The 70,500-nt window shown below is 46.9% G+C and overlaps 2 protein-coding genes across 15 annotated transcripts; both read left to right on the top strand.

Annotated features, from left to right (window-relative positions):
• The first annotated feature begins 13,648 nt into the window (after window positions 1–13,648).
• Window positions 13,649–48,518, top strand: LOC138917787 (collagen alpha-1(II) chain-like). Its single transcript, XM_070235945.1, has 4 exons — window positions 13,649–13,828; window positions 17,069–18,865; window positions 47,473–47,594; window positions 48,001–48,518. Exons 1-4 carry the CDS (start codon window positions 13,649–13,651, stop codon window positions 48,098–48,100), a joined length of 2,199 nt encoding a protein of 732 aa, XP_070092046.1. The 3' UTR covers window positions 48,101–48,518.
• On the top strand, window positions 48,416–63,922 carry LOC102149515 (ral guanine nucleotide dissociation stimulator). Of its 14 annotated transcripts, none has more exons than XM_070235975.1 (16): window positions 48,416–49,734; window positions 50,916–51,065; window positions 51,933–52,229; window positions 54,499–54,609; window positions 55,364–55,474; window positions 56,506–56,687; window positions 58,044–58,237; window positions 58,379–58,746; window positions 59,506–59,721; window positions 60,075–60,178; window positions 60,681–60,750; window positions 61,808–61,876; window positions 62,310–62,384; window positions 62,938–62,970; window positions 63,339–63,460; window positions 63,633–63,922. In XM_070235975.1, the coding sequence occupies exons 6-16, from the start codon at window positions 56,539–56,541 to the stop codon at window positions 63,667–63,669; spliced, it is 1,437 nt and encodes a 478-aa protein (XP_070092076.1). In that variant the 5' UTR covers window positions 48,416–49,734; window positions 50,916–51,065; window positions 51,933–52,229; window positions 54,499–54,609; window positions 55,364–55,474; window positions 56,506–56,538; the 3' UTR covers window positions 63,670–63,922. The 14 variants fall into 14 exon arrangements, 13 of the variants coding, with proteins under 13 accessions (XP_070092076.1, XP_070092078.1, XP_070092071.1 ...); XM_070235976.1 differs by lacking the exon at window positions 48,416–49,734 and adding an exon at window positions 50,025–50,182; XM_070235977.1 differs by lacking the exon at window positions 51,933–52,229 and having other exon boundaries at window positions 48,756–49,734.
• Window positions 63,923–70,500: the final 6,578 nt, after the last annotated feature.

Genomic DNA, 70,500 nt, shown 5'->3' with positions numbered 1-70,500 from the left:
TTAGTGATTCAGTCATCAGCAGAGTCCAATTTCATTAGTCCTAACAAACAAGATATTCTTTTTGTTAGTGACTTCTTGGAATGTTGATGGTTTGGTCTAGTTTGGAAGATAAAGAAAACAAGACATGCAAGGCAATTCCTCTGAAATGGCTGCTCTGGCTCTGTTTTAAAGATTTTATTTTTCCTTTTCTCCCAAAAGCCCCCCGGTACATAGTTGTGTATTTTTAGTTGTGGGTCCTTCTAGTTGTGGCATTTGGGATGCTGCCTCAGCATGGCTTGATGAGTGATGTCATGTCCACGCCCAGGATCCGAACCAGCAAAACCCTGGGCCACGGAAGCGGAGCGTGCGAACTTAACCACTCGGCCATGGGGCCTGCCCTTAGCTCTATTTTAACATAGCTCGATTCATATCATCTTTTACACTATCATTTTTGCTATTTTTTAACATTCTGTTGAATGTTCTAGTCAATGCTACAAGAAAAATAAAAAGCATAGCATCAGAAAGGAAAAGCAAAGCTATTATTTGCAATGATATATTCTAGATATATACCTAGGAATCCCAGGATAGTCAACTTAAAAATATATCAGACTGATGGAAAGATCAGATATCCAGATATAAGATGAATATTTTTAAAATAATAGCATATACATCATGGTCATATGGACTAAGCAGAGATTATAGGCAAGCCAACAGTGATAAACTCACATAACATTCAAGACTGGCATAACATTAATACAAAACTTGATGAAGTTTAGAATCACAACGCCACCACCACCACATACACACTCGCACAAACACACACACACACACACACACACACGCAGACCAATCTCATTTATGCAATAGCTTTTCTTTAGCTATAATTGGTAAGAAAGTATACTGGAAGGAAACTCTGCTTACAATAATAACCTATAAAATAAGTAGAATAAACTTACCAAGGAATATCTGACACTAATATATTGAATTTAAAAGAAGACTTGAATAATTTGAGAAATATGTCATATTCCTGAATGAGGAGTTTCAATATTTTAAATATAACAATTCTCCCTAATAAATTCAATGCACTCCTAATCCAAACCTCAAAAAGAGTCTGGGTGGGTGTGGAGAAGAGATGAAAAATGCATTCTAAAGTTCCTCTGGGAGAATAAATTAGTTAAAATCACCATGAATATTTTGAAGATGAAGATTAATCATAGGAGACTTGCCCTACACAATATCAAAACATGTGGTCATATCATAAATTACGGTTATTAAATAGTGTGGTACTCATCCAGGAATCAATAAATAAAGTGAAATGTAGAGATTTTATGCATACTAATTGATTAATGATATGCTGAAGGTAGTGTATTTCCATATTTCCAGTCAAGGGGAGAACACACAGATCGTTCAATATATGTTAATTGAATAGCCATTTGAAATATATATAATATAATACAGGAATATGTGCATATTCCTACTTCATACCATACATTAAAATAATTATGAGGAATGTGAAATGTTTATATGTAAAAGGGAAAACATTGAAGGAATAGGAGAAAATATAGTCTTTGAAGGGAAGAAGTTTTGTTAGCATGTACCAAAACCAGAAATTGTAAAAACAGATTGACAGCGAGTGCATCAAAAGACACCAAAAACAGCTAAAATGAAAAATTGAGGAAAATACCTAAGCATATATGACAGGAAATAAAGTTAATATTCGTAACGCACAAAGAGCCTTTGCAAATAAATTATGAAAAAGATAACCAACTTGATAGACAAATGAGCAAAGGACAAGAAAAGGCAACTCAAAGAAGAAATGCAAATGACCAATAAGCGTTTGAAAAGACCCCAGACTCAGGAACAATCAAAGGAACGTAAATTAGAGTGAGATGCCTTTTCCTTTTTCCTGTTAGATTGGCAAAGATGAAAAGTCACGTTGGTGAGCATGTGAGGGAACAGACTTTGTTGGTAGCAATGAAAATCGGCACAGCTTTTCTAGAGGTTAGTTAGGCAATATGTGTGGAGATCTTTTAATGTGTAAGGCCTTGAATTCAGCAATTCCGCTTAGAGGAGTTAATCCTAAGTAAGCATCATGTGTAAAGATGGACAAAGATGTATACTGCAGCATCAGAAACAGCTTACATTTTATGGCAGAGGATTGGTTAAATGAATTAAGATATATCCATAGAAGAGAGTACGCAACCATTAGAAATAACAACATAGGCTACTAAACATTACTAAGAGGAAGAGAACAAGTTGCACTCATATCTTGCTGGCAGGAGAGTAAACAGTAGGGAAGTTTGTCACTATCAAAAATTTAAATGCAGAAATGCTTTAACTCAGACATTCCACTTTTCTAAATATATATAAAGATATATACAAGTTCTCTGTATGAAATTTGCCGGTTTTTGCCAGACTTTATTTTTCAGAACAGTTTTAGACTTACAGAGAAGTTGAGAAGATAGTACAGAGAGTTCCCATAAACCCCCGCACTCAGGTTCCCCTATTATGAACATCTTACATCAGTACATTTGTTACAATTAATGAACCAATATTGATACATTATTAGTAGCTAAAGTCTGTAATGTATTCAGATTTCCTTAGTTATTTTTTCCAGAGAAAAAAGTATTTTTTTATTAAGAAATAATTGACATACAACCCCATGTACGTTTAAGGTATATGGCATGAGGGTTGGACTTACAAATACTGTAAAATGATTACCACAACAGGTTCAGCTAATGTCCATCATCTCACATAGATTTTTTTTCTTGGTTTTTACCTAATGTCTTTGTTTGTTCTAGGGTCTCATCCAGGATATTATGTTATATTTACTTGCCATATCTCCTTAGACTCTTCTTGGCTATGACAGTTTCTCAGACTTACCCTGTTTTTGCTTATCTTGACAGTTTGGAGGAGTACTGGTTAAGCAATTTGTAGGATACCCCTCTATTGGAATTTGTATGACATTTTTCTCATGGTTAGACTGCAGTTATAAGTTTGGGGAGGAAGACCACAGAAGTAAAATGTCACTTTGAACATATCATATCAAGTGTGCATGCTATTAACATGATTTATCACTGTTGATGTTGTTCTTGATCACCTGGCTGAGACAGTAGAGGCATTTAAAAAAGAAAGTCGTAAAACACTAGAGTTAATCTAAAATATCTATCTAGGTAAGGGATAATTGTACATGCATGCAGTGGCATATTGTGCGAACATTAAGAATGAAGAGGTAGATCTATAAATGATACAAAAATAATCAAGTATAAAAAATGTTACGAATAGTATCATCTTATTAATATGAAAAAGAACATACATAAATATTTGTATTTGCAAAAGTTTTTTTCTGAAATGATACAAAAAGAAATCTTAAAAGTGACTGTGTCTAGTGTGTGGAAATGTGAGATTGGGGAGTACTTCACTTTTCAATGTAGTCCCGTCTCTCCTGTTTGAATTTCTACCCGAAGGATGTGTTACTCTTATAAGTGTGACTTTTTAAAGCAAGTTGATCCTATTTTTGTAAAATAAACCTATTTTTTTCTGTGCATTGAAAAAACAAATCTGGAAAGATAGGCATCATTATTAATAGGTTAATATCTCAGTAAATGGCAACTCCATTTTACCAGTTGCACAGGCAAAAAACCTAGGAATCATATTTGACTCTTCTCTCTCTCTCTCACCCACACTTAACCCATCAGCACATCCTGTGGGCTCTATCTTCAAAATATATACAGAATCTGACCACTTCTGTTCCCACCGTGGGTCCCTGGATTACTGCAATCCAGACTGGTCTCCTTGATTTCACCCTAGCTCATCTGCAGTCCATTGTCAACACAAAAACCGGAAGTCAAGTCATATTATTTCCTTGCCGAGAGCCTTCCAATGGCTTCTGTCTTATTCTGAGTAAATGCCAAAGTCTTCACAGTGACTTAGAATGCCCTAGTTGATCTGTGCACTGTCCCCCACCTTCTTACCATTCACCCTGACACACTCATTCCTTTCCTTTCATGCTGGCTTCTGATCCCTGTGCAAACTCCCTTCTCAGACTCTGTGCACCTGTCATTCATTTTGCCTGAACACGATCCTCCTACCAGATTTCCCACCATCTGTTTAACTTGCTCCCTCACCTTCTTCGGGTGTCTGCTCAAATGTCAGGAGTTCAGGATCAGGAATGGGCACTAGTAGGGCAGCAGTGGACTTGCCGGGAGGCCATGGCAATGCTCCTGGGAAGAGAAGAATGGTGGCCTAGCACGGTAGCCATGGAAGGTGAGGAGTAGATGGATTCAAGAAATACTTAGGAGGGAAAATCCACAGCGGTTGGCACTTGAGGGTTCAAGGAAGAATCTCAAATTTATTAGGAAACTCAAGAGGAGAACCAGGCTTAGGGGAGACAATGAAGACCAGGATGGCAAGAGACTTTTACTTTTTATGTATTATATGTGATGGGCATCTGAGAATACAGAACTTTGAGCATGAGAATTGTCATTCTCCAAGGGGTTCTTAACCATTTTTGTGCCATGCACTCTTCAGATAGTCTGGTGAAACCTATGAACATGTTCTCAGAATAACATTTTTAAAAGCACAAAATTGAATATATATCATTCCACAGAAACCAATTATAGTGAAATTCTGGGGTCTGTGTGCCCCAGAGGAGGACTCCTCTGTGGAGCAGCTCCTGCCTGAGTCTTCCTCCCTGTCTGAGTGGCCACATTCAGCCGCGTGTGTATGGTGAATGTTCACAGTGCTGAGGAGGGATACAGGGACCCTGGTGATGTTGTCAAGTGTGGCTCAGCAAGGGCAGCAGACCACCACTTTCACAGCAATCCTGAGTGGAAGCAACACAAGAAACTCAGCCAAGAAAGGGATCAGCTATTCACTGGTGACACTGTCCTATTTGGAAGCAGCAGGCCTGGCACTTCTGCCTGAGTGAGCCCGGGGTTCTTGGCCAGATAGAGGGAAGAAGGAGAGGGAGCCTCAGGAAGGAGGCCCTGGGCTTCCTGCACACAGGAGCACACGGGGCACAGGTGACGGAAGGGAAGAGAGGGGAGATGTTACTGCAGCTGTGCCGCAGCCCGACGCCGGGGGTCACGTCTATCTCATTCATTTCTGTATTTGAGAGAACTTTTACAATGACCGTATATGACTTTTGTAACAGAAAAAAGTAGAATATGTAGGGCTTTCCCTCCATTTCAGTCACGATATTGTCTCATTAACGTTGCCAGGATTTAAACATCTTAAACCGTTGGGCAGATGTTGTGGAATCTGAGAAAGGACTAGCAGACCCTGGATTACACAGACCAAAGGGACATGTCTGCCGAAAGAAAGAGATGGTGGAACTCCCTAAATTCTTACTCTTTAGGCATACTCCCATGACTCTGATGGTAGTAAAGTGGTAAAAAAATGCTCAGAGTATACAGTGCTCAGGAGACCTTGTTGTTATTGACCCCTGAACTGAGGGATTCCCCAGGCATAACATATGCCTGGAGAAGGATGTCTTCCGCTGTGTGGTCTCAGAAGAGCAGGGAGGTGTGGAGCCCCCTGGGGAGTTTTAGGTGTGGAGGGGTGAGTTTGGAGCAGGAATGAGCATAGCTGCTTTATTTACTTTTACGTGTTAGACTTCTGCTCCTCCTTTGAACAAAGGGATTGGGGCTAAAATAAGTTTGAAAACAATGCACTAAGATCTGTTATTTATTAGAGATCTAGATTCGACTTGGGATAAGTAAGTTCTAGGTGAATAGAACAGATGTTACTGACCCTCTAACGAGAATATACAGGTCAAATTTGTGGATTCACAGAGTCCAGTCAAGGACGGGGCCAACAAGGAGCGTCCCAGGTGCCAGAGAACTCCCCGCATCACTGGATGGTATAGACAGCAGTGAAAATGAAGCAAGATGGAGAAAAGTCCATTTATGGAAACTTCTCTGGGGGAGATGACTATAGGTGGTTAGAAAGCATTCATTCACTTGTTCATTAAATACTCACTGTGTGCTTTCTTTACACCTAGCATTGTCCTGGATGCTGGGGATGAAGAGTGATCAGAAAGCCAGAACCCTGCCCTTGTGGAGACCACATTCTAGTGGGGGATGGAGACGGTGCAGAATCACTATAGAAAATGTCAGGCAGTGACGGGGCTACGAAGGAGAGGAAAGCGGATTAAGGGGACAGTGACAGGGGAGGAGCACTCTACACAGGATGGAGAGGGAAGGCTTTTCTGTCAAGGTGACTTTCAGCAGAGATGTGAAAAGGGTGAGGGAGCAATGGGGAAGAACATACCAGAAAGAGGAAACAGAAACGCAAAGGCCAGGAGGCAGGAGCTTGCAGGGGCATTTAGGAACAGGAACGAGGCCAGTGTGGCTGCAGTGGAGAAAGACAGGGGAAGGGGATGGGTCAGAACACTTTTCTACAGTGATGGGTGGGGGATACCAGTCTCCAAGGCGGCTTGCTCAAGAAGCAGCAAATCATGGCTAAACTCCTTCTAAGATGTGTAGGTCTGTGCAGTGTGTTTGTGACGGGGCTTCTGTTTCCCCAAGTGTGTGGGACTTGCAGATTTGCAGCCTGAGCTGAACTTCTCAGAGCAGGGCCCTTCCTGCCCACTACTCTCAGCCTCTCTACGTAAACGGTGAGTCAATACTGAAAGAGCAGAGGCTTGAAGTCGCTTGAAATTATTAGCCTGCCTTGGTGCCTACTTGCCCCTGAAATCTTTTCGTCTGATGACCAGATAAAATGACAAGGGTCTGAAAACTTAGAAAAAGATCACTCCCTTGCTTGGGCCCCTTCCATCTTCAAAGCCAGCAGTGGTCGGTCAATTCTTTCTCCTGACGCCAAGTCTCTGGTTCTTCCCGTTCCCCATTTAAGGGCTCTTGGGATTACTCCGGGCCCACCCAGATGACCCAGGATAATCTCCTTATTTTAAGGTCAGCTTTCAGCACATCTAATTCCATCTACAAACTTGACTCCCCATTGCCATCTAACATAGCACGCTCACAGGATCTAGGGATTAGGGATGTGGCATCTTTGGGGGCCATCGTTCTGCCTCCCACCATCGCCCTCGGTAGATGCAATGCAGTCTCCTTCTCCTGGCCTTGATTTCCTATTGCAATGTTAATTGCATTGTGTTTACGCTCTTTAATATAAACTGCCTCAAACCTATTTTGAAAAAGAGGCAATGACAAATGGACCCTAATATATTTAACAATACTAATTATGGACAGACTATATGGTGGTAGAGGAGGTCCTGCCCCCCACTCCCCACCTCGCCATTAAAACACAGGGAGTGGGGCTACTTCAAGAAGTGAGCTGGTAATCTTGGACCACTCTTGTTTTTTCAGAGCTAACAGTCCATTTTACAATATTCTCAATTCAGTCTTTGGGGGAAAAAAGGACTAAATTGGCCACTATATTAGTTATCAATTCTTGCTTAACAAGTTACTTCAGAATTTAGAGACTGAAAACATGAAACATTTGTTACGTCACTGTTCCTTTGGGTCAGAGGTCTGGGTGCAGCCTAGCAGGGTGCCTGGGGCTCCAGTTGCAGTCAGGGTGATATCTGAAGCCTTGACTGGGTGAGGATTCACCCCCAGGCTCACTCACGTGGTTCTCAGCAGGATTCGGTTCCTCAGGGGTTGTTGGACTGAGGTGCTGCAGCTACCTGCTGGCTGTGGGCTGGGGGCCTCCCTCAGCTCTTTGCCACGTGGGCCTCTCCACTGGGGACTCACAACACGGCAGCTGGCTTCCCTCAGAGGGAAAGCCCAAGATGGAAGCCACAGTATTTTTGTAACCTTATCTCAGGGGCTACATCCCATCACTTACTTTTGCCGTACACTATCTATTAGAAGGGAGCACTGGTCCAGCCCAGGCTCAAGGGGTGGGCCTGCACAAGCTCATGAACACCAGAAGGAGGGGATTGCTGGGAGCTGTTTTAGAGGCTGCCTATCACAACCACCATCTGAGATTTTTCCAGTTGAAGCACCAATGTAAAATGTCATTGAAAATTCACCTGAGACTTCTGCAGCTGCAGCTTTGGAATCCATCCAGTACATGTGGACACAAAGAAATGTGTGACAATTTAACCCCGGTCAAGGAGAGAGAGATGTAGAGGATGCGACACTAGAAAATGATGCATCTCAGAAGCAGCAATTTACAACATATTGTCACTAAGCGTTTGATTAACAAATATAAGCTGAATTATATTAAACAAGGAGAAGCCATAATACCACTGTTACCACTATCTACCATGATAATGACAGACAGAATTTCTCTATATTAGACCTGTTTTTCCCCCCGCAGTGTTTGCCAATGACATTATGAACAACAAAACAATGAAAAGGCAGGAGATGTATGTTGAAATAAGTGGGACCTAAGAGCTTATTATAAGAAAAGTGGAAGTAATAAATATTAAGCCAAAGCCAATTTCTCCATTTCTGGAATCCATTCTAGGGTAGCAGGAGAACTACCATACTAATCAAAGTAAGAGAACTGAAGGAGAACCACAGGTCAGGACGTTACAGAAACCCACAGCATGTCTTTGATTATTGCCAGAGCAATTTATTGCAGAATAAACAATATGGCATAGCAGATGTAACTCTATAGTGAGAGACTGATGATACTGAAAAACTCAAAAGAAATGAGTATTATACGAATAGCAATATCTCTGAAAACATAGATATCACTTATATTTGGGTGGTTTTTTAATGATAGCCAGGCATATATAATTTTTGAAAAATATTTTTATTACTCCCCTTCTCTATTTTCCATTTTCTTTAGTTCAATTTCCTTTTCCTTACCTATCTAGTTTTTTCTGTTTCTTCATTTTGTCATTTCTTAAGTTGTTGTTTAAACTTTGCTTCTAGTCTCAAAAATATAACTAGGTTTTGCAATAATATATCTTGAATCACAGGCATATGAAACAAATATTTTAACTCCTGTGTGGCTCTCAACTTATTTTCCTCAAGAGAGGGTATGGAGAGGATAGTAGCTTCTACATCTGATAGATCTGGCTACACAACAGATTAATTGAGCGTCCTCTTCTTTTAATATCTTTGATGTTGAATTCGCCCGGGTCCAGGGACTTTGTGTTTTAATATTAAAATAAGGGTCAAGCATGACAGTTGTGATACCACTACTAATATCAAATAGTTTAATAGCTTTATTGAGGTAAAATTGACATACAATAAAACAGACATAAAAAATTGGATTTGAAAATCACTTTTTTATTTCCACTGTATGATTGTGCTTTGAACATTTTGATAAAAATATTTCTCTCAAGGTGGAACATAAAATGGTTTGTAACAGGTATTTTTGATGATATCGTTGGTGGATATGGCAAACACTGTTAGTCGCCAATGCAGCCATGTGAAGATCCCTAATTTTTTTCAGATTATCAAATGGCAGTGTACACAGGGAAGTGGGATCCATCCTGAGCCCCAAAATATAGATTATGATTTGCCCAACCCCATCTATTTTTGCTTTTGTGTAGGTCGGTGACCCAGTCCTTGTCAATGAGATATGAGTCAAAGTCTTTGGGGCACTTCTGAGGAAAATATCTCCTCCTTGTCAGCTGTCTTGGGGCTACGAGGAACCAAGCCAACCCACTGAGGATGCAGAGTGGAAAGCTGAAGGATCCAGGTCTTTAAAGACTTCTCGAGCTGCAAATTAACCAAGCCTGCAGCAGGCCTGCTTCTGAACTTCTCGTTGAGTGGTGTTATAAACAGCCTCATCAGAGCCACTGTGTTGCATAACTCCGGGGAGAACTCTACACGTCGTACAGCATGGTGGTCCTGGATCTCATTGGTTAAGCCACTACGGTTGCAGCCAAAAGCCTCCTAGTCCATAAAGTGGGGCAGATAGAGTTCCAGTATTAAGAAACTGCCTCTGTGTACCAGTTTATACCTTGCAAAAGACTATTATTAGAAAGCTTTAAATTGCAAGTAACAGAAGCCACAGTTCAGATCTAAACAATAAAACCAATTCATTGGCTCATGTAAATGAGAAGTCCAGAGGGAGGCAGGCTTCAGGGGGTTTGAGCTAGAATTTCTTCATGTCATCAGTACTCTGGCTTTTTTTCCCGCCTCATGTTCTCAACTCTGTCTGCCCCGTGCACTGGCTTCTTCTTCAGGTTGGCTTTCTTCATGGTAGCAAAACATTTGCTCTTGTTTCAAGCCTCCCATTTCCACATCCCACCCCTCAGACTCTGACTGAGTCATTGACTTAGCCTGTGTCACCTGCTCTATCTTAGGGGCTGAGGATAGAAACAGTATTCCGAGAACCTCATGGGTCCCTAAAAGGAAAGTGGAGGTTAGAAAGGAGAAATGAAATACTGGGACCCAATCATGAAGCGTCCACTGCATGGATGAGGGTTATAATACAAAGGGACTTTTTAAAAATGTGTTTGGAATTTATTTATATTCTACTTATTCTCAAAAGAATGTGAGATAGAGAGAGCCAATAATGCTAGGCCCATGGATTACGAATAAAGCATGAGATTTGGTGAGCTCTTGGGGAACTAAGAATAGACTTAGTTGTCTGTGAGCCTCTGCTAAGTCCTAGTTTGAACATTTGTGAGATAGAACTTCTGTTTATTTCTAGAACTAGAAGTCAAGGCAATCAATAGTGATGAAGCAGCTGCTTCAGGAGAAATGTCAAACTCTATGCTCTTTAAAAATGTTAATGTAAAGTTTTAAAATCTGTGAACTCTTTTCAACACCTTCACTTTTCTGAAATCCAAAATTACGAGTATAAAAAAAGAGCACACTGCAACTCAGTCAAATCCGTAGACGCTTACTGGCACAGCAGCCATTTGCACCAGAAAATGAAGCAGAACTGGCCGGATGCACAACTAGGTCTTTGCAGAGGCACCTGCAATCCACAGCCTGTGTCTGCACAGCTTCCCGGCACACGGTCCTTGGTGGTAAGCCGTGGTCATCAAGAGCCTGGCATAGGTCCTCACCTTCCTGCAAAGCTTAAATTCATTTCACATCTGCTTTTGAAACTGGAAATACTGCCAACTTATTTTCCCAGATGGATTTGGCAAAAATTCCAGCATATTGTACGAAATTATAGATCAGACTAAATCCAGTTCTCAAATTCATTGGACATCTGGAATCAGTAAAAAATGTGATATCTCCTTCAGAAAGGACCCTGATGCCCTCAGAGGACCAGGGCAGCACAGACTAGGAAGGAGAAGCTGTGCTCCCAGGATTGGCCGGCCCGGGGCCGTCTCCCCTCAGGAACATTCCTAGACAAGTAATGCTCTCCAAGCCCCAAACTATAACAACTTTGCTACTGTCTCTCAGAAAGCCATTCTACAAGCTAACTGCCTTTGGTATGGAAACGTATTCCCGGGCCCAACTGCAAGGGTGATGTTGAAAACTCAGTGCGGTGCGATGTGTGTAGAAACAAGCTGCTCAGGAGGGGCAGGAAAGAGGCGGCCGAGGATTGTGCTTTACTAGTGGTGTGGGATGGTTGTTCAAGCAATTAACCTTTTGGGTTTTTTTCTTCAAGTTTTAGAAAAGACAATTTGGGCACTTTAAATAACCATGGCAGTGCTATGTTCACACTGTAAGTAGGAAGTACAAACAATGGAAACATAGACATTTCCCTGACCATTAATTCCAGTTTTCTCTTTCATGTTCTAGAAAGACTATATAAGGTAGTGGTTAACAACTTGCATCCAGACTTGACTGCCTGAATCCCAGCTCTGCCACTGGTTAACTAGGTGATCTTGGGTAGATTACAAGCTTTCCATGCCTGGGCTTCTTTATCTGTAACCTGGGGATCACTGTCTGTATCACAGGGCAGTTAAAAGACTTAGCCAATTAACATAGGTAGACCATTTAAAGCAGTAAGGACCATTTATTCATTAGTTATAATTATTTGTGAGCTTTCACATACATTTACTGAAGGAAGTTTTATTGGAATCTCAAGATGACTAAATCCATATGTACTTCCATACTATGTTTTTGCAGACCAAAGTATCTGCTTTAAAAGGTCATTTAACTATCTCATTAAAAGATGAATAGCACTATTAGTTAAAAGTAATTTAGCATATTATATTAGAAGTAGTCTTTGTTCTGTGCAAACATTCCAAAATGTACATTATTTTAAGGTTCTACAATTTATTTAACAAATATTTATTGGGCTCCTACCCTGTGTAAGGCATTGTTCTAGAATGGGGTTGATGGGTATGTGTGCGTATGTTTGTGCAAAATCCTTGCTTACATGGAGATTTGTATCCTTTCAAGAGGACATGGACAGTAAAGAAACAAATAGATGATATGTCAGGTGGTGACAAGTTCTATGAAGAAATATGAAGCAGAGTCAGGGTAGAGAGTGATGGAGAGTGGCACCCATAAGGAAGGCCTCTCTGATAAGGTCACACTTGAGAAATGACCTGAAGAAGTGAGTGAATGAGCCATGTAAATATTTGAGAGAAGGGGTTCCCAGGAAGAAGGTACAGCAAGTGCAAAGGCCCTGAGGTGGGAGAGTGCTTGTTATATATAAAGAATGGCAATGTGGAATTCAAACCTAGGAAGTCTGTCTCCAAAACCTGCATAGTCCCACATTATCTTCTGCGCTTTCCTCCATAAACTCTCTGCTTCAGACAGGAAGATTATATGAAAAAATGGTCATCTGAGTTAAATATAAGTTATATAATCTTACATTTACGTGTTACATTGACTTACACATGAATTCCAAAGAATCAGTATGAACAACAAATTTAACTTTTCCTTTTCAAAAGTAGCTCAGAGTAGGAAGCAAAATATATTAAATTAAGACCAGCAACGAGGACATTCTGAAATGTTCCTTAGCCTAGAAAGACCCTTGGCGTAGGGTTTTTGTGAAAATTTTGCATGTCTAAGTCTTTTTCTGGGGCAAGTGCTGGGTCCCTGAACCCAGTAAAACTTGAGAATAACCACGTCAGTGAACAGTGTTTCAGAACTCTGAAATATTTTTGTTTTTTTTAAAAAAATCACAAAGGAACAAAAATATAACAGAAAAATAGACAAGTTTTTGATTATCTTAATTTGAAAATTGAAATATAAAGGTAAACAGTTGCTTTTCTTTACTCATTTTTAAGGTTTTGTGGATAGGGCACCATTTAGAAAATTACTAATCAGCGGAATTAAAGCTGAGGAGGTAAGTCTGGAAGAGCTTATTTTGAGGGCAACTTGTAAACAGTAGCAGGTGACTTCACAGAAAAGCAGCCACCTGGCTAGAGCAAGATTTGGAGGAACACGCACAAGTGAGTATTATAAGCTTTCTATTTTGGAGGCAGAGCCAGAAATTCTGGGTAAAGAGAATCTGAATCAGTGGTTCTAAACTAAGAAAGTGTGTTATTCTGGGCCTGCTGAGAATCAGCCTCCAAGATGGGATTAGAAGGCAAAGGATTTTATTAGGGGAAACATCTGTGCGAGAGAAAACGGGGAGAAAGCAGACAAGCTGGGAGCCCGTCCAACTGCTGCGGGTCTGACTGAGGGAAGGAGCCAGGAGGAAGGCTGGGCAGCCGTCCCAGGGCGCCCACAGCCTGAGGGAGCTTCAGCGCGGCCGCCAGAGTCCCGGAGCCGCGTCCCGCGCTGGAGCAGGCCTGTCTCCAGGCCCGGCCCGTCGTGGTGCCCGGCGTCCCTGCAGCCCTCGCTCGTTGGCTGGGACCAGCCTCCCCGCAAGCCCGGCGATGGAGCTCAGCGCGGGGCCCTCCGTCAGTTGCGCCGCGGGTGACGGCGGAGAGGCGCGGTCTCGTGGCCACAGAGGAGGTAACTGGATCACCCGCGGAGCCCCTCCGCCAACTCGAGATGTCCTCACGCCGTGGGCCCTGCGGCCTCGGGGGGAAGCGCTGCCGGGCAGCCGGCAGCTAGTGAGGGTGGGACACGCCCTTCACGTGTTCCGAGTTGGTACAAGGGTTTGAGACCATGGGAAAAAGAAAAATATCTCCTGTTTTGATGTTTATTTTATGAATGCATTGTTGGGAAAGATCTTTCATAAATGGCTTACTAAGGATTTGTCACAACGTTACTCAGTAGCTGATAAATTGCTGTGTCTTCATCTCTGATTTGTTGTAAAAGTTCATGGGACAAAGTTGTTTGGTAAACAGTTCCCGTGGTCATGTGAGCGTGGTTCCAGGGACGTTTCAGGAAAAGACAAGTTTAGATGTCCGCTAGTGAAGGGTAGCTCAATAAAGAGGGTGCTGTGACTACACTGCGGGGAGCGTGGGAAGCACACCCACGCCCCGCCCCCAGCCACGCCCCCTCCGCCCTCAGCTCTGCTCCTCGCTGACAGCTCCTCGCAGGCTCTTCAGTGAAGCACTTGCCACCTACTAAGGTGCACATGGATGGTGTCTTTTTCCAGAATGAGATCTGACCTAGAATATAGCATTTGCTTATAAATAGGCGTCTCCCTCTGAACATGAGTACGCCAGTCCTGAAAATTCAGTGTTAAATGCCACAAACACAACCGGTCCTATTTGCCATTGTTTTCAAAGGGAAAAACTGTAATGGCTACCGGTCAATGCTTAAGCTTTTCCTAAAATGCAACACTACACAGTGAAAAGCCCAAATGTAATAAACAATGTTCATGTTAAAATGTAAATGTCTCAAATTGTGACTTTCGGATCACCAAAAAATTAACAGGATCATTCTTGTATTAATGATTGCTTCGTATGCAGCACTGTGAACAGTTTGCATGTCCTCGGTTGCTGTGATGGTTCATTTTATGTGTCAACTTGACTGGCCCAAGGGATACCCAGACAGCAGGTAAAACATTGTTTCTGGGTGTGTCTGCAAGGGTGTTTCTGAAGAAATTGGCTTTTGCTTGAGTAGACTACGTAAAACGATGGCCCTCACTAATTTGTGCGGGCACCATCCAATCCACTGAGGGCCCCAAAGGCACAAAACGGTGTGTAACCACATGGAAGGATCTAGAAACATAATATTGAGTGAAAACATAAGGACCAGAGAACTATCTACAGTAAGACACCATTTTTATAAAGCTCAAAATGAAGCAAAACTGAAAAACATACTAGTTAGGGATACAGAGATATGTGATGAAGTTATTTTTAAAAAGACAAGGGGAGGGGATGATAAAACACAAAATTCAGGATAGTGGTACCTGTGGCGGACAGGCAGGGAGGTGGGATAGGGCAAGAGCTCCTGGGCCGGGACAAGGATCTTGGTCACAGTGCAGTTTCTAGGTCAGGCGGCGGTTGGTGGGTGCAGCACTCACGGTCGCTGCGCTTCCTAACAACACTTCCATGTGCTCTTCTGTATGTAGAGTTTCAAAGGTTTACATACATAAGCGTATACTGAGAGAATATTAGTACGAGTCCTACTCGACACTCAGCGCATATTTACGTGCAGATAGCAGGAACAATATAAGCACACTAACCACACTGATCATTGGGAGATTGAAAAATGTGCAGAGAATTTCTGTATGTATGAAAGGTTCATTTAAAATTTATTTCAGGGGATTTTTATTACATTCAGAGGCTCAGACGATAAGGCACTTTACATTTGAGTTTTATAACTTTGTAATAAGTGACAAAAACAAAAAGAAAGGAGGACATCATGGGACAACATCATACTGGAAAATAGATTTATTTTTTATTAAACTCCGTCTTAAAGATTTCTTAAACCTAAGAGCTACAACTCTGAAAGTTTTTCTGAGAATATATTACTTCTAAAAGCTATATTTTATGTTCTTTATATACTTGGAAGGCTAACATAAGTTGCGTAATTGAAAATGATAATTACCTGGTAACTCTTTTGTCCTTATTATTGTATCTCATGAAAACTTGGGATTGCAATTAGCTCTTTATTCATTACCACGTCGCTTGTAATGGTAAAATGTGTGCATAATGTACATCCCATGGTACTTCTTTCTTCCCTGTGAAATTCAGATAGTATTTTACTCTAGCAACAGATCTTTTAGGCTTTACCTGGAGACGGAGCTTACCTACACTTGTCTTCTGCCCCACAAGAGTTTTTAGTGGATGCGGTCAATATTTATAGAGCAGTGCTGTTCCCAAAGGCTGACGCCAGAATTGTGGAATAGGACCCCATGTATTCTTTCTGAGATTTCTGTAACGGAGATCTACTGAAATGTTATTAGAGAAATACAAAAATTAGACTAAGCATCTCAGCATCCCCGGGCAATCAGTGGATGTTAGAGTACTGAATCGGTGGTCAGAACTGAGCTTGAGTTTCCAACTTCTTATTTGCTGAATTGTGATATTCATTTAACATCTTTGTGCCTCATTTTCTTCATATTAATAAAGTGATAAAAGCTCCTTTATCCTCCTCATAGGATTGTTATGAGGCTGGAAGTCAATACACATGAAAAAACTTTACACCCTCAAGGAATATGCAAATATTAGTTTGTCACTAGAGGAAGGTTTTTTTTTTTTTTTAAATTTTATTTTTTCCTTTTTCTCCCCAAAGCCCCCCGGCACATAGTTGTGTATTCTTCGTTGTGGGTTCTTCTAGTTGTGGCATGTGGGACGCTGCCTCAGCGTGGTCCGACGAGCAGTGCCATGTCTGCGCCCAGGATTCGAACTAACGAAACACTGGGCCACCTGCAGCGGAGCGCGCAAACTTAACCACTCGGCCACGGGGCCAGCCCCGAAGGTGTTTTTTATTAATCAAACATAATAAGATTCAGAGTAAAATATTTAAAAAAGCATATTTAGGCCTTTTAAAAATTACCATGTAAAGTACATGAATTTCTCAGCAGAAAGAAGAAGATGCCTATAGGGTCTGCTTGAAAAATCATTTTATTGATTTTCACACAAATGAACTACAGATCTTCCCTGACTTACAGTGGGGTTACATCCCGATAAACCCATTGAAAGTTGAAAATATCGTAAGTCGAAAATGCATTTAATACATCTAACCTACTGAACATCGTAGCTTAGCCTAGCCTACCTTAAATGTGCTCAGAACACCTACGTTAGCCTACACTTGGGCAAAATATCTTACACGAAGCCTATTTTACAATAAAGTGTTAATATCTCACGTAGTTTATTTATTTATTTGTTTGTTTTTGAGGAAGGTTAGCCCTGAGCTAACATCTGCCGCCAATCCTCCTCTTTTTGCTGAGGAAGACTGGCCGCGCCGGCCACGCTGGGAGGCTCCCTGTCCCTCCGGGGAACGGCAGCGCCCAGGGGAGCCTCCGTGCCGGAGTCCCCTGCTCGCGGGCGGCAGCTCGCAGAGGCAGCCCCTCCTCGCCCTCCGGGGGCGAGAATCTTAGCGACCTCCAGGCGCCCCAGTCCTCACTTGCTGTCCTCCTCCAGAGGGTCTTGGCCCGTCGCGAGGAGGCTGCGAGGCCCCGATCCTCCTCGCCTCGGGGGATCCGGACAGGCCCCCGCCACCGAACCCCAGCGGCCGGCCCGCTCCGCCCCGCTTTGCGAGGCGGCAGACGTGCGTCCCTTCCCGCTTGCCTTATGCGGGCGACGCGGGGACGGCGCTACCGCGCGGCCTGCCGGAGGGGGGTGCTCACGGACGGGCCTCTGCTTTCCAGCCGGCGGCCGCGGCTCCCGGGCAAGGAGCGTGACGACGACCAGGGTCAGTGTCGTATTGTCCCGGGAGCCCGCGCGGGAGGAGGAACCAGCGTCCGCTCGAGCTCGGCCGTGGACGCGCCCCTCGCCTCGCCCTCGCTTCGCTGGGCCGCCCGGGGCTGCGTGCGCGCCGGCCGCCGCCGAGGCTCCCTGGCCTCTGACAGCTCGCCCGGAGCCCCGGGGCCTGGAGTCCCGGCTCCGGGGGCGTGGCGCGCGCGGGGGGCGTGGCGAGCGCGCGGGGCGGGGCGAGCGCGAGCCGGGCCGAGGAGCGGGCGCGCGGGCGACGCCGAGCCGAGTCAAGCCGAGCGGAGCGCGAGCTGCCGGGAGAGGCACGCAGAGCCGGCGGCCGCTTGCGGCTCCGCGCCCGTCGTGCTGCGTCGCCGGGCTCCGCGGACCCCGCCTCTGCCCAGGCTCCCGCAAAACATTTTTCTCGGGGGACCGGCGTCTGAAGGGCTCTGCGGGCTCGCGGCTCCGCGCTCCCTTACAGCGGCGGCCGAGGGGACTCGCCTCGCTCCCCGCCGGCTCTCGCGCCCCGCGCCGCCTCACCTGCTGACCGCTCCGCGAGCGGCGAGGGGCCCGTGGAGGGGCCGCGCGCGCGCCGGCGCCCCTGGACTCTCCCGCCCGCCGCCGCCGAGCCGCCCGGCGCAACTTTCGCTTGACTGCCGCCGCCCAGCCCGGGCGCCGGGGCCGTCGCCGCCTCACAAAGGGGCGCAGGAAGGGGAGGCGGCGCGGGCGGCGGGCGCGGGCGCCGGTGCGCAGGGCGCGGGCCTCGGGCCGCGAGGTCGGGAGACAAAATGGAGGCTGCCTCTGCTCTCCGGGCCGCGCAGAGCCGCCGGCGTCCGCCCCCCGCCCGGCTTTGCAGCCTCCTGCTGCCCCTCCCGCGGGCCGTCCCCCCGCGCTCCGGACCGGCGAGCCTTCGGGGCGCGCGCGTGCTGGTGGTCGGGCTTTAGCGAGGATACAGTGACTTTGCTGTCTCTGCTGGGTCGCCTCATGCGCTACTTCTTGCTGAGACCCGAGACGCTCTTCTTGCTGTGCATCAGCTTGGCGCTGTGGAGTTACTTCTTCCACACGGACGAGGTGAAGACCATCGTCAAGTCCAGCCGGGACGGCGTGAAGATGGTCAAGGGCAAGGTGGCCGAGATGGTGCAGACCGAGCGGCTCGGGGGCCTCGACGTGCTGGAGGCCGAGTGCTCCAAGACCTGGCAGTTCAAGAGCCACAACGTGGCGGGGTATTCCATCCAGGGCCGGAGAGACCACATGGAGGACCGCCTCGAAGTTCTCATGGACCTGGCCAACAAGTCGCACCCGTCCATCTTCGGGATCTTCGACGGGCACGGGGGCGAGGTAGGAGTTCTCCGGGGCTTTGTTTGACAGGGTGTGCTTGTGTGAGTGTGTGTGTGTGTGTGTACACCAGGACGTTGCGTGCGCGGCGGGGTAGGACCTGGGTGCGAGGGGCGTGGTCATGACCTGGTGCCGGCTGGACAAGGCCGCTCGGTCAAATGCGGCTCAAGTTGCCAAAAACTCGGCTGGATCCCGTTTGGGGGAGGGAGGGCCGTCCACAGCCGGGTTCGTGCCTCGTGACTTGTGAGGTTCCCCAGGGCCGGAGCCCAGCGGTGTCCGTGCGGGCTTCGCGGGAAGAGTGAGTGGTTTCTGGGGTGGCCTTTGGCCAGGGGCCTCAGAGCTTCAGTTCTGAGGTTTGGGCTGAGCTGGGCACAAAGACGGAAGAAAGTGTCTGTGATGCTTCGTTGGGGAAAGGGACAGAATCTTCAGAGGCGAGTCAGGGTGGGTGAAGGAGCTGGGACTCCGTGCCCTGCCTGCGCCCCAGGAGGCGCCCGAGGGGCGTCTCTGCGCTGCTTCCCGGCTCCATTAACTCGGCGGGTGCAGTGCGGCCAGGTGACAGCCGGCCGCCCGCGTTGGCTGGATCGGGGAGCGGGACGGAGCTGCCTCCGGCCTTTGCAGGGGTGGCGGCGCTCGGATCTCACCCCCACGCCCTGGCCGGCGTGAGCGCGAAGAGGTGTCCTTGCTGCTAAACCCCTTTATTTGGGGTTGTCTCGGAGCCAGAGGCGAAGGTAGAGGCCGAGTCAGGTCTCTCTCCCGCATTTCTGTGGCGCCCTGGTTGTGCGCGGGGCTCGGATTCCTGGAGGTCGAGGCGGGGCTTGGCTCTGGTCCTCGGGCATCGGCTCAGGCGGGGTGAGTGGCACAGGTGGCCGCAGCGCCGCGCTCCACAGAGCCCCAGGCCGGTCCCCGTCTCTCTCAGTTTGGCAGTTTGTGACAGTTTATTGCTGAATACTTTTTTTTTGTTTTTTTGCAGCGTAATTTCTTATTCATGCTCGCCCTCCTTCGCCATTTCCTCCTCCCCCACACCCCCATGCTCCCATCCAGCTTTTCCCCCACCTCTCTTCTTGGCCCTTCTGGCGTCTGGATGGGCGGTAGGGCATGTCACTCCTTTTCAAGGGCTTGCTTGTTCTTCAGTCTTTGCTTTGGGTGGACGTTGAGAAAGCTTTCAATTGGTTAGCTTATCTGCATCTTCGATGCAAAATCACTTCACCCATTGCTCTGCTCATCTTTCCAGGACAGTGTGTTTTCCTGCCTTGTAGAACCAACTTTGCCAGGAGTGACAAACTTAGTTGGAAAGTGTATTTGGTAGAGCTGAAGTCAGTTTCTCCTGTTTCCGCCCGCCCCAGCCCTTTCTGTATTCTGGCTTTGCTACTCAGGGTTCCTCGCTGGTTGTGATTCGCGGCCTCTGGTGTAGTGTGGGCCTCCTTTCCCCTCACAGGAGGAGGAGGATGTGAACTTGATTGACAGACATGCTGTGTACTTGAGGAAGACACACCTTAATGATGAGGTCGCCAGTATAATGACTGATTTGTTTCCTTGGTTTGAGTTAGAATGTGCATATTTTGATTTTATGTGCCTGGCCTGTTGTGAACCATTCAGCAAAACTTAGATTTATTATATACTTTTTACATTAAAATTGTTGGCAGATAATAGTCTGCTTCTGGCCTTAGCACAGTTTTGTTTTTAATTGAATGGTCTGGATATACTATTAATGTTGTGGAACTTTGGGTTGTAGTTGTTTGGCTGTGCTATATTGACATATTTTGAGCCCGCACATGTAAGTGAATGGGTATTTTAAGTTTTCTATTAAGTTGATATTTTAAAACCTGAAAGTTACAGACCCAAACAGATTTCAGGTTGAAAAATTTCCAGTACTATCCTCCAGTAAATATACCATCCAGAAAAGGGACATGATAAATGGTCTTATTTAACCAGGAGTATTTTACATGTACAGGGCTTTTCATTAAGTTTTTAAATGCTAAACAAGAAGATGATCATTGTTAGCCAAACTATGAAATGCTTTCCGTTGTGCCTTACATTAGAAAGCCTGTTGTTTGCAAAATAATTAATATTATCAGTACCCTTAAAAATAAAGTAATTGTTCTATTTCTGACCTCCTGCAGTATGGAGCCAGTTCATTCATTTTGGCTTTGTTTTAGAGCAAAATAAGGAAAGTGCTGTAAAAAGGAGTGAGTTAGTTGCTATTGGGAATATGATAATAACAAAGAATATTAGGTGCTAATTTCTCTCCTGATTTTTCTTTTATTCAAAGAAAATCCCACCATCAAATTCTTGCCTTTTGTGGTGTTCAGCTCCTTGAACACTCACTAGAGGAGGGTGCCACTGTTTGATTTTGGTGTAAATGATAGTTATCTCCTTTCAGAAAAGAGGAGGCTTTTTCTGAACTATTATTTATATATATGCTTTCTGTTGAGTGGTACAGAAGACCAACGAGGTTAACTTATTTCTAATAATTCAAACTACTAAGATAGGCTATAAAAAGCCAGGGCCCATCTATACTGCTAGTGCTTTTTTGATCCAGAAGGGACCTAAGCCGCCTCATATATCCATTTCATCCCATGTGTTAGATGAGATGTTTGTTGCTGGCTGGAGAAGTTGTGACCTTCCTAAGCTTCCACAGCTAGTTCAAGGCCTTCAGTTTGGTGACCTTCATATTAAACCACTGACAAATTAGTTTGCATATTTATCTGGATAGATGGATAGCACACGAGGGATACAGAGATGAGTGAGCTATGATCCCCATCCTCAGAACGTTTCAGTGTAGTGAGAGAGAGATTTGTGTACCAGCACTTAGTGCCATGGGGTGCTTAGGGTGTTAGGGGACCCTGAGGAGGGGCATTTCAATCAGGCTGGGAGATGGAAGCCGTGGAAAGACACTTGGAAGCAGTCATTTACTGCAAGCTCGAAAGGGGGCTTGGGCTTGAGATCTGGCTTTGAATCTCTGCTCTGCCTTATCCAGCTGTGGCCTCGGGTGGGTGGCTTGAGCAGCTTTATCTGGGAGATTTTGATCTGAAACAAGGCTAATGATGCATGTACGGCACCCCCTCATCAGTTGTATTGTACCCTCTCTAGAGAAGTTCCTGATGGAGAGAAGGCTGTGGAGGAAGAAAGCTCACAGACCAAGAAGCCTGCAGTGTTAGGGCGATGATGTCCAAGGGAAGGAGACCTGCGTGTGAAATGGACAACTTTGTCCCTAAAAAGGTGTAGGTTGGATAATTCATTGGGTGTTCCCCAAACTCTCTGTCTCTCTTTGGTCTAACTTCTGGTGAATTGACTATCAATCCAGGATACCTCGTATCCTAGCATTAGGCAAGCAGCGTTGTGGCTTCAGATGTGAATTTTCTGATTAGTGAGAAGGGATATTCTCTCTGATTAATTAGTAAATTGGTATTCTCATTTGCATTTCAGTCCCTTGTAGTTGGGTTAGGATGAGTTAGTTCTCTTGAGTCTGCTCAAGTGTGTATTTTTGATAAAGATGTGTTTTTGGCCTTGTTATGCTGAGGACCAGACTCTGGATGCCTGTGACTTCTAGATGGGTGAGATCTTAAAGGGCCTTGTCTCGGTGGCCCCACAGGCCAGCTTCCTCACTTGATGGCCTTGGGCCCTTGAGACATTCTAACCACGATACTATGGGTGGATGGTTGACTGTGTGTGTGTGTGTCTAAGGCTATGGCAGTGCTTGTGTTGCGATATAGCAAAAGAAGACAACAAAAAGGCAAAAAAGAACATAGCTCAAATTGTATCAACTGATGTGGGAAGGTTATCTTTAAAATTAAAAAGTAATGTTTATGTAGGAAAATGATTTTTTTGTGCTTATCTGTAATTTTTATCCGCAAGCAAAAGATGGGTTTTTGTTTTTACTTTTTATGTTATCTAGAGGAAGTATCACCAGTCCTTTGAGGCAACTTTGTGAACGCTTATAGCGGAAAGCTGCCCAGAAGAGCAGATTGTTAGGTGCTCCATGTGCTTGTGGGCATTATGGTCTGAAAGGTCACGTATCATTGTCTTGTACGGTTGACACACAGCCTCGCCAGTGGTTAAGCTCAGAGTTCCACGTTCACGTCAGAGAGGAGCACCCATCAGATGCTTGTCAGGAGCTGCGGTCTTGAGGCTCAGCACTTCTCCAAATCTCCGAAGAGAAACTGCTTGTGGAAGGATGCCTGAAGGATGCACACAGTCTAGTGCTGTAGATCAGGGGCTCTTATCCTTTCTTGAGTCATGCTTCTCTGAGGATGTTATGAAACTACAAACGTATCCCTCTGAGAAATGGACTTGTGCATCAAGTTTTGTTTATAATTTCGAGGTAAGTGGATGCATGAAGCCTCTGGATTTTAGGTTAGTCTAGGTGGAATGAAATCTGTTTCTGATAAAGCTAGACCTGCAGGGGCTGTGTAGTGGACCCTTTCCTTGGGTGGGTTGCCTTCCTCTTCATCATTTGCATTGATTTGACTTGTGTGCTGTCATGTGCCTGGGAGGGTCATTATGAGGGATGGTCTTCCGAAGCCGTGACAAGTCAGCTGCAAGGATGTCGTTGAGTATTTCATTTGTTACACGATGTAGTTTCCTCTTATGAGGACCAAGGGGGAGAGAGTTCTCTGATAGCTTTTATTTTTATCTTAAGATGCTGACTCGTGTAACTGATGGGATTGTCCTGTTTTTGTTGGCTGCTAGAATTCTTAGAGGCAAACCTCTGACCTTCCTCGAGCAAATGTGCAGAATTTTATAGAATACGTTAATTTGGTGCATGAACCTACTCCCAGGACAGCCTCTCTTTCCTGCCTTCAGCTTTCTTTTGTCCCATTTTTCTCTTTCTCCTCTTAGGTATGTCATTTTATCTTGTTGTGGTATATGTACTTATGTACGTTTCAGTGGATCCTTTCTGAAATTAGATATAGTTCTGAATAAATAACGAGTGGCACAATGAGTGATCTGCTCTCAGACGTTACAGCTGCTCTTAGTAAATGTTGGGTTCCCACATTACTGATGTACAAGAGGCCTGTGGATTTAGTATGGACAAATGCCTTATGGTTTAAGAGAAAATTCACATTATTTTGGTTTAAAGTGGCACATTAAGATTTCTGCCAAAAGGCAAGGAGCACTTCCCCCTTAATAAGCCCCCTCCCCCTGCCCCCATCCTGTGTTTAGGAACCTTTTTGAGTTGACTGCTGACCTTGCTGCCTCTTCTGAATGGATTATTTAGATGTTCAGTTCAGTTAAACCAGCATTTTCTATATAGTCTGCCACGTGTGGAAAACAGTGTTAAACTCTCTCTGATGCCTGAAGATCAATCAGTGCATTCTCTGCCCTCAGGGAGCATTCCATCTACTTGGAGAGATGAGCCCTCCCCCCCCCCCTTTTTTTCTTTTGGTGAGGAAGATTAGCCCTGAGCTAACAGATTTGGACAATAGTGAGTTTGGCTAGAATTTGTTTCCTTCCTCCCTTCTATTTAGATATTTTCTGGAATTCATAAAATGTTCATCGACCATTTCCTCCCCAATTTGTAAAACGTTATTTCTGTCATATCTTATCTAAATGGACTCATTTTAAAACAATGAAAAGATATGTTATATATAAGGTCTGATTTATTCAATGGAAAGGCATTTATTACTATGTTACTTTGTTACCGAGACTAATTTAGGTTTTGTTACAGGAGATACCTTTTCCTAGACTAAAAAACAGCGCAATGTCTTCATTTCTCTTAAATCATTTCGTTTCCCTGACAGTCATTTTACAATAAAAAATATGTATATCATTCAGTCTCAGATGTAAGTGGTCCCTGGACTCTGTCCAGTTTAAGTACTGGATAACTCATTAGGGACTCAGTTTTTTAAATAATATTTTTATTTTGAGTGTTAATATTTCAAGCACTTGTTTTATTCTTAATTTCTACTTTGATTCTTAACCACTTCAGTAATATATTTGTGGTTTAACTTTTGTTACCATTTTCCTAACCCTATTTAATTAATATTAAAATAAGTCTGTAGCAAGTTAAACATTTAAAAATAGTTTTAAAATTATAAAAGTAATATGACTATGTGATAGTACAGAAAAGAAAAAAATTCACCCCAAATATTATCTTCACATCCACTGTGATGATTTTGGTGTATTACTTGCTTAAGTTTTTTTAATATGCATTTTAAGTATAATTTTACATTGTTATAATGATGTACATATAGTTTTAAATCTTGGCTCTTTTCGCTTTGTGTAATTGTATAAACACATAGCCATTTTGCTCCATACTTCTTTACTGTGTTTCTAATGTATTCTTAGTTACGGACTAATATTTTGCTGGATGGATATTGGATAAATGACTCAATTGCTTCCTTATTAGTGTACATTTAGGTTTGTCTAACTTTTCACCATTGCAAATAACTTGGTACTAAGTATTTTTGTGCCTCTACTGTAGTTTGGATTATTTCTCCAGGGTAGATTTCCAGAAGTGGGATTTCTGGATTGGAGGAGAAGTAAAGAAACCAGTATTACTGGTAATAATAATAATGGCTGACATTTATCGACTATGTATAAAATGCCAGGCAGTGTTTCCAAGTACTTATATATATCACCTAATTTTAATTATCGTAACAGCTTTCGAGGTAGGTGCTATGTTGTCCCCATTGTATCTCTGTAGAAATAAAGGCACTGAGAGGTGAAGTGATTTACCCAGGATCTCTCACAGCTCACAGGTGGTGAAAGGAGGCTTTGAAACTGGGATTCAGACTTGGAGCCGCCTGTCTCCAGAGCGTGTGCTATCAGTTTCTGGTTGAAGCTCGCAGATCTCATCATCTGAGTCATGGAGCGTGCACGGCCTTGTTAGGTGCACGCTGCCTGGTCTTCTCCTGTTGCAGTCCCAGTAGGGCTGGGAGTTTCTTGTTTGATTCTGATGGTTGTGACCCTGCGACATGTGGTGGTGGTCTTGAAAACTCTGTGCTGGAAACCTTAGTCGGTGGATCTCGCAATTACTTAAGAAAGTCCTGCAGTTTAAAACATAGTGGGGTCAGAAGTCAGAGCAGACGGTGAGTCACATTCAAACAGCTGTTCTCACCCACTCCCCTTGTTCGCTGGCAGAATCTCCGTCCCGCTACAGAGAATCTAACATTTTTGCCTGTTGGCTCATGAAAGGCTTGCATAGAACTTAGAGTGGTATTAACATAGCCATTCTCAATAAGCAATAGTGATTTATGTTTTACTTTACTTCTAAGTACCAAAGGCTTGACTTTAGGATAAGTATGTAGGGGTATTTATGTATTTGTATAATTTCTTTTATGCTGAAGCAGTTTTTTTTTTGAGGACCAAAATAATTTCCTAATATATAAATGATTGCCAGTTTTAAACAGCACAGTATTTTCTCATTTGTTTGTAATACTGAGTTGGTCTATTTAGTAGATGCTAGTCTTGTATTTCTATTCCAGAAGACTACTTACTACGTTATTCCCTCAATTAACCTAAGTCAAGTTCAAGCTTTGGTGATGGTTAGTTATAATCTTTTTGTGTGTGTGTGAGGAAGATTGGCCCTGAGCTAACATCTGTGCCAGTCTTCCTCTATTTTGTATGTGGGATGCCACCACGGCATGGTTTGCTGAGCGGTGTGTAGGGCTGTGGCTGGGATCCAAACCCACAAACCACGGGCCACCGAAGTGGAGCACAAGAACTTAACCACTACACCACTGGGCTGGCCCCAGTTATAATCTGCTTTTCATATAAATCTTCAAAGGCAAAGTTTAAATAAACAAATAAAAAACAAATAAAGCCATCATTTAAAAAATCGTTAATGGCACATTGTAACTTTTATAGCTTCTTTTATAGTTATAGGCCCGCCTTTGAAAAATACAGAGCATTTTAAGTGAATAATCATATACAGAAAAATCGTGATACAGATATATTAATATCCTCTCAATAAAGTTGAAGTCTGTGCTGTAAAAAGCCTTGCTGAAAACGTGAAGATTTACTTTCCATCTGAACAACAAACCTATAAATCTTGACTCGTTGATCTCACTGGAGAATTCTTTCTTTCTCTGTTTAGTGAGAAATAGGGCCCAATTTAATGGAACTTTCGCTGCCTCCAACTTTTCTAGAATGAGGGAAGGTTTTGGTGGTTGAATTTGTTAAGAATGAGACTTCCTTTCCCCCATTCCTAAAAGACCTGGGAGTTCCCGTCTGCTGCCGGGCACGGGGCTCCGGAAGGTGAGTTTGGGGCCACTACGTATGATGGTGCAAGATGTGCATTGTACAGCGATACCAGATAGAGTCTCCATTTCCTAACGTGTGCAGAAGAACTGTCTGCTCCCCAGGCTAGGCATCTCTGGGTCTGTAATCACTTGGAAAGGGTGCCTTGATGTAATGTGTACAAGCGGGAAAGGGACGATAGCAGTAGGCTGTATTTCTGAGACTCACGTTCTTTCCCATACCATCACTGCCCTCCTTGTCCTGCGCCTGTGTGAGCAGCTCACACATAATTTATGTCTTAGTTGCTGAACCGAAGACCAGTTATCCATTGCACATCATGTCGGCAAACCTTACGACTTCCCTGGAGAAGCGAACACTTATTTGCAGTTGCTTTTCAATGTTCATATTCTACGTTTTGGTCATTATAAATGTGAGTGGGGATTTAGTGCCCTGGAGCCATAAATCTTAAATATTTCAAACTATTTTTAACAGGACAGTCTATAGTCAGCACTACTCTTGGACAGTAAAGTTTTTAATCTAAAAACATTTAAAAAGGTGTATTCACTTAGTTATCGAATTGCCATAGGGCGGAAACTGTTTGATTCTGATAAGTATATATACCATTTCTTTTTTAATCCAGTAAGTGCTTCCATGTCTCTTTTTAATTAAATAAATTACCTTTCAGTTAAATTAGTCACTGGACATTTTCTGGCTGAATAAGGCACTTCCTGACACCATCAGGATTTGATGGGAATTGAGACATAGTAGGAGTTTTGGTCATACTGTTTGCCTTTTTTGCTCCCTAGAGTAATGAGGTGGATTTGCCATAGCAGATGGTTTGCATGAGTATATATAATTGTCGTAGAGTTTGAGATTAAGAAGTTTTTGCTTTTATTTTAACACTTAGATGTTTTTCCACCTATCTGTTTAGAAAGAAGTCAAATGTTCTCTTTAGATCAGCATGGCAGGGATCTTGAGTTGCCATATGATCCAAGTATAGTGCCTAAGGCTTCACAGCTGCATGAATCTTCTATTTCTACAGGCTTTCATCAAGGAGATTCCTCGTTGTCCCTGGAGAATTTTTTCTCCATAGTCCTTTCTCTCAGGGAATTCATCTTTATGTGTGAACTAGGTCCCTTTGATTTAGGCCTGTTTCTTAGTCTGGTGTCAATAGAGATAAATTAGGATTAGGTTGTTACTGTTTGTAAATTAGTAAGATTATAGTAATCGAAATCTCTTCCCTGCCTCCCCCCATATGAAATAAGGTCATTCGAATTATGGGAGAAGCACTCATCTCAAAGAAAGGAGAGAGAGGGTAATTGCTACCAAAGACAAAATAATTTCCAGATGATCAATAACAGCTCCTCTTTGTGAAGGGCTAGTTTGGCCGTAAAGGACAGGTCCTCTTGCAGTTTTACAGATTGGTTGATTTTGTCTTTTCTGTCCGCTGTCGGAGGCTTCTTCTACAGGTGGAGTAATACTAGCTAGAAGACTAGATGGTGCTTTATTTGGAAGCTTTTGGGTGTAAGTGACAGAAAACTCAACAGAAGCAGCTTGAACACGGGGGGCATTTCTTATCTCACATAACAAAAGGTCTCTAAGTGGGAGTTTCCAAGGCTGGTTGGTCCAGCAGCTCAGTGACTTCGTCTTTATGTAACTACACATCCAGAGACATGAAAAAGAGACTGTACCCGTTCTGTGTTCTTAAAGCCTGAGGAAAACTTTCCAGAAACTACCCCTCCCATCTCCCAGGCCAGAATTGTGTCCATGCCTAAACCAGTGGCTTGGCCATGGAAATACCATCACTGTGATGAACTCTGACCCAACGTAATTCACCCTGGGCTGGGGGAGGAGTCTGGCCTTCTCTGGAGGTCATGACAGCCCAGGAGGGTGAAGAAGACTAGAGTTGTGCTAGCTAGGAAGAAGAATGGTTTTTGCGTGGGCCACACGGGTGGGAAGGGAGTTCAGAGAAGATGGCCTGGAACATTTCTTGTCTGCACGTTAGCAAGCGCATTGAAGAATGTTGCTGTAAAGTATATACCACTGACATGGGGAAAAATTAGCTTAACAAGGCTGTAGAAAAGAGTAAACCATCTTATTTTTGGATTGGCTTAGAGATGACTTTGCCTAGGAGCTGAGATGTAAATTTGGTTTTTTAGGGTCCCAACAAGTTTTAAGAAGCTATTAGTAGGTAGTTTTCTCACTCAGGTTTTCTCAGTTCTGTGTAAACTAGCACAAGCAGGGGCCTGAGTGTTTGAGAACAACAGCGTGTGGTTTTTCTCTCTCTCTAACTCAGTTTTCAGCACAGCTAATGCTACTGATGAATGTGGGAGTGTCATAGCAGTTCTTTTGTTGGCTATTCATTTTGATTTTAGTATCTTCTTGTTTTAGACAATGAATTTGCTGGTCAAATTTAGAAGGAGTTTTATCCCTTAATTTTTACATATCATAAGTTTGTTTTCTTTTGAGGAAGATTCATCCTGACCTCACATCTGTTGCCAATCCTCCTCCTTTATTTTTTGCCCGAGGAAGATTAGCTCTGAGCTGACATCTGTGCCAGTCTTCCTCTACTTTGTATGTGGGATGTCTCCACTGTTTGGCTGATGAGTGGAGCAGGTCCACACCTGGGATCCGAATCCATGAACCCTGAGCCACTGCAGCAGAGTGCACGGAGCTCTAAGCACTTGGCCACAGGGCCAGCCCCTACGTATCTTAAGTTTTATTATTTTGTTTTAAAAGATTCAAATCTCCTCCAGGCCAAAGAGAAGAGATTCCTGGAAGGTTCAGAATTTTTGTACCCGTTTTGGAGGGGGACAGCCTGGCAGTGGTCTAGGCTACAGTGGGAGGGGGAGGATGTTAAAGTCTTCGGACTTTTCTGTGGGCCAAGTGAACGCACTTGGAGTAGATTCTGCGTGTGAGGATGAAGTACTCGTCCTGCTGCTGGTGCTGTAAGAGGGTGAAAATGAGGGCATCTTTTCAATATGTTTTCCTCACTCATTATTGGCAGACGATAGCAGTGCTCACTGACTGAATTCCCATTTAGTTTTAGTAGCTTTTTTGGCGATTCAGTCTTTCTCTTTTTTTTAAAGATATGCTTTCATGTTGTCTACAAATAATGTAATTTTGTCTCCTCCCTTCTAAATAGTTAGACTTTTTGTTTTCTGCCTCACTTCATTAACTAGAACAGAACAGTGTTCTGAATTCTCATTGATAATGAGTGTTATCATGTTCCTGTATTTGAGGTTAGTTAAAAAGCTTGACATGAGGGGACTATGAGGTGGCTTCAGTTTATGGATAATAGGGCTAAAGTTTCCTTGCTGATATAATGAAAAATGAAAACCAGTGTTAAAGTAAGAGCCAAAGAAGAAAGGCTATTCAAGATATAGTAATATAGAGAATTAACGATCCCAAGGATGGACTAGTCCGTAATGGAGATGAGCATGCATTGATTACGTGAAAGGAAGAACCAAGTCTGTCTTGTCCTCTTTGGGAAAAAAATATCATCACTAGAGCCATCTCATGGAAATGTCCGGGAAGCATTAGTCTGAACAACAGGCAAAACATCTGACTCGACAGGATACTGATTCTGCAGTCTGGGGAGGAACTAGTGAGACACACACAGGAATCTGTCCCTCTGGCTCCAGAGCAGTGGGAGGTCTGGAGCCATCTTGCTGGGCTCTTCTGCCGGTTTTGGTGAAGGTTGTCCCTGTGGATTTCCTGTGCATAAAATCCTTGCCCTAATTTCAACTACCTGGCTAATATCTATACATTATAACTATATAAAACATAATAGACAATATATTATATATAACATATGCATATATACACACATAACATATAATACATATACCATAATGTATAACATAACGTAATATGTAACTATACAACATAGAAATTAGAAAAATGAACATGTCTAAAGAAACATGGACAAAGCACAGAAATAGGGAAATAAGTGGAGATGAGCAGCACTGTGGGCCTCTCGTGATGAGCTTCACGGTCTGTGCAGACTCTGAGGCCGTTCAAACGTATGGAAGAAGAGTGTGGCATCAAGGGCGCAGATTTTGCAGACACATCTCAATTCAAGTCGAAGCACCATCAGCGGCCATGTGATTTGGGGCAAATCACTTCACATTCTTTCTAAGGCCCGGTCTCTTGTCTGTAAAATAATGCCAATAACACATGTAATCCATAGGGGTTTTGTGAAAATCAAATGGGATTATTCAAGTTTTTAGCACAGTGCCTGGCAGATAGCTTAGTAAATAGCAACTCACACTAACTTACAGATGAGAAAATGGGAGCAGAGAGAGGACAGGTCACTTACCCAAGGTCACACAGCTGGTGAGTCGTGAGCTGGGACTCAGACACAGAACGCTTGACTTCACATCCCACGTTGGTAACCATAACTCAAGTCTTCGCTCTTATTGATGCAGTCTGCTGCTGCTGCGTAGTGACCTGGGAAAATGCTCATGGGAAAACGCTGAGTAAAAAAAGTACATACAAAATTATGTGTATTGTATCAATCTGATTTTCCCCTGAAATTTTTGTATGTGTACTAAACATGCATAGATGAAAGACTGGAAGGAAATAGGCCAACATATTAAAAGGATGAGCTTTGAGTAAAGCGTTGAGCACATAGGAGATGCTTTGTTCTTGCTGTGATCACTTGTGCTGGTGTTCTGGTGACTCACCTAAGTGCCTTGGGTGTGAAGGCAGCTGTGTTCTTCCTGCTCAGGACTCACTTCCTGAGCTGAGCATTCGCATGGCACTCCACCTGTCCGGGAACACTCTGCCCATTGCTTCTGTGAAGGTGACTTTTTTCCCTTAGCTCTCTGTGTCTCTTTCCCTCTCTTTCCTAATTCTGTTTATCTCTCCGTGCTGTCTTCTGTGTCCGTATTCCATTTTACCACTTTTCTCCTTAGCTGTGCTCAATCTGTGGTTTAACCACTCCATTGAGTTTTTAACTTTAAAAGGTTTTTTTTTTTTTTAATTTCTGGAATTCTCTTTCACAACCACTTGGTCTTTTTCTACAAACAAAAGTCTGTTCTTACTCCCTGTTTTCACTTACACCTTTAATCGTGTTAACACGGCCGTTTTAGCCTGTGGGTCTGATGATTCCACTGTCTGAAGGGCTGGTGTCGAATGCAGCTCCTGGTTCTCACAGGGGCTCATGGTGCCGCTCTCGTGTGCTCTGTGAGTTTTTGTTGTGCATCGTGCTCAGGGCGGCTTTGCCTGTGGGGATCCTGCGGGAAAGATGACCCTCTAGAGCCGTCTTTGTTGCTTCTGCCTGGATTTGAGGAAGACCAACAGCGAGGGGTCCTTCATGCTGACTTTGACCTGGAGGATCACTGGGCCTTGCAGGAGAGACACATCCTGAGGCCCAGGCTCGCATGCAAGCAGGCTTGGGGCTCCCCATCCTCATGGGGGACCTTTCCCTCCACCTCCCCAGGCCCAGGCTGTCTCCACGCTCCTGAGCCGGTTCTCGTCTAGCTCGCCCTCACTGAAGCTGTGGGCCTGTGAAGGCTCCAACTTTCCACAGGGGTCTCGATTCCAACCCCGGCCCTACTGAGGTCCAAGGCTCTGTCTCCTGTCTCCACATGGCCACCAGAACCTGAGCACCTCACTAGGGAGATGACCAAGCTGCTGTGGCCCAGCCTCAGAGCTGAACTCCACGTCCGCTAAATGCTCTGGGCGTGGACCCCTAGGAGTTTCTTCAATTACCTGCAAACTCAGCTCTACTTAAACAGGCTGACGTTTTTTAATCCTTATTTCTAAGTGTGTCGCTCTGTGGGAGGACTTTCAGGTGATTTTGGCCCCCATGTTACTGGAAATGGACCCCAAAGATTATTTTTAAGGGAAAATAGTCTTAGGGTGTCAGGCAACATTGGCCTAGAAATTGTTTTCTTTTAGAAGGCCATCCTGTTTCTTTCATAGGAGAATGTCAGTGGATTTTTTTCTGCTCTATTTCTTCTTTAAATAGTTTTGCTTGCCTAAAAACGAAAACAAAACTGTCAGCCTTCCAGTTACCTGTGCTCTGCTGTGTCCTGTTTCATTTTTTCATCCTAATCACGGCACATTTGGCAGGAAGCCAGGTTTCTTGCCAGCTTCTTGCAAAGGACTCTAGTGAGGGTGAGGACAGGGATGCATCTCACATCTGTGCTTATAGATACACTCTGAATGGGTCTTTTTTTCTTTCTTTTTTGCCAAGGAAGAGTCACCCTAATCCAACATCTGTTGCCAATCTTCCTCTTTTTGCTTGAGGAATGTTAGCCCTGAGCTAACTTCTGTGCCAGTCTTCCTCTATTTCGTGTGTGGGTCACCCCCACAGCATGGCTGACGAGTGGTGTGCGTCTACACCCAGGATCCAAACCCCTGAACCTGGGCTGCTGAAGCAGAGCACGTGGAACTTCAACCACTCGGCCACGGGTCTGGCCCTGTGAGTCGTTTATAAAATGAGGAAAATGACCAGCGTAATGATTCCAAACTTTTTTGATGAGCCCTGCTACAAACGTAAAAGCTGTTTGGCATGCTTCTTAGAAAGGAGAGTGTAATTTATTTCCTTTCATGCCTTTCAGAAACAGTCGTGTAATGTGATGCGGACACAGAGCAGGTTGTAAGTGGTTGGTCATCCCCGTGTTTTCCTCTTGCTTCTCTCCCTTAGTCGTCCACAGCTAGCCTGTCTCCCTCGGAATGACATTGTACAGTGAACATCGATCTTGTCCTTGCATCTTGTCCTTTCAGTCCTGGGCACTGGTGTGGTCGCATCTTTCTAAAGCACCTCATGATTCTCTAGAGCTTCCCCATGACTTCAAAACCACATCCAAACTCCTTAGCACAGCGTCACTGAATAGTCTGTGTCTAGCTTGCGATTCTCATCTCCCGAGATTCTCCAATGTCTGCCTTGCATTGAAGTTGCACCAGATTCCTAGGACTTCCCCCAAAGTCTACACTTTCTTAGGATAAGCTTCTGGTTGGTTGTTTTTTGTTTTGATGAGGAAGATTGGCCCTGAGCTAACATCTCTTGCCAATCTTCCTCTTTATCTTTAAGAAGATTGTCCCTGAGCTGACGTCTGTGCCAATGTTCTTCTATTTTGATGTGGGATGCTGTGATGACTGGTGTGGAGGTCCACGCCTGGGATCCGAACCTGCAAATCCCAGGCCGCCAAAGCAAACACATGAACTTAACCACTACAGCATCGGCGTGGCCCCAGCTTCTGTTCTTTGTTCTGTTTTTTTTTTTTTTAAGATTTTATTTTTTTCCTTGTTCTCCCCAAAGCCCCCCGGTACATAGTTGTATATTCTTCGTTGTGGGTCCTTCTAGTTGTGGCATGTGGGACGCTGCCTCAGCGTGGTTTGATGAGCAGTGCCATGTCCGCGCCCAGGATTCAAACCAACGAAACACTGGGCCGCCTGCAGCGGAGCGCGCGAACTTAACCACTCGGCCACGTGGCCAGCCCCTGTTCTTTGTTCTGTTTTGTTTATTGTTTCTACTGAGAAGATTGGCCCCGAGCTAACATCTGTTGACAATCTTCCTCTTTTTGCTTGAGGAAGGTTGTCGCTGAGCTAACACCTGTGCCAGTCTTCCTCTGTTTTATCTGTGGGACAGTGCCACAGCATGGCCAGATGAGCAGTGAGCAGGTCCAGAGCAGGGATCCGAACCTATGAACCCCAGGCTGCCAAAGCAGAGCACACGAACGTAACCACTGCGCCACTGGGCTGACCCCACGGTCTTTCTTATAGCTGGTAGGAACATTGTCGCGCAGAAACAGTATTTAAGCACTATCTTATTGAGAGACACGTGGGTTGTTTCCAGTCCCTTTGTGTGAGAAGCAATGCTGTCAGTCACCTTGTTTCTATGTCATTTTGCACACGTGAGGATATCTTGAGGGTGAATTCCTGGAAGTCAGATTTCTGGAATGGAAGGTTTGTGCATTTGTAGTGTGGTGGATATTGCTGGACAGCTGTCCGTGGAGGTGGTGCCAGGTTACACTCCCAGCAGGAGTGTCAGAGAGCACGTGTTTCCTCACACGCACACACACAGAATGTGGCCGGACTCCTGCTTTGCCAGTCTAAGGGGTGAGGGACATCTCGTGGTAGGGTTTTAAATTTCTCTTCAGTAGAAACACCTTCTCACATGTTCGAGAGCCATCCGTATTCCCGTTTCTCTGCACTGGCTCGTTATATCCGTTGCCCGTTTGTCTACTGAATGAGTGGTCTTTCGTTATTGCTTTGCAGGAGCCCTTTATATACTAAGGAAATGGGTCCTTTGTAGGGAAGTTTCAGTTACTTGTTCCCCAAGTGTTGTCTTTCTTTTAAACCTTGCTCATGGAAGTGTTTGCTGTTTGAGATTTTTTATGTAGACAGAATGAACACGCTTTTATTTTATGGCTTCGGAACTTTGTGTGAAGTGGGGAAGCTGGATGAGAGCCCACTCAGGAATAAGGCCCAGGGGGATCGTAGTAATCGCCATATCACTGAGGATGGTAATGTGAATCAGAGGTGCCTCTTAGGAATTTATACAGCTCCATGACCTTCACAATTCCCCAGATTGATTCTTTGTGTTGTCTTCTGTCTGTCTCCCCAGAGTGAGTCAAAGCAAAACCCTCACCGTGCGGAGGGCCCTTGTGCTTGTCTTGAACAGGAGAATAGAGCACAGGGGGAACAGCAGTCTATCTGATGGGACAAAGAATCTCAGCGTGGGAGCAGTTTTCAGAAAAGAGAGCATCCTGGACCTGCCTGAGGGAAGGACAAGGAAGAAAGTGCTAGAGAAATGGGGATGAGCACTTTCCACCTGGTGGGACATCCTGCCACACAGCGATGATGCAGGACAGCTGCTCAGAACCAGCGCCAGGCAGTGCTGATAAGGTCCCTGTGTAGTGAGAAGGCGCCTCTACAATAGCTTGACCACATGATACTTTTAATTTGAATGACACTGCTTGAGGACACAGGTCAGTCACGTTAGGAAGCAGATGGCCTGAGTCTGAAGCAATTGACTAAAGGTCTGAAGCCCAGTTAACAAGTGCCGCTGAGTGCCTGACCCCACTCCCTCCTTCTCGTTCCTTTTTGTCTTTCTACTCCTTCCTCCTTTCTTCATCAAAGTCCAGTGTTCAAAGCCAAATGATATCTTAGCCTTGTTTCTCATGGCTCGTTTCTAAATTTTTCTGTTAAAACTCATAGAACATTGCAATTGTGGGTAATCTTTTAAGTGTTTCTGACTGTAGGTGTGTGCTCATGGTCCTTGAATCAGCAGGTGACAATAAACCGTTCCCGGGGTCCCCCAGACACTGGAGCTCTGGACCTGGGATACCCATTTGCATCGCTTCCACTCTGCAGCCTGTTCAACACCAGCAGGTCTGTCACCTTCCTCTCTTCCTGGTCACTTGTGCGCCCTTTGAAGCCCAAGGCTTCCTCTCATTGGCACGTGACTCTCCATCTGACCTCCTTTCCTAGCATCTCATTGATTCCCTCTCCACTTGACTGCAGACTTCTTTCTCACAGCTCCCCCACGAGCTCCTCTGTCCCCTCCTGCCCGGCCCCACTGCCACCCTCTGAGTTCAGTCCTCCTCCGTCTCCTGCCTGGACTGGAGAAGTACCCTAACCACTGTCCTCTGCCTCAGTCCAACTCCCATGTGGCTGCTGCAGTGACGTTTCTAAGTGCTCATGGGAGGGTCAGGGGAGCTCTTCCTTTTAAGCAACTCTATCTTGTTTGCAAGTTTCAAAACAGGCGTGTAGCACCTTTATCACTAAAAAGTACAAATATTACTATATTATCCTATTATTTAAATCATCCAATAGCTTTCCATTGATTGCAGGAGGAAACTAAATTCTCAATGTTATATGCTCCGTTAGCTCTGCCACTTCCTCAGTCTGTCAGCTTCTTGAAGTGCCTTCTTGGTTTTCTCTTGTTCTCCCAGACAGACACTCTGCCAGGGTTCTCAGAGATGCTCTGTTCCGGTTAACAACAAATAGCAGCTACCGTGAGGCCTCACCAGTGAGCCCAGTGCCTTCCATGGGATCTCATTTTTCAACCCTGTAAGGTAGGCTTGACCATCTCAGTTTTCAGATAAAGAAACTGAGGATCACAGAGGTGAAGTGACGTCTCTGTGGTCACACAGGTGTTGGCAGAGTCGGGATGTGAACCCAGTTCGGCCTAACTCTAAGACTTCTGCTCTTCCCGCTCTCCCGCACTCTCCCGAATGAGATGTTCCAGTCGTTGCGGACCTGCCTCTTAGAGAAGGGCTCCTTCCTATCTTGACTCACCTTAGGAGGCAGTTTACCATAGGAGTTCAGACCATGAGCTCTGGAGTCAACCTGCCTGGGTTCCAATCCTGTCCCTGACACCTAATAGGTGCGTAACCTAGAAGAAGTGAATTTCTCTGAGCCTCAGCTCCTCCAGCTGTGAAACGGTGTGGTAGCAATAGTTCCTCCTGCATAGAATTGTAGTTTTTAGAAAGGTGATCCTTTGGAAACACATAGAACAAGGTGTGGCAGATAACATACATCCCCTCAATAAGCACAGCTCTTATCATCACTATATTGCAGACTCATCTCCAAATTCTGTTGGCCCTTTTCTTCTTCTAGAGTTCCTGATCAGTACATCGGAATCCCGGTTTGCTGTATGCTAATTGTCCCTTGTATGCATTCCTGTGTAGCAGAAAGTACCATAATTATATTGTGTAGGCTTTGCTGTTCTGAGTGATTTTTGCAAAATAGAGCTTTAGATACACAACACGAACTTTGCTTGTTCATACATTACATGATGAACGGCTCAGGTGCTGCTCGCTCGTTCAGCTGTTACAGATTGTAAAGATTCAATGGTCTCATTGCTTTAGCATTTTTTGTAAAAGTACTAACAATAGTAATTCCGTGCTTTTATCACAGGATTCATCTTTCTGGCCCCGTGTGTAGTGATCAGTCCCAGTCGCTTGTGTTCATCCTGGGACCTGGAGGTGCCACAGTGACCTCCCGGTGTCTGTCCACACCCACTCCTCTGTTGCTCACCTTCTGTGTCCAGCATCCAGTTTGGGCGTTGACTTGAAGCAGCTTTTTTAGGGAAGCCAATCATGAACGCAGCCCTGGGCTGGAACCCTGGGTTTGCCTGTGACTTGTGTGAGCTTGATTCAAATGCACAATCTGAGCAAGGCCTTGGGTGTTATCTGTCCCTCTGCAGTCATTCCCATGTCATCTTTCCTTCTCCCTACTGCTGTCATGACCTGCTCTGCCGTTGTTTTCAAGGAATGGCAGCTTATGGCCCTCCACAACTTTAGTGGTACCACCTGTGGTTTCCTTTCCGTCATTCTTGGACGTTTTTTCTCGGTACCTTTTGAGATGCCCCTTGTAGTCCATACCTGTTGCCCTTTGACTTGAGATCAGTACATCTAAACAATTCTCTTCCTCCTCCATGGAATGAAAAGGAAGGTTGGCAGATTTTTCTCCATCACCTTTTTTGAGTCCGGAAGATGCCCATAGAAATGAGGCTTGAGGAGAGTATGAAGAGTCTTAAGGAAAGCAGTATTCGGGTGGTCTTTGGAATAACATCTCCCTAGGCCAAGATTTTTTATGAAGGTATTGACATGAGGGAAAATGGGCTTAAAGAAATAAGGAGCATCAACTGCTTTCCATGTAAAGGCTATTTTACATGGGGTTCATGGCCTTGTTGTGTTTTTTAATTCAAGCTCCTTATAGAGATCTGCTTTTTACCATAAATAAATAGGATCTTGCTTGATTGCCTTGTGTCTCTCATCCCTCGTGTTCTCTCATGGATTCATGGGCGGGGGCCTGAGGGACTGTCTTTTTGATGACTTCCTTTTTGAGAGTTTTCATGATTTATGTGTAGAAACGCCATTGAGTTTTGTGTGCCATCTTTGTATCCTGCTAGTTTGCTGAATTCATTTATTAGGTTGAATAGATTTTCAGTGGTCTCTATAGAATTTTCTCTGTCTAAGAGTATATCATCTGCAAACAGTGATAGTCTTACTTCTTCCTTTCCAATTTGGATGGCTTTTATTTCTTTTTCTTGCCTAAATGCTCTGGTCAGCACTTCCAGTACTATGTTGAATGAAAGTGATAAGATCACACATCTTTGCCTTATTCCTGATCTGACAGGAAAAGCTTTCAGTCTTTCAGCATTGAGTATTATGTTCACTGCGGCTTTTTCCTATATGGCTTTTAATATGTGGAGGTCATTTTCTTCTATTTCTATTTGTAGAATGTTTTTATCATGACAGGGTATTGTATTTTGTCCAATGCTTTTCTGCATCAATGGAGATGATAATGTTTTTTCTTCCCTTCCTTTTTGTGATTGGCCTGTTGCATTGATGGATTTTTGTATGTTGAACCATCCTTGCATTCCAGGAACAAATCTCTCTTGGTCACATCGTATACTCTTAATATGCTGCTGAATTTTGTTTGTAAATATTTTGTGGAGGATTTTGCAACTATAGTCGTCAGAGGTAATGGTCTGCAAATTTATTTTCTTTAGTTGTCCCTGTCTGGTGTTGCTATCAGGGTAATGCTGGCCTCAGAAAATGAGTGTGGAACTATTCTCTTTCTTTCCCTTCTTTGAAGAGTGTAAGGAGGTGTGTTGTTAATATTTCCTTATAAGTTTGGTGGAGTTCACCAGTACGTTACCTACTCCTAAGTTTTCATTTGTTCGGAGAATTCTTTCAGATTTATTCAGATGTTAGTGCCGTAAAACATATGTCAGTCTAAGGTGTGAAAGACGATGACTTGATACAGGTATATGTTGAGAAATGATTGCCACAATAAGGTGAGTTAGGACCTCTATTCCATCACATAATTAACTTTTTTTTTCTAGTGATAACTTTTAAGATTTACTGTCTTATAAGCTTCCAATTATGTAATACAATATTGTTAATTATGGTCACCATGCTGTACATTAGATCCCCAGAACTTACTCATTTTATAGCTGGAGGTTTGTACACTTTGACCCACATGTCCCCATTTCCCCCACCCTGCTGACCCTAGCAAACACTGTTCTCCTATCTATTTCACTGAGTTCAGTTTTTTTAGATTCCATGTAAGTGAGAAACATGTAGTATTTTTCTTTGTCTGTCTGACTTATTTCACTTGGCATAATGCCCTCAAGGTCCATCCATGTTGTTGCAAAAGGCCAGATTTCATTCTTTTCTATGGCTGAATAATATTGCATTCTATATTGTATTTCTAGTTACATATCTATATATCACATTTTCTTTACATATTTATGCATTGATGTGCACTTGGATCGTTTCCATGTCCTGGCTCTGTGAATAATGCTGAAATGAAGATGGGGATGCAGATATTTCCTCAACTTATTGATTTCAGTTCCTTTGGATATACACCCATGAATGGAACTGTTTGATCCTAGAGTAGTTCTGTTTTTATTTCTTTGAGAAAATTCCCCACTATTTTCCACTGTGGCTATACCCATTTACATTCATGCCATCAGTGCCCAGGGTTCCTTTTTCTATGCAGCATCACCAATGCTTTCTGTCTGTTGTCTTCTTGATAACCAATTTGGTAGGTGTTAGGTGATATCTCATTACAGTTTTGATTGCATTTCCCCAATGATGAGTGATTATGAGCATCTTTTCATGTACCTGTTGGCCATTTTTATGTCTTCTTTGGAAAAGTATTCAAGTCCTTTGACCATTTGTAAATCGTACTTTTGGTTTCTTTGCTCTTGACGTGTAAGAATTCCGTATATATTGTGGATATTAACCCCCTTTTTTTGGCTGATTGTTTCTTTTGCTGTGAGGAAACTTTATGGATTGATGTAATCCCACTTGCTAAGTTCTGCTTTTGTTGCTTGCACTTTCTGTGTTCCATCCAAATAATCATGGCCAAGACCAATTTCAAGGGGCTTTTCCCCTGTGTTTTCTTGTAGTAGTGGTACCATTATGGGTTTTACATTTAGGTCTTTAATTCCTTTAGAGATAATTTTTTAGAGTGGTGTGAAATTGGGGTCCAATTTCATTCTGCATGTGCTTACCCAGTTTTCCCTACACCAATTATTGTGGAGACTTTCCTTTCTGCCTTGAATCTTCTTACCTCAGATGTGAACTGTTTGCCGAGTGTATGTGTGTGGTTTTACTTCTGGGCTCCTGATTCTGTTGTGTGGGTCTATGTGTTTATTTTTAAACCTGTACCTTACCATTTTTATTACCATATCCTTGTAATAAAGTTTGAAATCAGGAATTGTGATGTCTCCAGCTTTGATTTTTCTTTCTTGGCATTGCTTTGGTTATTTGAGGTCTTTTGTGGGTCCATAAGAATGTTAGGATTGTTTTTCCTGTTTCTGTTAAAAATACCCTGAGAATTTTGATGGGAATTGCCTTGAATCTTGAGATGGCATTGGATAGCATTGGGTAGCAGTTTTAACACCATTAATTCCTTCTGATCCGTGAATGTAGGATGTCTGTCCATTTCTTTGTGTCTTCTTCAATTTGTTTCATCACTGTCTTATAGCTGTCAGTGTATAGATGGTTCACCTTCTTGGTTAAATTTATTCTTAAGCATTTCATTGTTTGTGATGCTTTTGTAGACAGGATTGTTTTATTCATATCTTTTTTAGATGGCTCATTGCTAGCATGCAGAAATGCCACTGATTTGTGTATTTGTATCCTGAAGCTTCACTAAATTCATTCATTAGTTCTAACAGTTTAGGGGAAAGTCTTTAGGACTTTCTCTAAATAAGATCATACCATCTGCAAACAGAGATACTTATATTTCTTTCTTTGAGGTTCGGATGCGTTTTATTCCTCTATCTTGCCAAATTTCTCTGATGAAGCCTTCCTGTCCTATGTTGCAGAGTCTTGTTGAGAGTGGGCACCCTTGGCTTGCTCTCGATCTTTGCAAGAAAGCTTTCAGCCTTTCACCGTTCAGTATGCTCTTACGTGTGTGTTTGTCGTGTACACCTTCTACTATGTTTGTGTATGTTCCTCCAATAATCAGTGTATTGATAGTTTTTATCTTGAATGGGTGCTGGATCTTGTCAAATGTTTTTTCTACATCTGTTGAGTTAATTTTATGATTTTCACCTTCATTCGATTAGTGTGGCGTGTCACATTTATTGATTTGCAAATGTTGGACTTGATCATGTTGTATGATCCTTTTTTGAGTTCTGATCGTTTTATTATAATCTGCCTTGGAAAAGATAATTTGAGTCTGAAATGTTGGGGTGACATATTAGCTTCATGAACGCGGATGTCTAAATCTCTCTCCAGATTTGGGAACTTGCCAGCGATTATTTTTGTTAATAAGCTTTGTTTTCCGTTCTCCCTCTCTTTTCCTCTGGTGATCCAATAATGCACAGCTGTTTTGGTTATGGCATCCCATAATTTGCATCGGCTTTCCTCACCCCTATTCATGCTTTTTTCTTCTTGCTCCTTTGACTGGATGATTTCAAACGTCGTGTTTTCTTCTTCCCTACTTCTTGCTTCTACCTTGTTGAATCTGATTTTGAAGCTCTTTATGGAATTTTTCAGTGCAGTCTTTGTGTCTTTAACTCTAGTATTGCTGTTTGTTTTGCCTTAATGATTTCTATTTCTGTATTGATCATCTCATTTGTTCTTGCCCGATTTTCCTAACTTCCGTTAGTAGGGATCTGAATTCAATAGCTGACTGAATTTTTCAAGAGCGGTATTCTGAAGCGTTGGTCAGATAGTTCTTATATCCCCATTTCTTCTTCAGACATTGGAGGCTTATAATTCTCTTTGGTGGTGTTATGGGTCTTTGGTTATTCACGATCTTTGTGGCCTTGCTGTGAGGTCAGCAAATTTGAGGAAGTGGGCGCCTCTGCCAGGCTTTACTGACGGGCTTGGGCACAGTGAGCCCATCTCAGGGTTCCATGTGGGCCATCTGGTGGGGTCCCGGGGCAGGCTTGCTGCTGGAGTCCTTGGGCAGCCCGGTGCTGGGGTGAGTGGAAAGCTTGGTGCATGTCATCCAGTCTGGTCCTGGGCACAGCTGGGACCTGAGTTGGTGAGTACCAGCCCTGCAGCATGGGTTTGCACGTGGTGATTGAGAACCTGGGGCGGCAGGAGTCATCCGGGGCCATGGGAGTTGGTTGGTGCTGAGGTGAGCTGGGAGTCTTTGTTCACGGGAGTCTGGCAGAGCCAGGTGTCATGAGAGACAGCATGTGCTGGAGTGGGTCAGAAGTCTGGGATCCTGGGAGCCAGCTGGGAGCCAGGAGCTATGGGATCAGCCAGGGGTCGCAGGAGCCAGCAGGTGCTGTTTTAAGGTGGAAGCCTGGGTTCCTGGGAACCTGTTGGTGCCTGGTGCCGTGGGAGCTGTCGGGGGCCGCCTGAGTCAGCAAGCACATGTGTTAGTTGGGGACCTGGTTTTGGAGGGGCCTGCCAGGAGCCTGTTTCCCTGGGAGCTGCCTGGGGCTGCTGGACCTGGAAGGTGCCCTGGTGAGACATGGGCCTGAGTTCCCAGTAGCCCATCGGGAGCCTGGTGCCCTGGGATCTGCCTGGGGTCGCTGGAGTCAGTAAATGCTGGAGTGAGCTGGGGTCCTGGTTTGTCAGAACCCACTGGGAGCCCTGCCATGGAAGGTGCCTGAGGCCACGGGAGAAGGCAGGCACTGCGTCAGCCACAGTGTGGATCCTCCACTACCCACCAGGAGCCTGGTCCCAGGGACAAAACTTGGGGTCACAGGAGCCACCTCGGGCTGCTGAAGATGGCAGGCACTAGGCTGAGATGGGGTCCTGGGTTTCTGGAGCCTGCTGAGTCCCCGGTGCCAAGGACTCTGCTTGAGACCACTAGAGCTGGCGTGCGCCAGGGTGAGCCAGGGGCCTGGGTCTGCAGGAGCATGCAGGGCGCCAGCAGATGCGTAGGAGTCAGCCTGCTGCTGGGCAGGCCGGCTCTGCGTCTGCGATGAGGTCGGGCCCTCACTCCCTCTCCTCCTTGTGGGAGATTTGTGATCACTGACTCAGCCTCCTTATCGGTCACTGGTCTCTTCAGTTGTCTGTTTCCTCATGGGTGAGACTGGGTAGGTTGCTTCTAGGAACTTACTCGGTCTGCTGGGTCACCCATTGTGTTAGTGAGCCAGAGCTCAGAAGCATCTCTATGATCTTTTTATTTCTGAAGCATCAGTTGTAAGACCTGCTCTTTCAACTCTCATTTACTTTACTTGATTCTTCTCTCTTTTCTGAGGCACTCTATTTTCTAAGCATTGGTCCATTTTATTTTTTCAAAACATTAGCTCATCCTTTTGATCTTTTGCCTTCCTCCTCTATTTCCTTTTTTCTGTTCTCACCTTTGTGACTTCCATCTCTCTGCTAACTTTGGGTTCAGTTTTCCCTTTTTCTAGTGCTGTGTGTTGTCAGGTTGTTAATTTGAGATCATTCTTTAAGATGTTACAAGCTAATCACTGTAAACTTCCCTCTTAGTATTACTTTTGCTGCATCCCGTAGTTTTGTTGTGTTTTTAATTCTTTTTGTTTGCCTTGAGCTGTATTTAAATTTCCCTCTTGATTTCCTCTTTGACCTAATGTCTGTGTAAGAGGCTGCTATTTAACTTCCATCTCTCAGGAATGATGCAGGTTTCCTCCCGATATTGATTTCTAGTTTCATGCCATTGTGTTCAGGACAGATACTTGGTATAATTTCAATCGTGTTAATTTTGTTAAGATTTGTTTTGTGACCTCAAACATGATCTCTTCTGGAAAATATTCTGTGTGCTCTTGAGAAGAATGTGTATTCTGCTGCTCTTCAATAAAATGTTCTTAGTATTTAATGTCATTTATTTCTGCCGTGTCCTTAGTTTCTGTCTGGATGTTCTATCCATTGTTGAAAGTGGGGTCTTGAATTCTCCGACTTTCAAATTGTATAATCTAGTCTTCAGAATACATAAATATCTCTTAGAAGTCAGTAATAAAAGAGAAATGAAACAATTAAACTAGGCAAACGGTTGAAATAGACATTTCTCCAGAAGATATGCAGATGGCCAATAAGCACAAGAGAGATGCTCGATGTCATTCATGATTAGGGAAACGGAAATTCAAACCACAATGTGCTACTGTTTCGAACTCAATATGTAGGCTGTATTCAACATAAAGGAAAATCACCAGTGTTGGTAAAGATGAAGAGCAAGGGGAGCCCTCCTACATCACTGGTGAGAATGTAAAATGATGCAGCCACTGTAGAGAATAGCCTTGCATTTCTTAAGATCTTCGAGCAATCAAACCATTGAGCTGGATAGTCCATTGTGAGGCATCTCCAAAAGAACATGGAAAACATATGGTCACTCACAGGAAAACCTGTCCATGGACATTCAAAGCAGCAGTATTCGCAGTAGTCCAAAAGTGAAAGAAACCCAACTTTCTACCAAATTATGAACACATAAAGCAAATGTGGCACATTGGTACTGTGGGGTATAACACAGCCCTAAAAAGGAAGAAAGCACTGCGACGTGCTCGGCCCTGGATGATCCTTAAAAGAAGTGTTTAATTGAAGTGGTACACAAAGCCACAGGTTCTTTGATTCCATTTGAATGAAATGTCCAGAATACCAAATCCGCAGGGAGAGGAAACAGATGAGGTGCTTCCATGGCCTTGGGTTAGGGCAAAGCACAGAGGGAGTGAGTGTGGTTTCTTTTCAAGGTATTAAACATGTTCTGGAATTAGATAGTAGTGATAGCCACACAACATTATCATTGTCCTAAAAGTCAGTGACTTGTGTACTTTCAAATACTTAAAATGGTGTATTTTATGTTGAGCAGATTTTCTTCAGTGAAAATTTGAAATTAGGGTAATTCATGCAGCTATTAGGGGTGAGGCACGTTGTATCCCTGAGAGTAAACATCTGATTAGGGTCTAGTAGCAAGTACGCTAATCACACAAGCAACAGTCTGAGATCCAGTCCATAGTCATGGTCTTCACCTTGAAAAGACCAACCAAGAAAATAGCTCAGTGGTCTTGTGGGCCCTGGGAATCTGTTCAGAGATCTCGGTGATACTCGACAATATTCTCACCTCTTGGACCCTCTGGTGTAGGTAAGTTTGAACTTGTCAGTTGTTGGTGTACATGCAGGTGATAGACCATGGGAGGGCCCCGACCCCTCCTTCCTTGGCCAGTATAGATAGTCTGAGGCCAGGTGGGTTCCTAAAACCATTTGGCAGAGACTTAGGCGACTGTCCCACAAGGAGTAGAATAGAGTCTCATGGAGCTGCTGTCCGTGTTGGGTTATGTTTGTCCATACTTCTGGGTGGCCTCAATTACCTGATTTTCTGTGGCTAGGGCCACTCCTCTATGCTAGTCCAGTCATCCTAGTAGAAGAGACATATCTCTTTGGGTCGGTGGTAGCCTTTCAGGCAGGAAACTCAGGGACTTGTGGCCTGTGGGGTACACCTCTAGGGGCAGGTTCGTGGAGACAATGATGTACTGCAGAGCATCTCCTGGGGAAAGCTGGTCAGAGGATGTGGGGGAGAGCGGGGTACCAGGGAGCGCTGTGTGATGACCCGAAAGTGGACGTTCCCACTGTAAAATATTCACAAGCTCTTGGTGGTCAAACCAGTGATTGGTGCCCATCCACTGGCTCCCTGTGCTCTACCATTCCAGGTGATACAATCAAAGGGTGTGTCGGCCAAGATCACCAAGGTGGCCTCAAAGGCTCCCCCAAAATGACTCCTCAAAAAACAGCTGGGGCAGAAAATGGGTGGAGCATTTTGAAGGGAAGCTTGGGGCAAAGATGCTGTTCGATGGAGCTGGCTAAATTTGAGTATCTCATCAGGGCAGGCACTTCAGATGGGGTACTGGTGATTGGAGGCCGTGTGACAGGCCCAGCAGTTTCTGAGTCCCTATGCTGGGCAGCCCTCTCAGCCCTCTGGACTGAGGAAGTGGTGCTTACGAAGCCTCTTGCTGGCCTTGTGGAAAGCAGGGCAGTGTGGTGGGAGAAGTCGCGATAGTGTCAGAGGGAGTCATGGGGGGGATTGCGGTGTGGAAGGGGGAGAACGGGAGGCAGGGGCAGTGGATGTGTGACCAACAATGGTCAGGAAGGGAAACCCGGGTGTACCCGGGGACAGTAGGGGTCAGCAGAGTCATGTGTCAAAACCAGACAGCAGGCACCAAGAGGAGCCTCTTATGCTGAGCCCCACGTCACCAAACTGAGTCTTGACTTCATTAGATTTTCGACTCTCCCAGAAACAGAATCTTAAACCAGTGGGTCAGGAATTGTCCCATTAGCCCTAGATAGGTATTCCACGTCATGGACTGCTGCTGTCCCCTGAGGAAAGTAACCTTGCAGTAACGGAGCGATCTTCCCGCCTGCTGTGACTTCTTTTTCTTCTCCCTTTTGCCTTTCAAAGTCTTTCATTCTGTACAGCTCCTTGGAGCTCCTTTCTATCTGCTAGATTGGATGCCTCTGGGTGCAGGAATTGGTGAATAAAGCAATGAAGTTCTTTAGACTTACACAGTTGTATTTTCTTTCTAACAGCTTGGTGGCAGCAGCGGGATTGGAAGGAGACTTCTCATGGCTTCGGGGATGAGAAACACAAGCATTGGTACCCATGAAGCCTTTGAATTCTCCGTCTTTTTTGCTGTCTCTGAGGGCTGTGGGTAAGTGTCTCGTGCATCTCAGCTCCACTCTCCCTGCATTGAGCTCCTGAGCTAAGTGACTTTCCAGGCGCAGGTTAACGGGCCAGTGTAGTTTGGCAGGATGCTCTAGCAGAGCATCTGTCTCAGCCCTGGGTTCGTCCACAGTGCCAGTCAAAGTGTTAGCAGGCAGCTGGAGCTGGCATATGGTTCCCTGAGACACTGAGTCTCTAGCCCTTGGTTAGTCCACAGTCCCAAATTTGGTGGGGTCCGCTGATTCTGCCCGCAGTGCCGACTGTTAGGGTCTGCTGGTTCTGCGCGTAGTTCTGGCCAGGGGAGAGGGTGGCACAGACGTGTGCTACATCCACACCCAGTCCTTGAAAACTTCCCACATGCATTTGACACGCATTTTTCTCTCCCTTGACTTGAGGCCGATGTCGGTGAGTTCTGAGGAAATGCTGAAGGCACAGTGTGGAGGAATTCTGGGACCCTGCATGACTACTTGGAAGAGTGCTGTCCCCTCCACCTGAACAACCACCCGGCACTACCAGAAATGAGAGGCGTCCTGTGATCGTGGATTGGAAGCCTCCTTGTTGTTAAGATGTCAGCTTCCTCCAAAGACATGAGCCAATTAAATGCAGTCCTTATCAAAATCCCAATGACATTTTGTGCTGAAAGACACCCGTCCTAAAATTCATATGGAATCTCAAGTATGCCCAGATGTCTAAAATAGTCTTGAAAGGAAGTACTAAGTTGGAGGACTCTCTTTTTACTGATGTAAAACTTGCTACAAACCTGCAATATCAAAACAGCATTGTAATGGCATAAAGACAGACACATAGAGCATCGGAACAGAATAGAGAGCCCAGAAATAAGGTGGCCAAGGTTGTTCAACGGGGAAAAGACAGTCTTTTCAACCAGTGGTTCCTGAAAAAGTGGATATCTTCATGCAAAAAATAAACTTGGATTCTGACCTCACACCACATATAAAACTTAATTCTCAATGGATCAAGACCCAAATGTAAGAACTGAAACTCTTTTAGGAAAACATGGGACAAAACGTTTCACGATAGGACTCGGCAATGATTTCATAGATATGACACTCAAGGCATGGGCAATAAAAAACAGAGTACACACACCAAAATTCATGAATATTAAAAACCTTTCTGCCTCTGAAGACAATATCAACAGAGTGAAAATACAACCCATGCAGCATGGGAGTCCATATTTGCAAATGATCTATCAGACAAGGGCTGAATATCCAGAATAGACATAGAACTTCTCAACTCAACAACAAAACAAGCAACCCAAATCAAAAATGAGCAAAGTACTTGAATAGACTTTTCCTCCAAGAAGATACGCAAATGGTCAACAAGCATATACAAAGATGCTTAATGTGATTAATCACTGGGGAAATGTAAGTCAAAATCTCAATGAGATACCACCTCACATCCATGTGACGGCACTCCAAAAAAATAGTGAAGAAAGGCATGCTGGCAAAGATGTGGAGATATTGGACCCATGTCCACTGTGGCTGGAATGTAAAACGGTATAGTTGCTGTGGAAATCAGCATGGCATTTCATTAAAACAATTAAAAATAGAATCACTAAATGACCCAACAATTCTACTTCAGGATATATACACAGCAGAGCTGAAAACTTGGTCTCAAAGACATATTTGAACACCCATGTTCATGGCATCATTGTTCATGATCGCTGAAACGTGGAACAAGCCAAGGATCCATCCAGGGATGAATGGAGAAGCAACATGGGCATATATATATACAATTGCGTGTTATTCATCCTTAAAAACTAAGGATATTCTGAGATATGAGACAACATGGATGAACCTTTAGGAAATCATGCTAAATGAAATCAACCAGTCGCAAAAACACAGGCCTTGTGTGACCCCACTTATATGGCATTCCTGAAATGGCCAGATTCAGAGAGACGGACAGCGGATGCTGTTGGCCAGGGGTGGGAGCAGGGGAAGGGGAGTGACCGATGAGTGGGGACGGAGCTTCAGTTCTGTGGGGTGACAAGAGTTCTGAAGATGGATTGTGGTGATGGCTGCACCAGCATACGACTGTGGCCAACACACTGAAGATGCGCGTAAGGAGCTTAATGTGCTTAATGATGTGCACACCGAAAAATGGCCAAGATGGTAAGTTTTAAGCCAATAAAAATATATTATCGGTTAAAAGTGCAAATACAAAGAAATGAGCAGAGGATGATTTAGTCTTGCCATTCGTGCTCTTCCATTCTGACCCTGGTATTTGTCTCAGCCCTTGTACCTGAGGCAACTTTGATCAGGCAAACGTTTTCATTCTGGGCCTAAGAGAACCTTGAAATCAGAATTAGACAAAACTCTTCAAAATTTTTGTTACAATGTATTTTTCAGAGAAAACATAGTAAGACATTTTTAATATTAAATTTAAGTTTGTTTTATATCAGTTTCAGGTCTACATCAAAATGATTCAATATGTGTGTATATTGTGAAATGATCACTATAAGAAGTCTGGTTGACATCTATCATCAAGAGTTACAAATGTGTTTCTTGTGATGAGAACTTCTAAGATTTATGCTATTAGCAACTTTCAAAATGCAATATAGTATGATTAATTCCTTGACTCCTATAAAATAAGCACCATAAAACAATCCCAGTGTATCCGTTTTATTATTAATTCACTGAATCTATTTTTTCTCAATCAATTAATTGTTATGCAAATGGCTGAATTTGTTTTAATCTACATCATAATGTACTGACTACAGGTTCTGACATTTTAAGTTTTGTTTAGGTGTTCTTATTTCCAGCAAGTTAACTTTCCTGAATGTCATCAGTCATATCAAAATATATTCAGATGTATTTCTTCTTCCATCAATATTTAGTCACTGATAAAGTTGACCGTGTGCCATTTCAACCATTATCACTTTTGTGTGCTGAGGGTGATCTTACCCAGTAGAAGACACCGTGTAGGTTCTAAGTCTCCTTGGAGGATAAACAGTGGGGGGAGGTCAAAGCATGGTACTTGTTTCATTTGCAGAGGGTCCATTTTGACTTTGCTCTTACAAAACGTGTTCTTTGTCCATTTGGGAATCTGAGGCCCAGAAAGTTGGAGGGACTGACCCAGACCTCAGGAGGGGTTCAGAATCCAGAGGATCAATCAGGGCTCTGGCTTCCTTGGCCAAGGCTCCACCTCTTCCCTTCGGGTTTTCTTTGGAAACAGGGACCTCATGGTCCTAGGGGAGCCCTGCCCACCCCTGTCCATGTGGGGTCGTCTTCCTGTTCGCATCCAATCATGCACAGGCACACTCACACCGATTTCTCCTGTGTGGACCATGCAGGGACCCCAGGAAAGAGCAGACACCAGGGAAGTGACAAGAGGCCGAGGAGAAGGCAGTCGGAGGCAGCTCTGCCATGAACAGTAGCATCCATCCTCCTGGCTACATGCCCAGCAGGCCCGAGATGGACTGAAGAATCCCTCAGGTTTCTAGGTGTGTACCTGTTCCAAGGGCATCCCTGGCCTAGCCTGGAGGGCACAGGACTGGGGAGCTGGAGTCTACTCCTGCGGGCACCTGCTACTCTGATGAGCCGTTCTCCTCTTGTGTAGACATTGGGTAGAGGAGAGAAGACATTGGTGTCCTCCTGTGTAAAGTGGAGTGCATCCAGTGGGTGACTCCCTGGGTTCCGTATGATGCTCACGAAGTGTCTGTGGCCCTTGGTTCTCCATCGATGACGCCCTGTGCTCTGAGCACCTGAGAAAATGCTTTCCCACCTGCTGGAGATCCTTTAGAACTGAGACAGGCTTGGGGGCTTGGGTGGATGAGAACTTGGGATAAGGAAGAACATGCCAGAGCAGTGTACACTGAGTCCAGAGTCCAGGGACAAGACCAGTCCTTGTTGGAGTCCTGAGGTCCTCACTTGGCAGGAGAGGGAAATCATTGCCTTGGCTGAGGTTAGGATGCCTCCTGAGAGAAGAGGACACCCGAGTGGAGGGACAGAAAGATGGGGAGAGAGAGGCTGCTGAGGTTCCTTGCATGGTCTGGAAGCCTGCAGGTCCTGCTCCTTTACCCCTGGGACAGTGGGGAGCCTTTGCCTTGAGGACACCCAAAGAAACTTCCTTCCTGTTTGTTGGCTTCTGCCAGGGCTGCAGTGCTGGCGCTGGCCACCAGGAGGCAGGCAGCCTGCAGCGTCAGTGGTGCCCGCTGGGGTTGGGTTTTAATTGTTGTCACTTCTATTGGGATGTAATTGACACACAACACTGCCTAAGTTAACACTGCTGTGTGGTACATTTCAAAGTTGCTAAGAACAAAGAAGCTAAACTTCTCATCACAAGGAAACGCTTATTTTTCTGTTTTCAGTGATGGATGTTAAGTGAACTGGTGGTGTTATTGTGCAGTCTGTGTGCATCGAGTCCCTGTGCTGACTTCTTAAACTTACACGGCGCCCACTCAGCTCTGCTTCAGCTGCTGGAGTAGCGAATAGCCGTGCAGAGGCCTTTCCGGCTGTCCCCCGCCTCAGAGAGAACTCACTCCTCCTGGTACTAGCGCTCCTCTCCACAGTCTGACTTGGTGAAGAGCAGGAGGAGGGGACACGAGTTTCACAATTCTTCACTCAGCGACTGTGCACCGAGCACGCACCCTGTGCCAGGTGCTCAGGTGGGTCTGAGTACAGGGCTGACGACGACTGAGTGGTCCCTGCCAGTCAGGAGCTCACACTCTGGAGGGGACAAGGACAAAAGCATGAAAGCAAACGCATGAGAGAGGAAAGAGCCAGTGTTTTGGGGACATTCAGGCGCCTGTGAGGGAGGGCTGGGGGTCACCGGGTAGGGGTCTGAAAGGCCTCACTGGGGTGACATTTGCTGGGACCAGAATGACAAGAGGGAGCCAGCCCTGCACAAGTCTGGGAGCAGCGTGCCAGGGAGAAGGCACCTCTGCTGCAGACACTCATGGGCAGAAGGGGGTTTGGCCAGAGGATGTGAGAAAGGTGGCCAGTGTGGCTGGAGGAAGCCTGGGGGGCAGAGAAGGAGGGGGCAATGCCAGATCCTGGGGCCTGAAATCACAGTTCCAGTGCCTTGAATCTGAAAAGGACAAATGCCTCCTATCTCACAATTTTTGCGGTTGAATCAGACATACATGAGCTTGGTTCCTCTGCTCAAGATGCCTCAAGGCCGGGGCCGCAACCTCAGCTGATGCTCGACTGGCAGAGAATTTCCTCCCAGGTTTCCTCAAAGGATTCAGGGTACAGTTTGGACTCAGAGGATGGGTTACTTTCTGTCTGTTGGCCTGGGTGCTGCCTCGGTTCCCTCCCACGTGGGCCTCTGTATATGGCAGCTCAAAACATCTCTGCTTGATTCCCCAGCTCAGGGATAGGGAAGAGAGAGAGAGAAGGGAAAGAGAGAGAGAAGAGAGAGGTGGAACTTAAGAGAGGAAATAAGAAGGAAGTGAGAGACTTTTTGTGTTTAAAATTTAGGCATGACATCCGTCCAGACCGGCTGTGTTCTATTGGTGACAGCCAGTCACTAAGCACTCAGTGGTCACACAGGAATCTGTGAGGGATGTGTGTACCACGGGTGGGGATCTCTGGGAGCCATTGTGAAGGCTGCCCACCTCATAGTTCAACATGTGGCACTTGGGTCTCTTTCTAAATAGAAGAGGAAACAATGGAGAGGTTTGAATCCAGAGGATGACAGTGTCTGGATTTCATTCAGCAACCCTCTCCTTGTGCTGACATTGAAATGAGGCCGAGAGAGGAGTTGCCTGTTGCAATATCGCATTGCTGACCCCAGGCCTGTTTTGAGTGGTGTTCATGCTACATCCCTTCTCGTAATTCTTCCATCTCTTTGTTTGTGCATTACTTGCACTTGACACGACCTCACAGGTGGTATGGATATTATCTCATATACACCTGATGATGTCCCTGGCAAGTATATTCTAGGCGGATTCCCCTTGTGCGGGTTTGGAGACTGGGGAGGCCCTGAGAGGCACAATGAGGTTTCCTGGACAGAGAAGTGGTAAGATAAAGGAGGTCTGAATTCTGCTCTGCCTCCTCAAAGCTGGGACCCTCATGACATTGCCAGGCAGCTGTGGCTGGGGCTGTGGAAGCTCCTCATGTATAGTTAAGAAGATGACATGAGGGTGGTTTGGTTAGGTCTGATTACAGGAAGCAGCCCAGGTAATGGAATCTTGAAAACGTGACCTCACTTCCTTGGCGATAGACCCCAACAGACTTAGAACTCTTGTAACCAGGCAGTTACATTCTAGACACAGGCCCCTAGCCAGCTCATTTGACTGGACACACTTCAGACAACAACATGTTTGCTTGTTGTGGCCCAGTTTTCAGAGGCTCTAGGCTCAGGAAAGCCCAGAGTGTGAGACTGTTGTGTTGTTGTAGGAGTTGGCTTAACCCTCATCCTCGGAGCCACAGGCCATTTGGCAGGAGGTACCCAAAGGTAATGTGGGGCAGCCCAGAGCAGCCCAATGTAGGGCAGGACACAACTCTGATCCCACCTGAGCAGCCCCATAGCCCTTGCCCCCTGTGTGAGTGTTTGTGTGTGAGTGTCTGTGTGTGTGTGTGTGTGTGTGCGCGCATGGGCACTGTCAGGGAAGGCAGCAGGTGAGGAGTGGGTCCCTCCTGGGCAGGAGGAGAGTGTTATGTGCTGTCAGCCTGGTAAGTCTGTGATATTCATACCCCAGGGCCTGTCTGGCAGCCTGAGCAGGTGGGTGCTGGGGATCAAGCTCCTCTGCCCTTGCGTTAATCCCGAGCCTTAGAAGTTTCATCTAGTTCCCTCCCTGGTCAGATGTCTGTGCAGATGTCCCTGTGTGCCTGAACTAAGGAATAGAATTTCTCGTGGGGGTATCCCCCTGTGGCGATGTCCAGCAGGCCCCTGATGCCTCCTGGCCCGTCTGCCGGGCACTGTCTTTCCAGAACTCCACGCAGGAGATCTTTGAAGAGTTATGTGACGGGTTCGACTTCTCTCCCTCCCTAGTCAAGAGGCAGGAGCAGCAGGCCACCAGCAGCATCCTGTGCCAGTCTGAGGTGAGAGCAGGAGCAGAGGGTCTCCCTGCCCACCACCCCAAGATGTTCAGGGTGGCCCTGGAACGCAGGTCTGAATCTGAGCACACCCCTGGGGCCCTCACAGGGCTTTCCCAATGGAGTGTCCTACGGCCTTGCTCCTGAAGGAGTCTGGGCCTCCTCTCCTCCCCAGCCAGCTGTGGGGTAAGGTGGAAAGACACTCTTCACATGTTTCTTGGAATCATAGAGGAAATGTTTAACGTTGTTATCACTTTTCACGAGGCCATGAGGACCTTAGCATTTTGCTCCCGTTTGGATTGATGTAGCTGCCCGGCTGGGAAGCTGTGTAGCACTCAGGCCACTGTCCTTGCAGACATTCTCCAAGCCTCACAAATCATCACACTTGCTAGGCTGATTACACACAAAGAGCATGGGCGTGGATTACAGGATTCTATACATTTCTCTGCACCTTGTCATCTCACAAAACACTTCAAATCAGAGCAGTTTGTTACGTGCTGTAAAACTGGTGAGTCTCTGATATTCATACCTCAGGCTGGCAGCCAGAGCAGGTGGGTGCTGGGTATCAAGCTCCTCTGCCTTTGTGTTAATCCCGAACCTTAGAAGTTTCATCTAGTTCCCTCCCTGGTCAGATGTCTGTGCAGATGTCCCTGTGTGCCTGAACTAGGGAACAGAAATTCTCATGGGGTTGTCCCCCTATGGCGATGTCCAGCAGGCTCCTGATGTCTCCTGGCCCGTCTGCCGGGCACTGTCTTTCCAGAACTCCACGCAGGAGATCTTTGAAAAGCTATGTGACGGGTTCGACTTCTCTCCCTCCCTAGTCAAGAGGCAGGAGCAGCAGGCCACCAGCAACATCCTGTGCCGGTCTGAGGTGAGAGCAGGAGCAGAGGTTCTCCCTGCCCACCACCCCAAGATGTTCAGGGTGGGCCTGGAACGCAGGTCTGAATCTGAGCACACCCCTGGGGCCCTCACAGGGCTTTCCCAATGGAGTGTCCTACGGCCTTGCTCCTGAAGGAGTCTGGGCCTCCTCTCCTCCCCAGCCAGCTGTGGGGTAAGGTGGAAAGACACTCTTCACATGTTTCTTGGAATCATAGAGGAAATGTTTAACGTTGTTATCACTTTTCACGAGGCCATGAGGACCTTAGCATTTTGCTCCCGTTTGGATTGATGTAGCTGCCCGGCTGGGAAGCTGTGTAGCACTCAGGCCACTGTCCTTGCAGACATTTTCCAAGCCTCACAAATCATCACACGTGCTAGGCTGATTACACACAAAGAGGATGGGGGTGGATTACAGGATCCTATACATTCCTCTGCAACTTCGCATTCACGAAACACATCAACTCATCATAGGCCACTCAGGTCAGGAGCTGAGGCCTTTTTGACTTCATCATAATTCCACATAGGAGGACATTTTCCTCAGTGATTCAGTCTTTCAATGCTGTTGGACCTGGACATGACCCAATTCTGTTGTCATTTGAGCAACACGCTGCAGGGCACATCTTAAATGTGTCCCAATAGACTCAGAGTTTTCTAGGTCTGCCATGACATAGAACCGCAGATTGGCGGAAGGTCACTAATCGTCTCTTTGCTCATGTCTGTGGTGGGGATGTTTATTGATGACTCCCTGGGATAATGCTCTTAACACAGGCTCTTAATGCACAGAGGTGCGATTGTTCCTCAGGTCACAGAATGCCTTGAAGGTACTAAGTGTTTGTCATTCCCCTAAAAATCAAATTGTACTTGGAAGTCCAAAACCATTTCCCAGGTGGGCTCTCGTCCCTCTTATACAACTTCCTGAGGTGCTGGGAGGTTCTGGTCTGAGCTCCAGACCCTGATGCTCCTGGTGGTTCCTGGTGATGGCCACTAACACTGTGTCCCACCTTGTCCACGTGGTATGCCAAGGAACCCACCCTGTCCGTGGCTGAGGCTCGCACGATGCTGACCCTCAAGGCAGGTGCAGTGCAGAAGGTGGTAGGCTCCCTGCAACCATCCTTCCACGGAAGATCCATCTCTGTCACCACCTTCCCGTGTGTGTACCAGGCCTTCTACTCCACCCCACAGGTCCTGGACCAGCTGCTCCAGAGGTGAGTGCCCACCCCTCCACAGCACAGCAGGCAGTCTCCCACCTAATAGACTTGTGCTTTGGGAATGTCCCCACACCTCTCTGAGCATCACCTTGCTCATCTGAATAGTGGGGTGGTAAAAGAATGAACCTCACAGGGTCACTGAAGAAAATCACGGGCGAAACCATGGCAGGCACTTGCCTGGTGCCGGACTCCACAGAAGGGGCTGCTGCTCATGCTGCGCATCCTCAGGCTTGTTGCTTCCGTCCCCAGTGAGGAGACTCTCTGCCTCTCCCCTCGCTGGCCTGTGGCCGTCCCGAGTGTGGAAAAGCCCATGGAAAGCAAACTGTTTTCCTATTGGCAAGACAATTTAGCGATTCCATCTAGCTGATCCTGGTCCTTGTCTTTGGTGCGGCCAGCGTAGTGCTCTCTGGGGGCAGCAGAGGAGACGCAGGCCCACTCAGAATTCTGGGAAGGCTCTGGATGGGGTTCATTCATTGAATACTATATGTTAAGCTCCTAGTACATTCATACCCTTTCCTACACACTAAGGATGTCCAAGGAAGGAAGCAGACACTATCCCGGGGGCTCAATTCTAGCCTGAGAGCTAGATGCTCACTTCTGGGCGTCATGAGTATTCATGCCCACAGGACATTAGATATGACACCCTCTTGGCCTCCTCTAGATATGGACGCATCCTCTCATAGTCAGACCACGATGACAGACTTCAAGGACCAACTAAGACCATGAGTGGTGTTGAGTCCAGAGGGAGGGCCTCCTGTGTCCACAGAAGGGGCTAGGAGACCATGGGGACTGTGGCTATGGATGGACTGGCAGACCCTGGATCTCACACCTCTTGGGGTTTCTGTGGGAGGCCTGAGGTCTGCGGTCTTCCCTACAGGAGGAAATGAATCAAAGAGACCTGTTGATGGGGTGCCGGTCCCGCCATGGGAAGCAGAGGAGAGGCTGGGCTGAGTCTGCCACTGAGGGACCCATCGCTTCCACAGTTCCCTCTCCCTCTCCCTGCCCTCTGCACATGCACCTCTCCCAACCACCACCACTGGGGCCCAGAACAGTAGGTGGTGAGCAGCCTGGTCACAAATCTGCCTCCAACCTCAGTCCTGATGCTCGAGTGTGGAGGATGGGGTAGGCTGTGTCCAGGCCCTTTGGGAAAAGAGTGTCAGATGGAAGGCCAGACTCACACAGGCTCTCTGTTAGATTGGCTGATGACCAGGCCTTCCAGTGCAAGGACAGCCACCCAGGGATTGGAGTGCCTGGTCCATCCTCTGGGGCTCAGGCACAGAGAAGGTGCTGTGGGAACACAGTGTGGAACAGCAGGCCAGGCCTGTGACTCTCTTCACACATGGCTCTCCCCAGTGCTCTCTCTCCTACCTGGGGCCCCTGGCATCAGGAGAACTCCCAGGATATGTGGCGGATGCTGCACCACTCCGGGATCAAGCTGACGTTGGCGTATCTACAGGACCTCTTGCCTGGCTCAGTCCTGAAGCACCAGGCCACCCCTTTCCTCATCCAGGTGGATCTTTTCCAGGCCACTGAGTTGGAGACAGAGGGTAAGGGAGACCATAGGCTTGGAAAACTACCCCAGTGGGTGGGTCATGACTGGGGATTCATTTAAAGACAGTGGGATCTTGCTGTTTGGGGAAAGGCACATGGAAAGCAACTTATGTAGCTGACCCTTTGTCTTTCTCCAGCTCCTGCCCCAGCTCCAGCACTTCTGCCAGCGGCAGAGGCAGAAAAGGGGCCACCTCTGGAGCTGGACGGAAGTCCAGTTCTATTTCTGCCATCACTCCTAGCGCTGGAGCCATCAGCTGCTCCAGACCCGGAGCGAGTGCCATCAGCAGCCCCAGCCCAAGTGGCAGGTGCTGAACTGCACTCAACGGGACCTAGGGGTCTGCTGGGATTTCCACCTCAGACTCCAGTAACAGAAGCAGAATCAGCTCCAGTTCCAGAGGCTTCCCACCCCTGGCGAGTGACCAGGAAGGAGCAGCCCGATGGGAAGCCTAGCCTCATGGCCTTCTCCCCAAGGGAGGTGGCAGAACAACTGACGGTCATTGACGCGGTGAGCACCTTGGCTCTCAGGTCGGGGTAGGGCAGGCCATCCCTCTGCCATCAGCTGCCCGAGACTTGCTTTTGCCTTTGGGGACTCCTGTGACCTGGGTCCAAATCCCAGCTCCACCACTTCCCAACCTTGGGATCTGAGCAAATCCCCAGTCTTCATGTTCCACCCTCACACTGTAGAGATGGGGACCAAGAGGACCCGCTGCACAGAGTGGCTGAGCACATTGAAGGAAGTAAAACACAGAGCAAGCCCGGTGGGGGCTGGCCCGAGAGGTGGGGAAGGAGAACGCACTGTGTGCAGCCAGGAACTCGGGTGGTCCAGCCATCTGCCCCGGAGCCTCAGCAGCCTCAGCACTTGTGATGCACCTGACGTGTACTTAACTAAAAGGGAGACAACCTGACAAAGCCCGTGGGTGTAGCTGGCACAGGGGAATGTGCAGCGGAATGGGGACTGGGACCAGCGGATGCTCAGGATGCAGGAAGATGCCCCCTTGGGAGGTGCCAAGTGGAGCAGCCCTCTGGAGCTTGCAGTTCGTGGGGCTGGGCTGGGTGCAAATGCTCCTGCCTTTTCCCCAACAGTCTCGAGTCCCTGGTCGTCCTGTGCTGGGTGCTCTCAGTGGAAGAACAATGAAAGCCAGGGGCTCCCACCAGGCTGAGAACACATGCTCAGCCTCCTGAGCCCCAGCTTAGACCAGTGACTCCTGCCTGGACACTGAGATGGGCTGTGACAGGGCTGAGTGACTCTCCCCCTCTTCACCAGGAATTGTTCAAGAACGTCGTGCCCTCTGAGTATCTGAGCTCCACCTGGGGCAAAAGAACCCAGCCTGGACATGAGAACGTGGCACCCACCGTCCGGGCCACAGTGGTGCAGTTCAACAGAGTAGCAAATTGTGTCATGACGTCCTGCCTTGGGGACCCAAACATGACGGCCCAGGGCAGGGCCAAGGTCCTGGAGCGGTGGATCGAGGTGGCCAGGGTATGCAGGGGGAGACCCTCTCCAGAGCCATGGAACTGCCCCTTCTCCTTGATCAGCTCTCAGGACTGAAGGCTGCACTCTAAGCCCCGGCACAGTCCCTAGGTCCTTCCTGCCAAGGGCCCGCTGACCTTGACTGGCATGTCCCAGTGGTGGGATGGTCACTTCCTCTCTGGCTCCTTCCTGTTTGGAGCAAAATTCCTCCTCCTGGAAGTGTTACTCTTTGGTCCACCTGTACCCTCCCTGGCACCCTGGGCATCTGTCCCACTCAGGAGGGGTGAGTGGAAGGGAGGAGGACTGAAGCCAGAGCAGACAGGGCTCCTGCTCCCCTCCCAGCACCTCCTCTCCCTCCTCAGGAGTGCCAAGCCTTGAGGAACTTTTCCTCCTTGTACGCCATCGTCTCGGCTCTGCAGAGCATGCCCATATACCGACTGAACAAGACCTGGGGGAAAGTGTCCAGGTGGGGAGGCCTCTCCACAGGAGGACCAGGGGGAGGAGGGAGCTCCCACGTGTCTGCCATTGCCCTCTCGTCGGCTGGGGCTTCCTGGGTGGCAGTAAGCCCTGGGCACAGGGCCTGGGTGGGTGTGCAGTGTCCCTGATCCTCACTGGCAACTTAGGCCACCAGTTCTGCTTCAGGACTCAAGTTGCTTAGATGTCACATAGTGGGTTGAACCAAAGTGGAGATTTTCAAGTGTTTGCCATACAGCCACAGAACTCTGTGCCCAATGGAAACGCAAACTGGTCAAAATACAGCTGCTCCATAGAAAAGGGAGTGGCGGCCCCAGGTGACCAGCATGAGAGCCCCCTCTGCAGTCCCATGGCTACCTCAGTGCTCAGAGGACCCCCGCAAAAATCCTCATTCAGGCAGTTTGGAGTTTCTAGATTCGCATGGAAAAGGTACTTGCTCTTATGCCCCCTGCCCCATTGTTCCTGAGCTTCTCCTTCCTCCTTTCCCCTCTCAGGAAGAGCTGCCGAAAGTTGAAAAAGCTCTGTGATGAGGACAACTCCCTGAGCTGGGAGCAGCTCATCAAGGTAGAGTGGAGGCTGGAGTGTGGAGGGAGAGGCGGGGTGGGGGGAAGGGGGACGGGCAGGATGTGGACGGTAAGTTCTACCTTGAAGTTTCTGTGGACAATTCCAGTCTTCCCTGGATGAACAGGAAGATGGGGTCTGTTTGGTCCATGGGCAGGTGGGGGAGGTGTCTGTGGGCTGGGAAGCCCTGGTCATGGCAGGAATTGGGGGTGTCTGGGCTGATCCAGGTGGGGATGCTGAGCTGGCCGGTTGAGCAGGGGCTGGCTTCCACTTTGGTCCATGCTCTCAGCACTTAGATTCTTCCAGGCTGTTGCGTGGATGGGGTGGGCGGGGGTATGTTTCTTCCCTGAACCAGCTCACTGTGTCTTTAGGAAGCCAGGCCCCCACTGCTCCTTCTGTCTTCACCATTTCTCCATGAGGAGGGCACCCTGCCTGCCCTCGGGATGGGCACTGCCAGGCATTCCCCCAGGTGGTCAAATGGGCTGCCCAGCCTTGAGTCTGAATGACTGGAGCATGACAGATGTGTGTGCATGTTTGACTCCCCACTGGCCCTACCGCAGTCGCTGCTAGTCTGTCCCTGTCAGGAACCTCACCTGGGTCCTAGTCAGCAGTAACTGGTGCCCAGGTGGCTTTTGAGAAGTGTCCAGGAAACTGGTGGTGCTCAGTGGATCTTTCCTGAGTGGACCTCGTAGTGTTCCCATGAAAGAAAAACCAAAGTGTCCTGTCAGCCCCACCCCACCCTTTCACGCCGGGTGGGGTGAGAGCCAGAACCATGCAGACCGTCACTGACGCTGAGTCCTCAGGAGACCCTGCAAGGTAGGTGGAGTTGTCACACATTCCAGATGAGGAGGCTGACTCAAGGAGGACAGGCCTTAGGTCCAAGGTCATACAGCAAGAGTGTTGGAGCTGGGATTGTTCTAGAATCAGAGCATGCTGGAGGATGGAGTAGCATTGGTACCAGCTGACTTGATTCAGACGTCCGGGGCTGAGGTCAGAGGGGCTGAAGAGAAGTGGGGTGAGGGGAGGATGGCCTCCTTGACCCTGTCCCTGATCCTGGCAGAAGCAGCCGTCCAAGTTTGCCACCCTGCTGAGGACCCTGCAGAGAGGCCAGAAGAGGCAGCAGCAGAAGGTGAGTGCGCCTGTAGGGGAGGGGCTCCAAGGTCAGAGGAGGGGTCTCTGCCCTCCCAGCTGGGGGCTCCAATTCAGAGAGGGGTCGTTCCTCCTGCAGCCCTCCTCCTGTTGCCACAGAGCCTGACACCCGCCCTTAGAAGTGACCAGGAGGAGGGCCTGGGGAGCTGCAGCAGGATGGGTCGGGAGAGTGGAGGGGCCCAGGATCAAAGGCCCTGTGGCCAGCCAAAAGCAGGCCCTGGGAGGTGACCAGGAGGAGTCTGGTGTTCTTGGAGGGTGAGGGGTGGGGATTGAGGGCCGGCTATGAAGGGTTTGAGGCTACTCCATGTGGGGACCCTGGGCTGGGCCAGGAGGCTGAGGAGGAGGAGTTTTCAGGGGAGGGTCATGGGGACACCTGAGACCAGGGCTCATGCCATCTAATCCCAATGGCACAGGGCATCGTCCCCTTCCTGGGCAGCATGCTAACTGACCTGATCATGCTGGACACTGCCATGGAGGATTACGGAAATGTGAGTGAGGCCGGGGGCCGGAAGGGGGTGACCAGGTTGGGACTTGGGAAGACACCGTCCCAGTACCAAGACCTGAGTGGTCAGAATGTGGTAACTTCCTGTCATGACAGCCTCCCTGGCTTCCCTGTGTTCTGAGATAGTGTGCCCCTCTTAGCAATGAGGGAACGAAGGCTCCACGTGGAGCCCGTCCCGGGTCCCCAGGCTGGCGAAGCAGCAGAGCTGCCTGCCTGCAGAGCTGCAGGGGTTTTGTTGGAAGCGAGAGAGAACTCGGCCTCCAAGTCAGGCAGCACACACTGAGGGAGCTGTCCCTTCCTGCCTGAGGACTCAGCCTCCCTGTCCGTCATCAGAGGGTTGGGCTACAAGGTCCCTGAGTGTCAGCCCCCATGTCCTCCCTTCACTGGAGCCCAGAGCCTGGCCTGGGTCCAAGTCCTGTTTTGTGTCATGCCCAGCCCCCTCCTGGACCTGGAGCAGGGCACCATGAGCAGAGGTACACACGGGGGCTGGTCATAGGTAGGGGGCTCGTTCTGATGGACTTTTGCTGTCTACCTTCCAGGGCAATGAGATCAACCACGAGAAAAAGAAAAAGGTGAGCAGCTGTGGCCTTCCATGTCAGGGAGGAGAGGGGAGTGGAAACCAGAGACACCCCTAGGCAGAACTCTCCTGGGCTCCACCCCCTGCATCTTACATTTATGGAGAGAGTTGGATGACAGAGAATTAGGAGACCCATCCAGTGGGGGCGGGGTGGGGGCAGTGGTGGGCATCAAGCGAAACTTCCTGCAGGAGGGGCTTATACCCATCTCTGAGTACAGGTAGGACCTGCATGGAATTGGAGGGAAGGAGGGTCCCATGTGAGCAAGGACCCAGGACCAGCCCCTGCCCCACTCCTCACCCCCTGAAGACCCTGCAGCGTCCCCAGCAGGCTGTGTCTGCATCCTCTCCTCCCTGTGGTCCCAGGAGCACAAAGTGATGATGGAGATTGTGCAGCTCCAGGAGGCTGCAGAGAATTACAACCTAGAGCCCCAGGAGCGATTCAGGGCCTGGTTCTGGGACATGGAGCAGCTCAGTGAGGAAGAGAGGTGAGGCCGGCCAGGAGATGGGGAGGGCCAGGTGGACTCTCCCTGCTGGCCAGTCCGGAGAGCCTGCGTCCATGGCTCCCTTGTCGGCCCTGTTGGGGTGCTGGGCAGATGCCGGGAGGGACACCTGAGCTGTGGAGTGTGGGAGGCTCACAGGTGCCACTCTGTCCTGTAGCTTCAGCCTGTCCTGCCAGCTGGAGCCCCGATCCTAGTTGGCCAGCAAATCTCTCCAGGCCCAGAGAGCACGGCCATCATGAAGCTGAGGAGGGAGTGAGTGTCCCATGGCCGTATGACCTCTTCCTTGGCAGCGGGGACCCAGCTGCGGCACTCGGGGTGCACGGGCCCCACCGCCTGCCACCCCTTCCCCGAGGACAGTTTCCATCTCTGTAGGGGTGAGAATCACTTCTTGTAAATAGTTCATGCCAGATTTGCACACTGTTGTATTAAAGTCCTGTTTCTCTTACAGCCTGGGAGTGGTGGTTCTTTCACATTCTGTGCTAATTTAAACGCTGTCCAGACTCTCAGATTCCTCACTGGATTAAGACCTATTTCAGTCATCCCATTATTGTGTGTGGGAGAGGGGGGAAGGTGCAGCCCCTCCCTTGCTGCTGAAGGAGACCCCAAGGGCCCCTTCTCAGAGGACAGGTCCGTGTCAGCATCGTGAAGCTGGGCCAGGAGCAGAGACAGCCCCTCAGATCCCTGAGATGGGAGGTCGAGGTGTTTTCTCAGGCCGAGCATCCACCACGGAAATGAGGGGGTCCCTAGAGCCACCACTTGCCAGGCCCACTCTGTGCCCCAGGAGTGGGGTTGCCCGTCCACACTCTGGAGGGAGAGGAAACATTTCCTGCGTCTCTTGTGGAGGTCTCTCTGGACAACGTGTTTGGGAACTTGTAGTTTCCTAGTTCAGCCTCTGGAAACGCATCAGCTCTAAGTGGGGAAAACAGGCAGAGATCAAACTGTGCGTGTGGAGAGGACAAGGCCAGGGGAAGGTCATTTGTGCAGGGACTTCGGGCAGGCAGGACTTGCCCTCCTCAGTGTCCCTTGGGGTCCGTGCTCACCCTTTCCCTGGACGGGACTCCTGCTGGGACCGTGTCCCTGGCTCCAGAGTCCTCTCCCTGCTCGTCTCCTCTCCAGGGGAAGATTTGTGGTGCAGCCCGCCAGGCTGCAGCTGGGGCCCGTTGCCGACATTCTCCTGCTCCCTGGGACCCAGGACCCCCAGCCCCTCCGCTTCCTCCTTTACTCTTGTCAAGTCAGAAGTCCCCTCAAGGACCCCCATCCCTCAGGTGCCTCAAGGCCACTCCTCCCTGCTGGGCCTGATGGATCTTGGTGAGCAGTGATTTGCAGGCTAACAGGCCATAATCCTGGCTAGTGAGTGCACTTACACTCTCCCTTGCTGTCCAGAGTGACTTCTGGGCCACATGGTTCTGAGGTCCATGGTCTCACACAAGTGCCTGTTTACACACTCAGCTGTGTTGTTTCCAGCTCATCCTAAGGGGCAGCTGGCCCAGCCCCTACGGCGTGCAGCCCCTGGACGCCTGTGCTCTTTTCCACAGTTAAGCTGTGACTGTGTCCCGGGGTTGTGAGCCTTTCCTGTTGGGAGCATTGAAAGCTGAGGCATGAGAGGAGCGTGGGTGGGGGTGCAGCGGAGATGCCCCCAACGTGATGACCTCTGGACATGCGTGGACATGTGAAAATGCCTTACCAGTTAAAATACTGAAATGCTTCCCATGTGGGCGTAAACAGACAGCGCCCTGAGTTCAGCCCAAGGACCCACCCACTGACCAGGAGCTAAAGGGTTACCACCTGATGCTTTGAACGTTAGCCCTGAAAAATCTTGTAAGACAAGGGCCAGAGGAAGAGCTTGGCACTGCCTGATGGCCGCAAGTGTCACCCAGCTCCCTGCAGGCTGGACTCTGCCAGGGCACCTTCTCAGGACAGCCAACCGCTGAGGATAAACGCTGCTTCCCAGCAGCCCAGGCCCTTCCTGACACGGCACAGCCATCCAGGAAAGAGAGTTGCCAACGGAGGAATGGCTGTCCTTCCGCTCCAAAGGGAAGCAGAAGTGCCAGGTGCCAGGGCTGGTCCAGCACCGGGATGAAGGCACGGGTGTCCGAAGGGTTTCTCCTGCAGGACTGTGGGGCTCCTGCGAGGCCAACCTGCATGGAGCAACCTTTAACATGTCCCATGCCCATCGTGTGGCAGCGGGGGACAGCGCATTGCATCCTTGGGCACCCATTGGCCAAAAGTGCTGACACTTTTGGAGAGACCCATGTTTGCAGTGAGGGACCCCTAACATACTATTGTTTTCTTTTTCATTCTCAGCTTCAAAATATCTGTTTGGTTCTTTTTTGTGTTTTTTCGTGTTTCTTGTTTCTGAGCTTTTCATTTTGTCCTGCTCTTGCTTTCCTCATTTCACTAAGCGGTTGGCTGTGTTCTCATGTAGCTCTCTGTGCTGCTTCAGAATGATTCTTTTGATCCCTTCTTCTACAGTATTCCCAGGACGCTGCTTTTCATTGTGTGTCCTCCACATGGCTCCACGTTGGAGCCGGTCAACTGAGCAGACTGTTAAGCTCTCTGTCCCCCCGTGAGACACACACTGAACAGAGAACCTCTGCCGAGTGGGGCCCTACCACTGCGTTCCACTTAATCCTACTGTACGTTCCTTCCAGCGTTCTCCCAACCCTGCCTATTCCGGTTCTTCACAGTGTTGCCAGGTTCCCGTCTGTGTCCCAGGAATTGGACCAGTTCTTCTGGAGTGCAGCGCAGTTCCTCGGGGCCCAGTTTGCGCCTGACCCTTTGGGACCAGCTGGGAGTCAGGTTCACCTGGATGGAGTCTTGGTCTGCAAGCCAAGGAGGCTGCTGGGCGTAGTCCTGAGGAGGAGCGGTGTCTTGCCAGGCAGTGCCCTCAGGGAGCCTCAGGAGGAGCGGAGTGATCTCCTCAGACAGGAGGAGGAGGGCGCTGCTTCTATGGACAAAGAGACGCTGCACATCTGTGGAGCCTGAAGCCCAGCTCACCCAGGAATGGCCTGTTGTCCCCGTTCCACCCTCAAGACCCCACTCCTAAATCTACGCCATCACTTTCACTGCTGTGTGGACGGGAATTCCATTTGGGCTGTGATTCAGCCACTTGCAGGCAGACTCTGGGTTAGGTTTTCGGAAATCTCAGCTCTGAAGCTACAGGAAATAAGTGTTTATTTCAGGGAAGAAGGAGATGCTTCAGGTCCATTACATGGTGCTGGAGCTGCGAATTGGACACCTGGACTCATCTCTTTCTTTCCTCACATAATCAGGGCAGTTAGGAGCAGTTAGTTAATTTCATTACATTAGTTAGTCCGAAATGATCTAAAGTATCAAATTCACGGCCACCCAGAACCTTGCCTTTTATAAATATTTGATTAGGATTACACAATGGTGATACTTCGTATATCTCTATTGCCAGAAATTGCCATGGACCATTAGCTTCCTCTGAACACTGGAAATAGGGCTGCTAGAAAGTTTCATCAAATCAGAGAGCCAATTACAGAAACCCAGAACCATTTTAGAAACACATCTTTAATATTCTATTCCTCTAGAACCATCCTTGGCACCAAAATCTGTATTAGAGCTCTCCAGAGAACAGGAACATATATGTATAACATGAACATACACATGTATGAACATACATAGAGCCACGCCTCTCTTAACGACGGGGACGGGATCTGAGAAATGCATCATTAGGCAATTTTGTCCTTGTGCAAACAGCACAGAGTGCACTTAGACAACCCTAGATGGTGTGACCTACCGCACACCAAGGCTGTGTGGTACTAGTCTTATGGGACCACCATCGTATTTGCAGCCCGTCACTGACCAAACGGTCACATGCAGCGCATGACTGTACATGCATGTGTATGCATACGTGCACACACGGACACACAGCGAGAGGTTTATCTCACGGAGTTACTCTTGTGGGTGTGGGAGCTGGCAAGTTTGAAACGACGGGAAGGTCAGCAGACTAGAAACTCAGCAAGATTTTAAGCTGCGACCTGAGGCCTAATTTCTTCTTCACCAGGAAACCTAATTTTCCCTCTATGGGTTTCAACTGAGTAACTGACACGCCCCCACGGTTTAAAGGGTGATACAGGCCTATTTCATTTGATTGTGCTTCCCAGATGTTGCGTCTTTTACAAGTTGAAGGTTTGTGGCAACCTTGTGTTAGACAAGTCTACTGGTGCCGTTTCTACAACAGTGTGTGTTCAGTTTGTGTCTCTGGGTCACATCTTGGTAACTCTCACAGTATTTCAAACTTTTTCCTTACTATTCTGTTTGTCTTGGTGATCTGTGCTCAGTGATCGCTGATGTTACTATTGTAATTGTTCTGGGGCTCCACGAAATGCGTCCATATAAGACAGCAAACAATCAATAAATGTTGTGTGTGTCCCCACTGCTCCACCGACCGGCTGTTCCCCCGTCTCTCCCTCCCCTCAGGCCTCCCTATTCCCGGAGACACACCAATGTTGAAATTAGGCCGATTAGTAACCCTACAGTGGCCGCTAAGCGTTCCAGTGAAAGGAAGAGTCGTACATGTCTCACTTCAAATCAAAAGCTAGAAATGCTCAAGCTCATACAGAAGGCGTTTCAAAAGCCAAGACAGGCAAAAACCAGGCCTCTTGCACCAAACTATTAGCCAAGTTGTGAGTGCAAAGGAAAACTTCTTTTCCTTTTCCTTTTCCTTTTCCTTTTCCTTTAATGAAAATTAAAAGTGCTGCTCCAGTGAACACACGAATGATAAGAAGGCAGAGCAGCCTCATTGCTGATATGGAGGACGTTTCAGTGGCCTGGACAGAAGAGCAAACCAGCCACAACACTCCACCAGGCTGAAGCGGATCCAGAGCCAGGCCCTCACTCTCTTCAGTTCTGTGAAGGCCGAGAGAGGGGAGGAAGCTGCCCAAGAAAGAGTGAAGGCAGCAGAGGTGGGCTCATGAGGTTTAAGGACAGAAGCCGTCGCCATAACGTGGAAGCGCAGGGGGAAGCAGCAAGCGCTGCTGTAGAAGGGGCAGCACGTCATCCAGAAGATGTGGCTCGATCATCAGCGAAGGCGGCGACACTCAACAACGGACTTTCAACGTAGATGAAACAGCCTTCTACTGGAAGAAGACGCCATCTGGGACTTTCACAGCCAGAGAGAAGGCAATGCCTGGCTTCAAAGCTTCAAAGGACAGACCGACTCTCTTGTTAGGGCTAATGCAGCTGGTGACTTTAAGTTGGAGCCAATGCTCATGGACCATTCTGAAAATCCAGGGCCCTTAAAAATTATGCTGTATTTGCTCTACCTGTGCTCTATAAATGGCGCAACAAAGCCTGGATGGCAGCACATCTGTTTACAACATGGTTTAATGAATATTTTAAGCCCGCTGTTGAGATCAACTTCTCAGGAAAAAAGAGTCCTTTCAAAATATTACTGCTCATTGACGATGCAGCAGGTCAATCAAGAGCTCGGATGGAAAGGTGCAATGAGATTAATGTTGTCTTCACGCCCACTAACATGACATCCATTCTGCAGCCCAGGGATCAGGGAGTAATTTTGGCTTCCAAGTCTTATTGTATAAGAACTGCATTTTGTAAGGCTATAGCTGTCGTACACAGTGACTCCTCTGATGGATCTGGGCAAAGGGCATGGAACACTTTCTGGAGAGGATTCACCATTCTCCATGCCATTAAGACCATTCGTGATTCATGGGAAGAGGTCAAAATAGCAACATTAACAGGAGTTTGGAAGAAGTTGACTCCAACCCTCACGGATGACTTCCAGGGGTTCCAGAATCCAGTGGAGGAAGTAAGTGCAGATGCGGTGGAAACAGGAGAAGAACTAAACTAGAAGTGGACCCTGAAGATGCGACTAAAGTGCTGCAATCTCCTGATAAACTGTTCACGGATGCGCAGTTGCTTCTTATGGACGAGCACAGAAAGTGGTTTCTTGAGAGAGCAACTACTCCTGGTGAAAATGCATGAGGACTGTTGAGATGACCACAAAGGATTTAGAATGTTACATAAACTTGGTTGATAAAGCAGAGGCAGGGTTTGAGAGAATTGATCCAATTTTGAAAGAAATTCTACTGTGGGTAGAACACTATCAAACAGCGTCACATGCTACGGAGAAAACATTCATGAGAGGAAGAGTCGATCAATGTGCTAAGCTTCATTGTTGTCTTATTCTAAGAAATTGGCACAGCCACCCCACCCTTCAGCAACCACCACCCTGATCAGTGAGCAGCCATCAATGCTGAGCCAACGCCCTCCACCAGCAAAAAGATTACAACTCACTGAAGGCTCAGACGAGGGTTAGTGTTTTTAGCAATAAATTATTTTTTTAGCAAGGTATGTGCATGTTTCAAAAATATAGTGCTACTGTAAACTTAATGGACAACAGCGTAGTGTAAACGTAACTTTTATATGCACTGAAAACCAAAAGATTCGTGTGACTCGCTTTATTGCGACAGTGGCTTTATTGGGGTGCTGGGGAACAGAGCCTGTGATGTCTTGAGCTCCGCCTGTGAAACTTTGGCCTGGACACCTGCTGTGCGACAGTCTCAGGTTCCTCACCTGAGTGACGGGGATGACGGTGCTTAGAAAAAGAGGCACCTAAAAGAAAAGGAGAGGCTTTATTTGGGGTCTTCGAATTGAAGTTTGGGGAACACAGGTTCTGGCAGCAGCCAGAAAAGGGTCCCCCAAGTCATAAAAGTCAGGAGTTTTTATCATCACAAAGGAGAGCCCAGAGCAGCCACCTCACGGCTTGTCAGGGAGGGTCCATTCACTCATAGCTCATGGGCTTGCTCAAGGGCATCTGCTTGTGACCAGAAAGAGTATATTTTGGCACAGTTCTTCAGACAGTCGTCTCAGCAAATAACTCCCTTTTGGTAAGTCAGCAATGTCAGCACAGTTTCCTATTTTTAGCAAGATGGAGTCCAGGGTACAAAATGGAGTCATGGTTGTCAACTCATTTCAGGTGCCCACCGTATTGGGAAGTACCTGATGGGTCAGAAATGGTGGGTGCTTGTAACAGCTTC

The sequence above is a fragment of the Equus caballus genome, chromosome 15 (genome assembly GCF_041296265.1).
Source record: "Equus caballus isolate H_3958 breed thoroughbred chromosome 15, TB-T2T, whole genome shotgun sequence".
Classification (NCBI taxonomy): domain Eukaryota; kingdom Metazoa; phylum Chordata; class Mammalia; order Perissodactyla; family Equidae; genus Equus; species Equus caballus.
The sequence above is the reverse complement of the archived record's forward strand: the minus strand, read 5'-3'. Positions and strand labels throughout refer to the sequence as shown.

What these genes read in the sequence shown, in the direction of transcription:
- LOC102149515 (XM_070235968.1), top strand. Translation starts at nt 53,885, where the DNA reads ATGTTTGCTTGTTGTGGCCCAGTTTTCAGAGGCTCTAGGCTCAGGAAA. An exon ending in CACTGAGTTGGAGACAGAGG is followed by an intron (nt 58,238 to 58,378) that starts GTAAGGGAGACC and finishes GTCTTTCTCCAG; the next exon opens with CTCCTGCCCCAGCTCCAGCA. An exon ending in GCTGGGAGCAGCTCATCAAG is followed by an intron (nt 60,751 to 61,807) that starts GTAGAGTGGAGG and finishes TGATCCTGGCAG; the next exon opens with AAGCAGCCGTCCAAGTTTGC.
- LOC138917787 (XM_070235945.1), top strand. Translation starts at nt 13,649, where the DNA reads ATGGAGCTCAGCGCGGGGCCCTCCGTCAGTTGCGCCGCGGGTGACGGC. An exon ending in TGCCGGGCAGCCGGCAGCTA is followed by an intron (nt 13,829 to 17,068) that starts GTGAGGGTGGGA and finishes TTGCTGAGGAAG; the next exon opens with ACTGGCCGCGCCGGCCACGC. An exon ending in GCTGTCTCTGAGGGCTGTGG is followed by an intron (nt 47,595 to 48,000) that starts GTAAGTGTCTCG and finishes CCTTGACTTGAG; the next exon opens with GCCGATGTCGGTGAGTTCTG.